The sequence below is a fragment of the Vidua chalybeata genome, chromosome 26 (assembly GCF_026979565.1).
Source record: "Vidua chalybeata isolate OUT-0048 chromosome 26, bVidCha1 merged haplotype, whole genome shotgun sequence".
NCBI classification, from domain to species: Eukaryota; Metazoa; Chordata; class Aves; order Passeriformes; family Viduidae; genus Vidua; species Vidua chalybeata.
Genome location: NC_071555.1, coordinates 6,066,830 through 6,136,408, shown reverse-complemented (window position 1 = coordinate 6,136,408; position 69,579 = coordinate 6,066,830). Strand labels below are relative to the sequence as shown.

Genomic DNA, 69,579 nt, shown 5'->3' with positions numbered 1-69,579 from the left:
ATCTTTTGCTTCATAGAACTGTTTTTGCAAAATTTCAACTAGATTTTGAAGGGAGTCTATTAGAGCATGTTCCTCACTTCTTCGCTCGAAGCCATTTTCTATAGCTGCCGTAAGACAAGCTCCCAAAACTGAGCATAAGATAGTTTTATTTTTGCCCAGTTTGAATTTTGTTTCATGTTGTAATGAACACACTCTATCAATAACATTTTCTAAGTTCAACCAATTACTCTGTGCCCATTTTTCTCCTTCCGTAGAAGGTCTGGCATTGTGTTTGGCTAGTAGTGCATAAAATTCAGCTTTAATTTCAAGGCTAAGATTGTCACTCATTTTGTGAAGGGACCAAAACCACGACAGGGAGCTACAAACTTAAGTTCCACAAAACTACACAGCCCTCGCTGTGTCGCCCTTCGCTTCCCTGGCTGGGTGAAAGGACAATAATCTGCCTGGGAGGCTCTGCTTAGTTGCTTCAAGTTGTCCCTTCCTTCCCAGACCAGATACACAACAACAACAAAACAAGTGTCCCGCCTTTTGCACTAGTGGATCCTTTGTGAATTTCCAAAGACAGTGTGGGTGCCTTTTCAGCTGCAACCCTTCTGTCTAGACAGAAATCCTGTCCGTGACGCCAATTTTAATGTCACGATCCGCTTCTTGCGGGGTGTCGTGATGGTTCTTTTCACCGATCCCAAAAGTGCAAAAAGGCAAACAACAAGGGACTATCAGTTAATCACAACAAATGCACCTTTATTAGGGGCCAAAACAGTAAATGCGATAGTGGGGATCGGAAAGGAGATAAAAGGAGAGAGAGAGAGAGAAGAGGGGTATGGGAATAGCTACCAACACAGGCGAGATCCTCAGTGGTCCGGACGATGGGGATCCGTCTGTCGTGTCGGGGGAGTCTCCGAAGTTCTGGTCGACTCGGGGCTCCAGTTATAGTCCACAGAGGAAAGAGGGGGGAGCAAGTGTAACAACGAAAGTCCATTGTAATCGCCACGCGGGAACAGCTGAGTCCACAGAAACCACCAAAGCAAGACGAATACAATGAAGAATAAGTCCATTTGAATCACTGAAGGGAAACAGGTCATGTCATTAGTGGTCAGACCACCAATTTCCCCTCCTCCCTATAGCAGGGGTCTCAGTCTCAGTCCTTGGGAGGAGGGTTCTCATTCTTTGTTTGTCACACTGGTAACGAGGCAGATGAGGGGTCTTCAATGAAGGACCCCGGGAGTCACCCCAAAAGTTCATTTGGCTTAAGAACGGAGATTAGAAGCAGGCCGCGCATCAGGCTGTCCCGTGCTGGGTCCACGTCAGGTCTTTGCCAAGTCCTTGCCAAGTCCTTGCCAAGTTCTTGCCAGGCCTTGTTCGGAACAGCTAGCATGACGGTTCAGTGGTTGCACCTGCACTGTGTCCTGTTCTAAGCCGGAACTGCAGTGGAGGAAGGGATTCTTTCTCGTGGCAATCGGAAGGCAGAACGGAAAATGAGGGGCTTCAGACGGGCTCCTACACCGTCTTGGAAATTCTTGTTGCTCCCCAGAGGCTCCGAGATGCAGAGAACACGGTGGCAGCTGCTGAAAAGAAGGGCAACTGTGAGTTGGTCAAGAAGCAAGAACCTAGGCAGCTGACTGTGCTTGGCAAGGAGCAGCTGCTGGATTCTTGCAATTGCCTTCAGTGCGCACAGAAGCCCGCTGCTCTGCTGCTTCGAGTTTTGCCTTCAGTCAATTGCACACTGCTGAAGCTGAGGCAGGCTGTTCAGCTTTGCTGCTTTTCAGCATCTCAGCTGCCCTTCTGCTCTGTGACAGCTCTCGAGGTGAAACAGAGATTTTTAGAGTTAGGTTAACAAAATGCATTAAGCATTTCTAATTTAGCTTGTAGAGTTATCTGTTGAATTTTCAACCTTTTACTTAAGAAACCTCTGCCGAATACAAAGGGCAAAGGAAAATGCAAATTTCTGAAGCTTCTTGTATAAAGAACAATACCAGAAGAAGAAAAGAACCCAGATAAAGAAGCTCCTCTGTCTCCAAGCCTATCAAGACTGACAGACGTACTCAGATAAGCACCAAAGGACCAAAAGCGCACGCGCAGAGAGGAAAAGTTCAAAAGTTCAATCATGAGGAAGACCACAATCTTCAGCCTCAGGACCACCAAGAGACCCCCGTACGACCACCACAGCAAACCACGCATGCCCAGAAGGGCGTGGACTTACTTAGCATGAGAAGCGAGGACAGGCGGGGCCAGGGGTTGAATACGCATGAAAAAGTCGTGCAGTGTATTGCATATGGAACGTCTTTAAGAATAAAAGTGTGGGTCAGACTGAGGCTCGGGGCACAAGTTTTGGAGAGCTATCTCACTTGTCCCGGGCGCTGACGTACATACCCACTTCATAACTACCCCAGGTTATGGAGTCTATTGATTTATTCCGCGTATCGTTTCAGTTGGCGACCACGAAGGGACTGCTCTGCTCACCCGCAGGTCCGGTTGGGAGCAGACACCCTCAGGCGCCACGGGGCTTTTCCCCGGAGGGACTCTGCGCCTCGGCTGTACACTGCGGGGAGCATACCACGGCCCGTCGACTAGCGGATGAAAGCGGTATGTATTAATTTATTTTCTTAAGGTTGGCACTGATAAGTCGCAAAAAGATGTTTTTGCGCGCAGGTTTGCCTAGGGGCTTGCAAGCAGACCGCCATCGGGGGAGAGGCCGGCGGCGGGAGGACCTCCCCAGCTGATAGCGCGGCTCGGGGAGGGCGAAATCGCGATTTCAGTGTGTGGTGTGTGTCCCGATTGCAGTGTAGTGTGTCTGTTACGTCCGGACGTGCGTGCTTGTGCGTGTGTGTGTATGTGTGAGTGGAACGGTGATGCGCGGTGCGGCGTTGCTAAGATAGAGAGACGCGGCGCGGCAGTGCTAGAGAGCGCATGCGCAGGGCAGCTCTCAGCCCACACTACCTGCTAGTGCGGGTAGTGCGCATGCTCGGGGCGGCTAGCAGCCACTCTACCTGATAGAGCGGGTGGGGCGCATGCGCAGGGCAGCTCTCAGCCACACTACCTGATAGTGCGGGTAGTGCGCACTCTACCTGATAGAGCGGGTGGTGCGCATGCGTGGCACGGGCTGTCCCTGGCGAGCGGGGGGAGCGCGGCGCGGGGCTTAAGTCGGGGCTTGCAAAGGTGCTTTAGGCGCAGCCCAGCTGATAGCGCAGCGGGCGCGCGGGCACAAGCCGCGGTTTGAGGAGCTGCTTTGAACGCCGCTAGCTGATAGCGCAGCTAGTGGGAGCGTGGTACAAGCTAGGAGTTACAAGCACCGCTTACAAGCATCGCTAGTTGGTAAAAAGCTTGCAAAAGTAGCCAGCGAGCCCGGCTGGGCTAAGAGTTAAGTGTTTGTTATACAATAGCACTGCCCTTCAGTGTGAAAAGCTGTCACTGGTGTAGGAGGAGGGGTTGGGGAAGGCAGTCTAGGGTTGCCATGGGAAACAGCAGTTGTATGAGTTCTCCACCCCCTTTTGTAAGAGAATTGTACCCTCCCCCTGTCTTGTCAGTTATTGTTCAAGTCTGCCCCTTAGCCTAGAATCTTCTCTGTTCCACGTTTTCCCTTTGGTTCTTCCACCAAGAACACTCCTTTCCCTTTTCCCCACTGGTTAATGTTATATTTCCCCTCCCTTTAGCCTTCTCCCTGTGATAAATTGAGGCGAATAATTTGATTCAGCCTTTTTAAGGTCAATTAGAATTTTATTAATTACAGCAAGCAGTAGCAAGCAAAACAGCGCTGGGTGGGTAGGGGTCTCCTAACCGCCCCTCCTGCAGTGTCCCACACTGCAGTGCCCCACACCCCACCCCCCTTATTCAGTCTCTTTTATAGTTTCTTGGAGGTTTCTTCATTCGCGTCTCTTGCCATAGCGGTGGGCGTAGCTTGAGCATCCCTCTGCATCGTGTCTGCGTTGTGTCGAGGCAGGTGATCGTTGGTTTCACAATCGGTTCCGGACAGTGATGGGCGTACCCGGAGCACTCCTACGTTGTCTAGTCCGGTGGCCGTTGCCTGGTGGTCGCTGATTTCATAATCAGCTCCGGCCATCCCCCAACATCCTTAGCCTGTGTCTGCAAGAGAAGCTAAGAAAAGCTCCCTAAATGGTGATTAATCATACTTGCGGTCTTGCGTTTTGCAATATGTCTATAGCCTTGCAATATGCCTATAGCCTTGCGGTTTGTAGCAGTTGCTTCTTTATTGTCCTTTTTTTAGTAAAACCCACAAGTTGCTGTTTCCCAACTTCACAGATGCTTCCCCTATCTCCTAACAAGCAAGCTAGTCCCTCATACTTTAATTTTATTTTTCCTCCTTTAATATTCCAATTCCTTTGATGAACAAACAAGTTACCACAGTTTATCACAATCCCCCATTTTCTCTTTTACCATTTCGTTCATCAAATCGCTTTGCTGTTTCGTAGGCTAGAAGTAAAGTGTTTAGCATTGTCCTGACTAGAAACACCACTAGGACAGAGCAATAGAAAACTAATAATTCGCCAATAAGGGTGGAGTCCTAGCCTTGATTTTGTTTTGTAATATCCTGTTTTCCCCTTTTTGGCTTGCTGCTCCCTTGGTGTTTCGGAGGCACTTAGACTGGTCCTTTGAGGGATCCTAGTACTCGGCTGGCAATAGTTGGAGCATTTCAGCATTGTTCCACTTAGAGGGGGCTTGGCCTTTTCCTCTCTGCCTCGCTCGCCGACTCGGGTGCTTCGAGCCGCGAGGTAAACCATCTTCTCGGCAGCAGCAGTACTCGCCTGAGCGTCCCCTTTTCCGCTCCTGCCTAGCCTTGTACTGTTCCCAGTTCTTATCTTTGACCAGAAGTGGGTTGCAAGGAATCCCCTTCAGTTCCTTTCGACAACACCCTTTTATTATCTGAGCAGCAAATGGAGTAAATGAAAACAAAAATACTCAGGCTATACTCCCTTGGTAAATATTTCCCACCACTCAGATCCAAAACTGACCCACCGATTTTCCAATTCTCCTATCCTTAGCACAGTTTCAGTTAGTTTTCGCTGAGTTTTATAGCACTCAGTACAAACCCCAATTGGTGGTCTTCCCCTCTGGCAATGGACCCACCACCGTTCTTGGCAAATTTTACATATAAAGCACACAAAAGGATAACAATCTCCACAACCTTCCTTGTTACAAATCACTATATAGTCTTTAGCTAGTTTGTAATTGTATCCCTTTGCTTCCCCTTATGGTTGATTTGGATGATGTCCACAGAGTTCATTAGTTTTTCTTAAGAGTCACTTTCAAGTTCCCAGGCTGGCTAGTCACTCTCCACTGGTTATTTGTGGCAACCGGGCCTTTCACTCGGCTGGCGTGAGTCCACCCCTTTTCGGCCGTCTTGACTGCCGTTTCTGTGATACTTGATCTCCTGGTTTTATCTTATGGATTGGTGGTCTCTGTGCCAACACTTCTTTCTTCCTCAATTCCTGCCTTCTGCTCATAATTTGGGTGATGTAAAATTTAATATGAGAATCTTTTAGGCAGGGGTGATCTTTGGGCATTCTAAATAACATTTCAAATGGAGAGATTCCCACATTAGTTTGGGGTTGAGTTCGAATGTTCAATAAGGCAAGAGGTAGACACTTAACCCATGACATTTTTGTTTCCAGCATTAACTTTGTGAGGTTTTTTTTTTTTTTTTTTTTTTTTTTTTTTTTTTTGTGTGTGTTTTTTTTTGTTTTGGTTTTTTTTGTTTTGTTTTGTTTTTTTGTTTTTTGTTTTTTTTTTTTTCTCCATTCATCCTTTCCACCCTCCCGAGCTCTGTGGATGCTATGGGGTGTGATATTTCCATTGAGTTCCCAAATCTGTCAGGACATCTTTTGCAATTTTAGAGGTGAAATGGGGTCCCCGGTCTGAGTCTAAACACTCAATTAATCCATACCGGGGGATAATTTGCTCTAATAATACTTTTACCACAGTGTTCGAAGTAGCTCGGGCCGTAGGATAAGCTTCCACGTAATGGGTTAAGTGGTCTACCAGTACCAATAAATATTTATACCTCCCCACTTTTGGTAATTCTGTAAAATCTATTTGTATATGTGAAAAGGGTCGTTGTACCAGTTCCCTTCTGCCCATTGGTATTTCTCTTAATTGTTGTTTATTTATTCTTTGACAGGTTAAACATTGTTGGGTTACCTGTTTTGCAAGATTATAGACCCCTATACACATATATTTAATTGCAAATTGGTCAACCAGGGCTTGAGTTCCCCAGTGGGTTTTCTCATGGATTGCTTGCAGGAGCCTCATTGCCATTCCTTTTGGGAGTACCTCCCGCCTGTCCGGTAGTATCCACTTGCCTCCCTCTTTTTCCTTCACCCCCATTTGGTTTAGTTTTTGTTTTTCCTGTACCGTGAAGGCTAACACATGGTTAATGGGTCCATGGAACCGGCAATGTTTCTCTTGGGGGTCTTCACAGGCACACTCATGATTAATGAGTCCGTGGCACCATCAATGTTCCTTTTGGGGGTTATCACAGGCACACTGTATCGAATCAATTCCGTATGCATCCCAACAAGCCCAACATGGTTCTTCCTCTAAGTCAGCTCCACAAGTGGAGCAATTTTCCCTTTGTGCGACCCCCCCCTTATATGGTTTTAAACTCATTAGAGCTGCCTTTTTCGCCTCCTGGTCGGCTAAGTTATTTCCCTGTACTGAGTTTCCCATCCCCACTTGATGTCCTTTTACATGAACAATAGCTATTCTTTCCGGACCTCTCAAGGCCTGGAGCACTTTCCGAATTAATTCCCCATGTATCAACCCCTTTCCCTGTGAATTGATAAGTCCCCTTTCTTCCCAGATTTTACCAAATGTATGAACCACCCCATAAGCATATTTTGAATCAGTAGAAATGGTCCCAGCCTTTCCTCTTAGCAGTTCTAAAGCTCTGAGCACTGCATACAATTCACATGCTTGTGCTGACCAGCTGGGACTAAGAGGACCAGATTCTATTTTCTTAAGAATCTTCCCATCCACAATAGCATACCCAGATTTCCTTTTCCCTTCAAGGACCCGAGAGGATCCATCTACATAATATCGATATCCTTCTTCTAATTCCTCCTCTTTGAGGTCTGGTCTTATTTTTGTTTGTTCCTCTATTTGCAAAAGACAATCATGAGTTAGTCCCACAACTGGTTCCCCATATAGAAACTGGGCTGGATTTTGTAAGCTTGTGGTTTCAATACTTAACCTAGGAGAAGAAATTAGGATGCCTTCATACTTTAGGAGGCTGGCATCTGTTATCCATTTATCCGCTTTTTGTTGTAGTACTCCACGGATGTTATGAGGAGATAGAACCTTCAGTTCACTCCCAAAAGTTATCTTTCCTGCTTCTTCTACCAAAAGGGCAGCAGCCACTATCGATTGCAAACAGGCAGGCCACCCTCGACTAACAGGGTCGAGAAGCTTTGAAAGATATGCCACTGGTTTCTTTCCGCCAGCCCATTCCTGGGCTAACACCCCGTATGCCACCCCTTCATTGACATTAATGAATAAAAAGAATGGTCTTTTTAGATCCGGGAGGCTGAGAACCGGGGCATTGACCAATTCAGTTTTCAATGATTTTAACCGGGTCTCATCCTCAGAGCTCCACTTTAATAGCCCATCTGTTGTTAATTTTTCATACAGAAATTTAACTTTCCCACTAAAATTTTCAATCCATTGTCTGCAATACCCAAAAAGTCCCAGTAACTGTCGAACCTGCCTTTTAGTTTTTGGAGCTTCCAGGGAAAGTATTCCTTGGACTCTATCAGTATCCAATTTCTTAGTCCCCTGAGTCAGCCAGTGTCCGAGGTACTTAACTTCCTCTTCCACGAATTGTAATTTCGACTTTGAAACTTTGAGTCCCTTAAGGCTTAAATAATTTAGGAGTTTTATAGTTTCTTCCCTTACTTTTTCTTCTTCTTTCCCTGCAATTAATAAATCATCTACGTATTGTAGAAGCACAATCCCCTCCCCCTGTGAATATTCTGCCAATATTTGTTCCAGAGCTTGCCCAAACAAATTTGGGGATTCTGTAAACCCCTGGGGAAGGACTGTCCACCTCAATTGTTGTTTTCTATGTGTATCCGGGTCTTCCCATTCAAAAGCAAAATAATCTCTAGAAGTTTCCTTAAGGGGACAGGCCCAAAAAGCATCTTTAAGATCTATTACACTATACCACTGGTTTTCTGGGCCAAGTTGGCTTAAAACAGTATGTGGATTGGCTACGACCGGGAATCTCTCAACTGTTCTTTTATTGATTTCCCGCAAGTCATGCACCAATCTGTAACTGCCATTCGGTTTCTTTACCGGCAGAATGGGGGTATTGAAAGGGGACATGCAGGGTTCTAAAAGTCCCTTTTCCAAAAGTCTCTTTATTTCTGTTTTTAGTCCTTCCCTCCCCTCTTTGGGTATGGGATATTGCCGAATCCTGACAGGGATTTCTGGGTTCCTGATAGTTACCTCAAAGGGTTCAACATTTAATTTCCCCACACTGTCGGGGGTATACCAAACTTCTGGGTTAATCTTTTTCTCGTCTTCAGCCCGGAGAGGATATAGTTTCACTGTTAGTTCTCCCTTTTTTGCCTCTATCCCTATCCCCAACTCGACCATCAAATCTCTCCCTAATAGATTATAATCTGCTTCTGGAACTAGTAAAAATGACCCAATTCCTAATTTAGAATCACTTTCTAAGAGTACATCCTTAATTACAGGTACTCCAAAGGGTTCCCCTTTGGCCCCAATCACCTGTATTATTTCAGGTGAAACCTTACACCCTTGGGGAAGGGTCTGGACGGTTGATCTCTCCGCCCCTGAGTCCACAAGGAACTCATATTCTTGTTTTTAATTTTACCAGGGGCTCTGTTCTTTCTCTTGTCCCCAGTAGATAGAGCCCCCGACCCCCTTAATCTTCTTTGAACTGTTCCTCATCAGCAATCTTCTGCTGACACTCTCTCCTCATGTGTCCCTTCTTCCCACAATAGAAACAGACAATGCTCTCTCCACCTCTCGACTTCCCTTCAAACCATCTTCGCTGGACGTCAGTCCGACCTCTGGACTGACCTCCAGTTCCCCCCACCCCGGGGACTCCGCTGTCCCCCCCCACTGCTGCTAACACGATTCCAGACTGCTTTTTAAAACTCTCATCCTCTCTCCCAACACACACCTTTTGAGCCTCTCACAACAACTCATCCAATCCTCTCGCCTGCCATCCCTCCAACCTCTCCAACTTCTTCCGAATGTCCACCCAAGAATCGACCACAAAATGCACCTTCAAAAGTGTCTCACCCTCTGGGGTATTGGGGTCCACCCCTGAATACAACTGGAAAGCTTTCTTCAATCTCTCCCACTATCCAAAGAGCTGCATATTCGCTCTCCTCTTGGTTAAAGGGCTCTTTGGAGTTAATATATATATATATTTAGAGCTTGACAGATCCAATCCTCAAACGACCCAAACACGGGCCAATACAGCTGGTCTCCCCCTATCCGTTTACTCCCCCCAAATTTTCATACAATAATGGATCATTTTAACCCTATCTTTTCCTTTTCTAGAAGGAAAGGCATCCCAATACTTTACCGTTAAGCCTAGTGGAAGTTTTACCGAGATTCTCCCACCCATGGGTTCAGCAGATTTACTTTTTTCTCTGACCCATCTTCTAGAGTGCCTTCTCACACTCAACACAAACAATACGACAGTCGCTTCCCCCAATTCGTGGCCTACTCCGTCGCCGGATATGGGAAACGCCCTACTATGGGGTCCACACTCACTTGGGGAATCTGAGCTGCCAGTTCCCCTCTCACACACACATTCGCATTTGCTACACTCCAGGACTCCCACCCCTGACCGAGCGACCGAGCAGACCGGACTACTCACGTCTTTCCGGCGCCTCCGTTTCTCCACCGGGGCTTCGCCCTGTGTGTCTTCTTATTCACCTCAATCACCCCGGGACTACACACCCCTAAACGACTCTTAAAGACCCCGTTTCCGGGGTCGAGGCTTTGTCCCTTTCACATGCACTCCGGAGCCCGCTTGTACGGGGCCCACCGTCTTTTTCACACGCACACGCATTCTGGAGCCCGCTTGTACGGGGCCCACCGAGCACATACACTTATACTAAATTAGTAAGCCGAAACTTGGGGAAGTTTCTCCGGGGATCCCCCGCCCCAGGAACTTTGACGCAGTCCACCTCCGCGTCTGGGTTAGGCCCGCTTGCTCTCCTCCTAACCCAGGAGCCTCCCCACCGAGGGTAACTCGACGCCGAGGGGGGTGCAGCTCCCCCCCTCCTACATCCCCCAACCCTGGATGCTCTTGGAACATTAGTCCCTCAATCCAGCAGGTTTGAATCAACCCTGGATGCTCTTGGAATATTAATCCCTCAATCCAGCAGGTTTGAATCAACCCTGGATGCTCTTGGAATATTAATCCCTCAATCCAGCAGGTTTGAATCAACCCTGGAAAAAGGAGGCCCACCACCCACCGGGGCTACTTACGTGTTCACTCTTCCGCGGTTCTTCGTGCACAAAGATTAACGGGGGTAACTTTGCTTGCTACTGAGTTTTAGGTTCGTCGGTAAAGGCCCAAGGAGGAAGCCCCCCCTTAGGTCCACCGCAAAAAGGCGGTGGGGCGCCTCACGCTAGTGGGGCCTCCGTCCCGGGTTTCCTTTATCCGAGTCACGGCACCAAATTGTGATAAATTGAGGCGAATAATTTGATTCAGCCTTTTTAAGGTCAATTGGAATTTTATTAATTACAGCAAGCAGTAGCAAGCAAAACAGCGCTGGGTGGGTAGGGGTCTCCTAACCGCCCCTCCTGCAGTGTCCCACACTGCAGTGCCCCACACCCCACCCCCCTTATTCAGTCTCTTTTATAGTTTCTTGGAGGTTTCTTCATTCGCGTCTCTTGCGATAGCGTGGCGTAGCTTGAGCATCCCTCTGCATCGTGTCTGCGTTATGTCGAGGCAGGTGATCGTTGGTTTCACAATCGGTTCCGGACAGTGATGGGCGTACCCGGAGCACTCCTACGTTGTCTAGTCCGGTGGCCGTTGCCTGGTGGTCGCTGATTTCATAATCAGCTCCGGCCATCCCCCAACATCCTTAGCCTGTGTCTGCAAGAGAAGCTAAGAAAAGCTCCCTAAATGGTGATTAATCATACTTGCGGTCTTGCGTTTTGCAATATGTCTATAGCCTTGCAATATGCCTATAGCCTTGCAGTTTGTAGCAGTTGCTTCTTTATTGTCCTTTTTTTAGTAAAACCCACAAGTTGCTGTTTCCCAACTTCACAGATGCTTCCCCTATCTCCTAACAAGCAAGCTAGTCCCTCATACTTTAATTTTATTTTTCCTCCTTTAATATTCCAATTCCTTTGATGAACAAACAAGTTACCACAGTTTATCACATCCCGATTGTACCCTCGAATGCTAAACCCTCCTACCCCTACGCAGTAAAAGAATCCTCACCCCGCCCTTCGGGGCTCTCGGAATCTGCCTCCCTTCTGCTTCGTTGTCTCCCTGTTTGCCCCTTCTGCGACCCTTCAATAAACGAGCAGGATTTCAGCAGCCCGAGTGTCCCTCCCGTTCTTCTGGTGGACCCTCAGATGTACCAGCTATCCGAGCTTCGTGCCGAGTGGCTAAAAGCCCCCACGGCTCGGCAACTGGCTGCCCGAACAGGGACGGACACCAGCGGGTCCAGTCCTTGACCGTCTCCTGGAGATTGCCTGCTCTGTGACCAGCCTTCTCCAGGATTGCAAGTGGCGTTCGGGACCAGTTTCCTGGGACAGTCGCCCTTTCAGTTCGGAAGGCTTCTGTCTCCTGGGTTCTGCTGATAACCGACGGACCTTCGAGCTGCGCGGCAGCAGCAACGCCCTCGGACCAGCAGAAGTTCCACCAGACCCCTCTTCGATGTCCCCGTTTTATGCCTGTGTCCTTCAGAGGTATGCTTATCTCGCTTTTTCTTACGCCTGACTAGGCGTCACCTCCCTTTTTTGTTTTTTTTTTTGTTTTTTTTTCCTTTTCGAAGAGGGTGATTTAGCTGTGAGACCTGATATAATGGGTAACCGCCTGTCTCCAGCTCAACGGGAGTTTTAGATCCAAATTAAGTCCCACCTTGTTTTAGGGAACATTTCTTTTAATAAGAGAGATTTAAAGCCTTTTGTTAAATTTATTTTTGAACATTTTCCTGCTATTACACGGGAAGATGTTTTGGTGCCTGATTTCTGGGGAAGAGTTGGGAGAAAGATTTACGATTTACAAGTTCAGGGGAGGATTTCAGTCGGTCGTTTTTTTCCGCTTTTTCATTCCATTCTTAATTTGTTAAAAAAGAAGAGAGAGAGTTGGGTCCCCAGTTCACCTACCTCGTGTTCCTCCCCCCCCAATCCTATTCCCTCTTCCCCTAAGGGCGGATCGGGAGACAGATCCTGCCATACATCGGCACAGAGCTGCTGCCGTCTCTCTGCTGCTTCCCGATCCTCCCTGTCCCATTCGTGTGTTGGGACTGGCCACCCCAACACATGTCATTCCTGTTCCCTCTATACCAGAGACCCTAATCCTAGTTTGAAACCCTGTTGCTCTTTAGAGGACTTAACTGAACAAATAGGACAAAATGGCGCCTGCCTCATGGCGAAAAAAGACCAGCCCCAAGATGGCGCCCCTCCTTCTCCTTCACCCCAGAAAATTCCTGACATCTCGCCCCCGCCTCCTCCCCCCCCTCCGTCGAGTGCCGCCCCTGTGTCGGGACCGTCCCCTCCTTCCCTCTGACCACACCCCTGGGTGGGCCCCCTGTGGCTGGGACCAGCCCCCAAGTGGGCCCAGCCCCCGTGGGTGGGAACCCCCCACCAGAAAGTCACGCCCCAGTGGGTGGGTCGGGACACGCCTCCTCCTCTCCTGCCACTGCCAGTACCGGAACCAGGAAGAAGCCTGGCCGGAAGCAGGCCATCCTGGCCTGTCGGACGCACGGTCTCCGGGACCCACCGGCCAGGGGGAGGCACCGTGCCCTAACCCAGCCTGCTTCATCCTCGGAAGAGGATGAGGAGAGTGGCAGCCCCCAGCATTCCAACAAGTCGGGGGGGGGGGGTTGGGCAAAGATCAGAGAGGAGGCAATTAAGGATGGGAATTTGGAATTGGCACGGGACTTGGGCAGCTTTGCGGCACCGGTCATCCTCCGGCGGGGGAGGGAGCCAAAGTGGGAGCAAATTCCATACGCTGAGGTGAAGGAGTTAAGGAAGGCTGCCAAAGATTATGGCAGAAACTCGCCTTTCTTTAAAAATGTGCTGGACTTAACATTTGCTGGACGTTTCCTAGTCCCCCATGATTTAAGGTATATTGCTAAGGCACTGTTTGCTCCCACCGAATGCGACCTCTGGGAGATTCATTGGAAAAAACTGTTGAAACCACTCCTGCGCAAGTATGATCTCGCAGAGGTGGTGGGAGAGGGGGATGAGGCAATGGAAGCCCTTGCTGGAGAAGGGGAGTTCAGCAGTCCGGAGGACCAAATTCTACTAGCACAGGAGCTGCTTCAGGACATAGCAGCAGCGGGAAAGGAGGCACTCCTGAAGATACCGGATGGTAAGATCCCCCTCCAAAACTTTTCTTCTATCATGCAAGGGCCTGAGGAGACTTTTATTACTTTTGTTGATAGACTGAAAGAGGCCATTGAGAGACAAATAGACAACGCAGAAGCTCGTGCAGAGCTTCTACGAAAGATGGCCATTTCTAACTCTAATTCGGAAACAAAAAAGATTCTCCGTGCACTACCTCAGGACCCCGAGCCCACCATCTCTCAGATGGTGGAGGCTTGCACAAAGGCAATGTCAATGGAGCACACGGTGGCCCTGGCTGTCAGCAAAGGGGTGGGAGAGGCCATGATAAACTTACAAAATACGCGCTGTTTTAACTGTGGTCAGCTGGGTCACATCCAGGTGAACTGTCCCCACTGGCCACAGATTCAACAACCTATCTTGCCCCCCCCAAGACCATATCCTAGGAACCCATTTTATCAAGATCACCAGTTTCATCTACAGCGACAAGGGTACCAGCCAGCGGGAAACTGGCGGCGAAGCGCGAGGAAGGGCCGCGCGACGACACCAAGTGGCCCTTCTCAGCATCCCAGCCTCCCGACCATCAGGGAGGACGAGTGGCCGCGCGGCCAAGTCCAGCAGTTCAGCGCAGCCACGAGGACGGACTCCGCCTCTTCCGCCGGACAGGTACCCTAAATCAGGGCAATCATCAGGTCCTCCGCAGCAGCGTCACCATCTCTCTCCAGGATGAGGACCTGACGAGAATTCCTGCTGGGTTCCTGGGCCCCCTCCACGACTGTCGGGACACCACCGTGCTCATCTTAGAAGACTCCTTCAACACGCCAAATGAAATCACCATCTTACCTGAGGTAGTGTGTTTTCCACCAGGAGAGGAGATCACCGTCTCCGTCATTTGTAACCACCCACCATTTACTTTAAGGAAAGGCGATCCTTTTGCTTTGCTTTACGTACTGGACACCCACGATGACCCGGACACAGAGAGACATGTTTTCTTCACCCAAAATGTATGTAAAGAAAGACCATTAATTGATGCCAAACTTTCTTTGCAGGGAAAGTCGGTGCAGATGCGGCTCATGGCAGACACAGGAGCTGACGTGACCATCATCCCCCAGGTGAGGTGGCCCAGCGACTGGGAGCTTGTGCCCCCTTGCGGCAGGATCTCCGGTGTGGGCGGAGCGGTCCACTCTCTGAGGAGTAGGCATCTTGTGTGCGTGGAAGGTCCGGAAGGACAATTGGCAACGGTGAGACCTTTTGTTGTCTCTTCAAACATACTATTATTAGGAAGGGATGTTTTATGCCAATGGGGAGCCCGCCTCGACATCCCTAGCCCTTTGTGGGATTTTTAGCGTGGGCCACTGCAGAGCGCACTTCCCCACCCCTGACCTGGAAAACCAACACACCGGTCTGGGTGGATCAGTGGCCCCTTCCATCAGAAAAATTGAGTGCGCTTCATAAATGAGTAGAGGAGCAGGTGAAACTTGGGCATTTAACACCTTCTACCAGCCCTTGGAATAGCCCTGTCTTTGTAATTAGAAAACCTGGCACAGACAGGTGGCGCCTGCTCCAAGACCTGCGAAGGGTTAATGATGTGATAGAAGATATGGGTCCCATTCAACCAGGCCTTCCGTCACCTTCTATGCTCCCCAGAGACTGGCAGCTAGCAGTGATAGACATCAAAGACTGCTTTTTTAACATTCCGCTCTACCCCGGGGATGCTCCCAGGTTCGCCTTTTCTGTACCATCATTGAATAGGGCTGAACCTTTTAAAAGATATCATTGGACATCCCTGCCTCAGGGGATGAAAAATTCCCCTGTGCTCTGTCAGACTTTTGTAGCGCAGATTTTATCACCTGTGCGTCGGCTTTTCCCTGAGGCCATCATCCTGCATGACATGGATGATGTGCTAGTTTGTGCTTCCGACTCGACATACCTAAAGGCAACACTGGACAAGACTATTAAGGCTATCAAAGCTGCAGGGCTCCAGATAGCAGAAGAGAAGATCCAATTCTCAGCACCATGGAGGTACCTCGGATTCCTCATCACAGGAAGGACAGTGACGCCACAGACACTGACCATCAACAAGGATCCGAAGACTCTGCGAGACCTTCAGCAGCTGTGCGGAACGATCACCTGGATCCGCCCCCTCCTGGGACTGACGACTGAGGAGCTGTCACCTCTCTTCTGTCTGCTTCGAGGCGACGGAGACCTCGCCTCACCACGCGAGCTGACACCTGCCGCGCGGGAAGCCCTGCAACGGGTTGCTGTTGCTCTGAAGTCTCGCCAGGCACACCGCGTGGTCCGGACCCTTCCCGTGAACTTCGCGGTGTTGGGTAAGTGCCCCCACCTCCATGGACTTCTCTTCCAGTGGGATAACAGAGCATCTGATCCCCTGGTCATCTTAGAGTGGCTCTTCCTACCACACCAGCCCTCTAGGACGATCACGACCCCTGCAGAATTGCTAGCCACTTTAATAATGAAGGCACGACACCGCCTCTGAACCCTCGCAGGGTGTGACCCTGAGTGCATTTACTTACCTGTTAGATTAGATCAATTGGACTCGTTGTTGCAAACTAATGAAAATTTGCTCATTGCTCTGGACAGCTTCCCCGGACAAATTTCGGTTCACTATCCTAAGCATAAATTGTTTAAGGATACATTGCATTTGGCCCCGAGAATGTTTAAAAGCAAAACACCAATTCCAGGTGCTCTCACGGTGTTCACCGATGGGTCGGGCAGATCCCACAAATCGGTGATCACTTGGAAGGACCCGGACAGTCAGAAGTGGGAGTCTGACGTCCAAGTGGTTGAGGGTTCCCCCCAGATGGCGGAACTTGCCGCAGTCGTGAGAGCATTCAAAAAATTTCAACAGCCTCTGAATGTGGTCACTGATTCGGCCTATGTCGCTGGGGTAGCAGAAAGGGCCGAAGGTGCCCTCCTCAAAGAAGTTTCAAACACAAATTTATACAGTTTACTCTCTGATCTCATTTGGCTACTTTCCCATAGAGAGCAACCTTATCATATCATGCACGTAAGGGCACACACCGATTTACCCGGAGAGATCACTGAGGGTAATCGGAAAGCGGACCTCCTAGCCATGTCAACACAAATATCTGCAACCGCTTCAACCACCTTACCAGACATACTCCGGCAAGCGCGGCTCAGCCGTGCATTTTACCACCAGAATGCCCCGGCTCTAGTGCGACAGTTTAAGATCTCGATAGCACAGGCAAGAACCATTGTTTCTACCTGCCCGAGCTGCCAGTCTTTCGCTCTTCCTTCCCTCATTTCGGGGACAAATCCCCGAGGGTTGGGAGCGCTAGAGATATGGCAGACAGATGTAACACACTTCGAGCCGTTTGGTCGGATGAAATACATACATGTCTCTATTGACACGTTTTCCGGCGCAGTGTTTGCCTCCGTCCATGCAGGCGAAAAAACCAGGGATGCCATGAAACATCTTTTCATGGCATTCTCTACGTTGGGAGTCCCATCTCACATAAAAACTGATAATGGCCCATGCTATGCGTCAAAGCGCTTCGGTGAGTTTGCGCAACAGTGGGGAATTTCCCATACCACCGGAATTCCCCACAATCCTACAGGACAGGCGATAATAGAGAGGGCCCACAGAAATCTAAAAAGGCTCCTTGAACAACAACATAAGCCGGACATTACAGTGAGCCCAGCCGAAAGGTTATGTAAGGCCCTGTATGTCCTGAATTTTTTAAACTGCTCAGAAAGGGAGCCTGACCCTCCTATTATCCGCCATTTTCACAATAACACCAGAGCGCAACTCGCCGAGAGGCCACCAGTCTTGATAAAGGACCCAGAATCCAAAGCTATCCAGGGCCCTTTCCCTCTAATAACCTGGGGGAGAGGGTATGCCTGTGTTTCTACAGATAAAGGACCAAGATGGATTCCGGGGAAATATGTCAAGCCCTTCGTAGAGGTGCCAGCTCAGCAAGACAACGTGTCCTTGGTGCAAAGCACCGAGAACACCTCATCGCTGGACGGAGTTTCCACTGCCTGGAAGAGGAGGAGAAGAAAGACCGTTCCTCCCAATATCGTCACACGTGTCATGATTACCCGAAGATATTTTCCCCCGCTGAACTCTACGTACCCAATTACCCCATCGCCCCCTGTACCCTTTCCTTTCCCCTAACCTCCCCTTTCCCTCAATCCTTACCCCTTTTCTCTAATTTTATTTAGTGCTTATTTAGTAAATAAAAACGGGGGAGGTTGGGGAGGGACCACTGAGGAAAATTTATCATTCAAGTTATGCTTTCTTTTATCACAAGACGCTGAGGATGACTACCGCCTTGAGGACACCTCTGAAACATCTGATGCTCCTGATCGTCATCATCTGGCTGTCACCGGTCAGGAGCTGGATAGTCCCACAGCTGAGAGAAAACATATGGGTCACGCTGGCGAAGTCCTTGAAGCAGGACAACTTCTGTATGGCCATGGGAAGTGTGGACAATCCGTTATCCACGTGCCTGGTAGGAGTCCCCCTGTCGCCAAACGACTATCCATATGCAGGAAAAAAACCTAATCCTGTGGACACCTGGGATGAGTGGACGAGGATTCTGCCATATGCACCACAGGAGCCCCAAGAATTGGACCTATTGGGCTCCTCTCAGGCAACATATTGTGTCAGGTTTAGGTACCAGCCCTCCCAGAAAGACTGGGATCAAATGGCTAAACTCCACCCCGCTGGTACCCAAGAAGTAAAAAGACACGATGTATCTCCCCACGATGGGAGATACCATGCAGCAAATTGGTGCAATTACACCTCGACCATGGTATCTAGGTCCTCCTCAGTTCCCAGGGTGCTCCCCAGGGGGTTTTTTCTCATCTGCGGCGACAGGGTGTGGGCAGGGATTCCCTCCCAAATCCAGGGAGGCCCCTGCAGCCTTGGGCAGCTTACCACACTGACACCGAACAAAACCCAAATTTTAAATTGGAAAAACGAAAATAAATTGGCTCGCAAAAAGAGATCCTATAACCAATTCGACGAAAATTGTGATTCAAAAATTTACAATTGGGGAAAGACGAAGAGAGTCACGGTATCCATATTTTTACCATGGTATGCCACAGCAAAGGCCCTCGGTGAGCTTTCTCACCTCGAGTGTTGGCTCAGTAAGCAGGCCAACGCCACGTCCGCTGCCCTTTCCGACTTGCTAGCGGACGAAGAAGTCACCCGGCACGCCACACTGCAAAATAGGGCTGCTATTGACTTCTTACTGCTCGCCCATGGCCACGGCTGTGAGGACTTTGAAGGAATGTGCTGCTTCAATCTGGCATCAAAGAGCACATCCATCCAAGCTAATATCCAGCGGATCCGAGAGCAAGTTGACGACCTCAAGACTGAGACCTCGACTGTAGATCCTGTGAATAAACTGCTGTCTCAATGGGGTGTCCCAGGGTGGGTTGCTATCATCCTCAGGGGACTCTTTTGGATCTTTCTGATAATGTTCATGATCTCGGTTGCTTTATTTTTGTTTAGACGTATGTTGCTTAAAACGTTGGGAAGTGCTTATTTAATAAATAAAAACGGGGGAGATGTAGGAGGAGGGGTTGGGGAAGGCAGTCTAGGGTTGCCATGGGAAACAGCAGTTGTATGAGTTCTCCACCCCCTTTTGTAAGAGAATTGTACCCTCCCCCTGTCCTGTCGGTTATTGTTCAAGTCTGCCCCTTAGCCTAGAATCTTCTCTGTTCCACGTTTTCCCTTTGGTTCTTCCACCAAGAACACTCCTTTCCCTTTTCCCCACTGGTTAATGTTGTATTTCCCCTCCCTTTAGCCTTCTCCAGATTGTACCCTCGAATGCTAAACCCTCCTACCCCTACGCAGTAAAAGAATCCTCACCCCGCCCTTCGGGGCTCTCGGAATCTGCCTCCCTTCTGCTTCGTTGTCTCCCTTTTTGCCCCTTCTGCGACCCTTCAATAAACGAGCAGGATTTCAGCAACCCGAGTGTCCCTCCCGTTCTTCTGGTGGACCCTCAGATGTACCAGCTATCCGAGCTTCGTGCCGAGTGGCTAAAAGCCCCCACGGCTCGGCAACTGGGAGATCCTTTGCATTACAGGGCGAATAAAGGGGGGATGAATGTGTGTGAATGAGAGGCGGGCTGGTTACCCCAGACCTGCTAAGCGAGAGCGGCAGTCTCCCATGCTGCGTTTCCGTCTTTTTCGCGAGAAAAGCGGCCAGTAAAGAGACTAAGCGAGTGATAAAAAGAGTGAGAGAACCCCCCCTGGGACTGGGTCTCAGAGAAAGAGTGGGACCCCTTAGTGGGGGGGGGGGGGGGGAAGAAAAGGTAATTAATTAGAAAAAAAAATTAATTAAAAGGTAAAAAGAGGGTTTTCTTGGCATAATCTATTGGGGAAAAATAAAAGGTAAAATGTGTAGGAGGGGCCCCAAAAAATTCTGCTGGATTGAGGGATAGGAATGCCCAAGGACATCCAAGATCAAATCTGCTGGATTGAGGGATTAATGTTCCAAGAGCATCCAGGGTTAAGTCAAACCTGCTGGGTTGAGGGATTAACATTCCAAGAGCAGCCAGAATTAAGTTTGCTGGGTTGTTGAGAGCACCCAAGATTGAGTAAAAATTTTGCCAGTTTGAAGATAAGTCTGACAGGATCTAGAGTTGGGAACCACACAGCTAGATTGAGGGGTATCCAAGAACACTGGGACTAGCCAGGGACACCTAAAAGTGTAATAGGTGTGTTGAAAAATAAAAGGTACCTTGTTGTTGTGGTTGTTTTGTTATGTGTAAGAGTAAGTAAAAATAAAGTTAAGTGAATGTAGACGAAGGAAAGTATATGTATGCATCCTGCCCTGTTAAGCAGCCTCACTGTGTTTCCCTGCTGTGACTGACAAACACAAGTTACGAACCCTCAGAACTGAAAAAGTTCAATCAAATATTGCTTCCATTGATGACCATGATATTGTCTATAATACCTTGTTACAACTTATGTTATGTAAGTGTTAATACCCCTATCCTACCAGTTCGTAAACCTGATGGGTCATACCGGTTAGTACAGGATCTGCGGGCCATAAACAAGGTAACTGAGGATCTGTATCCTGTGGTGGCCAATTACACGTTATTAACTTGCTTAACAGCCGAGCTAACTTGGTTTACCGTTTTAGATTTAAAAGATGCCTTCTTTTGCCTTCCTATCCACGAAGCCAGAAAATTTTTGCATTTGAATGGGAAAATCCTAAGAGCGGGCGAAGAACTCAACTGACATGGACCAGACTCCCACAAGGATTCAAAAACTCACCCACTTTGTTTGGAGAACAACTTGCAAAAGAATTAGAGACCTGAGAAGCCCCTCCAGAGGAAGGGAAGTTGCTACAGTACGTAGATGACATCCTGATAGCCACACGGACAAGGGAAGCATGCATGGCCTGGACGATAAGCCTCTTGAACTTTTTGGGGCTCCAAGGGTACCGAGTATCAAAGAAAAAAGCCCAAGTAGTAAAACAGAAAGTAACTTATCTGGGCTACGAAGTCAGTGCTAGACAACGTACCTTGGGCCAAAGCCGAAGGAGGCAATATGCCAGACCCCAAAACCTCAGACTGTAAAGGAACTACGAACTTTCCTGAGGATGACAGGGTGGTGCAGGTTATGGATCTATAACTATGGACTGTTTGTTAAGCCCTTCTATGAACTGATTGCAACTGAAAGCAGGAACATCCAAGAGACAAAGGAAGCTACGCAAGCTTTCAACCAGCTGAAAAAAGCCCTCATGTCAGCTCCAGCCCTGAGATTGCCGGACGTGAGTAAGCCTTTCCTTTTATTCTCCCATGAGAAGCAAGGAATCGCCTTAGGAATACTAGCACAGGACCTCGGCCCATATCGGAGAGCAGTGGCTTACTTCTCTAAGCAATTGGATACAGCAGCTAAAGGGTGGCCTGGGTGCCTCAGAGCTGTTGCAGCAGTCGTACTGAACATCCAAGAGGCACACAAATTCACCCTAGGCCAGAAAAGAACTGTGCTAGTGTCTCACACAGTGTCTGCAGTGCTAGAGGTAAAAGGTGGGCATTGGCTTTCCCCACAACGGCTCCTGAGATACCAAGCTATCATAGTGGAGCAAGATGATGTAGAGATAGTAGTGACTAACATTGTCAATCCAGCCTCCTTCCTCAGTAGAAACCAAGGGGAACCAGTGGAACAGGACTGCCTGGAGACCATTGAAGCCACCTACTCCAGCTGCCCTGACTCGAAGGACACCCCTCTGGAGAATGCAGAAGTCTCGTTTACTGATGGAAGCAGTTATATCATCAGTGGAAAACGGCACGCCGGGTAGGCAGTTACAACGTGCAAGGAAGTAATATCATCTGGGCCCCTGCCAACAAATACCTCTGCACAGAAGGCCGAGATAATTGCTCTAACTCGGGCCCTAGAATTGGCAAGAGGGAAAGAAATAAACATATACACGGACTCGAAGTATGCATTTGGAGTAGTGCATGCTCACAGAGCCATTTAGAAAGAGAGAGGACTGCTGAACTCTCAAGGGAAAAATATTAAAGATGCATCAGAAGTACTGCGACTTCTAGAAGCAGTCCAGTTGCCAGAGAAAGTAGCGATCATGCACATTAAGGCACATCAGAAGATAAACTCAGAATTGGAAGAAGGAAACGAGCTGGCAGATAGGGAAGCAAAAGAAGCAGCAAGAATTGAGGTCATAACTGAGGCAGCCCTGATTCCAGACGGGCAAATTTCCCCTAAAGGTAAGCCAAGATACAACAAACTAGAAAAAAAATTAATCTATGAGCAAAAAGGAGACTATAACCAAGAGGGATGGGCCACCATAGAAGGAAAATTAGTTCTACCCTCCTATTTATTATGGTCCCTAATAAAGGAAGAACACCAGAAAACCATTGGGGTATTGATGCTCTATCATAACTAGACATTTACAACTCGACAATGTGACCTTTGCCTCCAGACCAACCCCAAAAATACTCCCAAACCAAAGCTTAGCCAGATTAGGAAGGGTCATGGGCCGGAGCAGCAATGGCAGATTGATTGTACAGAATTGCCAAGAAAAGGGGGGTATAAGTTTTTACTGGTGCTAACAGATACCTTTTCAGGATGGCCAGAAGCATTCCCCACCAGGACTTCTAAAGCTCAAGAAGTAACTAAGGTATTGGTACAAGAAAACATACCACGCTTTAGAGTCCTGGCCACAATCTCCTCAAATAGAGGACCACATTTTATTGTAAAATTCGTGCAACAAGTTAGCCAATACTTGAACATAGACTGAGAACTTCACACCCCATATAACCCACAATCAAGTGGTCAGGTAAAAAAAAATGAATCATTTGATCAAACAACAAATTGTACAATTGGGACAAGAAGCTAATTTGTCATGGACTCAATCCCTCCCATTAGCACTACTGCAGATCCGAACCAAACCCAAGACTAAAGAAAAGCTAAACCACTTTGAATTGCTTTATGAAAAACCATATGGGGTGCGAAAGAGAATGTCTACCCAAGACATGTCACTAACCTCCTGTATGTTAAGTCTCTTAACTTGGTGTATCCAGCACCAATCACTAGCTAATAAACACAAGTCATAACTAGTGAAATACACTGTTTAGAAGACTTTATGTCACCCAATTATAATTCTATTAATTTTAGTTACTGTAAGTTTAATGATGTCTACTTTAACACTCATGTAGAATTCGAGGATGTTAAAACACATGGCCAGTCTGACATCACTCTCTAGAACTCATAGAATCTTACTGAAAGAGGACGGTCATGATAGTAGATCAGAATTTAAATCAAGACCCCTGTAGTAAAAGAATTTACTATATTTTAAGAAAAGGGGGGACTGAAGCAGAGATTTTTAGAGTTAGGTTAACAAAATGAATTAAGCATTTCTAATTTAGCTTGTAGAGTTATGTGTTGAATTTTCAACCTTTTACTTAAGAAACCTCTGCCTAGTACAAAGGGCATAGGAAAATGCAAATTTCGGAAGCTTCTTGCATAAAGAACAATACCAGAAGAAGCAAAGAACCCAGATAAAGAAGCTCCTCTGTCTCCAAGCCTATCAAGACTGACAGACGTACTCAGATAAGCACCAAAGGACCAAAAGCGCACGCGCAGAGAGGAAAAGTTCAAAAGTTCAATCATGAGGAAGACCACAATCTTCAGCCTCAGGACCACCAAGAGACCCCCCGTACGACCACCACAGCAAACCACGCATGCCCAGAAGGGCGTGGACTTAGCATGAGAAGCGAGGACAGGCGGGGCCAGGGGTTGAATACGCATGAAAAAGTCGTGCAGTGTATTGCATATGGAACGTCTTTAAGAATAAAAGTGTGGGTCAGACTGAGGCTCGGGGCACAACTTTTGGAGAGCTATCTCACTTGTGCTGGGCGCTGACATACATACCCATTTCATAACGACCCCAGGTTATGGAGTCTATTTATTTATTCCGCGTATCGTTTCAGAGGTTTCTTCCCTTCGCCAGGCTGCAACGTGCCCGCTACTACCCAGAGCTGGGCAGGAGTGGGCAGAGAGCACGGCCATCTGCCAGCAGGTTGCAGCTTGCCCAGGAAAGTGCAGTGTCCTTGGAATGTGCAGCAAATCTTATTTCCTGGCAAGGTCGGGCTAAGTGAGCAGTGCTGGTACACTTTCTCCTTGAGAACTGGAGCGGAAAAGCTTTTCGCTAAGATGTAGGCGACTAGAGAGGCAGAATACGCAGCTCCGGAGCTGGCCGAAAGCAAGTGCCGCTTGCCGGCGTCTTTCGGCAGAAGCGGCGCTTCGGAGCGCACCGCTGCCGCTCCAGTGATCTGTGCGCGAAGTAGCCGCTTCTTGTCCTCCGGCAGCCGGAGATCGCGGTAGCTTGCAAGAGGCGAAGAACGAAGCCGCGAAGAAGCCGGCTTGTGTGCGAAGCTCGCAGACTGCTGCAGGACGGTGGCTGCTGCTCTCCTGCCTCTTGAATTCACTCTTGGCATGCCAATGGAAGGTGTTCCAGGACAACTTTCCTGGGTTTTGACATAGTCGTCATGCATCCCACCTTGGAAATTCTTGTTGCTCCCCAGAGGCTCCGAGATGCAGAGAACACGGTGGCAGCTGCTGAAAAGAAGGGCAACTGTGAGTTGGTCAAGAAGCAAGAACCTAGGCAGCTGACTGTGCTTGGCAAGGAGCAGCTGCTGGATTCTTGCAATTGCCTTCAGTGCGCACAGAAGCCCGCTGCTCTGCTGCTTGGTTTTTCGCCTTCAGTCAATTACACACTGCTGAAGCTGAGGCAGGCTGTTCAGCTTTGCTGCTTTTCAGCATCTCAGCTGCCCTTCTGCTCTGTGACAGCTCTCGAGGCTTCTTGCCTTCGCCAGGCTGCAACGTGCCCGCTACTACCCAGAGCTGGGCAGGAGTGGGCAGAGAGCACGGCCATCTGCCAGCAGGTTGCAGCAGCTTGCCCAGGAAAGTGCAGTGTCCTTGGCATGTGCAGCAAATCTTATTTCCTGGCAAGGTCGGGCTAAGTGAGCAGTGCTGGTACACTTTCTCCTTGAGAACTGGAGCGGAAAAGCTTTTGGCTAAGATGTAGGCGACTAGAGAGGCAGAATACGCAGCTCCGGAGCTGGCCGAAAGCAAGTGCCGCTTGCCGGCGTCTTTCGGCAGAAGCGGCGCTTCGGAGCGCACCGCTGCCGCTCCAGTGATCTGTGCGCGAAGTAGCCGCTTCTTGTCCTCCGGCAGCCGGAGATCGCGGTAGCTTGCAAGAGGCGAAGAACGAAGCCGCGAAGAAGCCGGCTTGTGTGCGAAGCTCGCAGACTGCTGCAGGACGGTGGCTGCTGCTCTCCTGCCTCTTGAATTCACTCTTGGCATGCCAATGGAAGGTGTTCCAGGACAACTTTCCTGGGTTTTGACATAGTCGTCATGCATCCCACCTTGGAAATTCTTGTTGCTCCCCAGAGGCTCCGAGATGCAGAGAACACGGTGGCAGCTGCTGAAAAGAAGGGCAACTGTGAGTTGGTCAAGAAGCAAGAACCTAGGCAGCTGACTGTGCTTGGCAAGGAGCAGCTGCTGGATTCTTGCAATTGCCTTCAGTGCGCACAGAAGCCCGCTGCTCTGCTGCTTGGTTTTTCGCCTTCAGTCAATTACACACTGCTGAAGCTGAGGCAGGCTGTTCAGCTTTGCTGCTTTTCAGCATCTCAGCTGCCCTTCTGCTCTGTGACAGCTCTCGAGGCTTCTTGCCTTCGCCAGGCTGCAACGTGCCCGCTACTACCCAGAGCTGGGCAGGAGTGGGCAGAGAGCACGGCCATCTGCCAGCAGGTTGCAGCAGCTTGCCCAGGAAAGTGCAGTGTCCTTGGAATGTGCAGCAAATCTTATTTCCTGGCAAGGTCGGGCTAAGTGAGCAGTGCTGGTACACTTTCTCCTTGAGAACTGGAGCGGAAAAGCTTTTGGCTAAGATGTAGGCGACTAGAGAGGCAGAATACGCAGCTCCGGAGCTGGCCGAAAGCAAGTGCCGCTTGCCGGCGTCTTTCGGCAGAAGCGGCGCTTCGGAGCGCACCGCTGCCGCTCCAGTGATCTGTGCGCGAAGTAGCCGCTTCTTGTCCTCCGGCAGCCGGAGATCGCGGTAGCTTGCAAGAGGCGAAGAACGAAGCCGCGAAGAAGCCGGCTTGTGTGCGAAGCTCGCAGACTGCTGCAGGACGGTGGCTGCTGCTCTCCTGCCTCTTGAATTCACTCTTGGCATGCCAATGGAAGGTGTTCCAGGACAACTTTCCTGGGTTTTGACATAGTCGTCATGCATCCCACCTTGGAAATTCTTGTTGCTCCCCAGAGGCTCCGAGATGCAGAGAACACGGTGGCAGCTGCTGAAAAGAAGGGCAACTGTGAGTTGGTCAAGAAGCAAGAACCTAGGCAGCTGACTGTGCTTGGCAAGGAGCAGCTGCTGGATTCTTGCAATTGCCTTCAGTGCGCACAGAAGCCCGCTGCTCTGCTGCTTGGTTTTTCGCCTTCAGTCAATTACACACTGCTGAAGCTGAGGCAGGCTGTTCAGCTTTGCTGCTTTTCAGCATCTCAGCTGCCCTTCTGCTCTGTGACAGCTCTCGAGGCTTCTTGCCTTCGCCAGGCTGCAACGTGCCCGCTACTACCCAGAGCTGGGCAGGAGTGGGCAGAGAGCACGGCCATCTGCCAGCAGGTTGCAGCAGCTTGCCCAGGAAAGTGCAGTGTCCTTGGAATGTGCAGCAAATCTTATTTCCTGGCAAGGTCGGGCTAAGTGAGCAGTGCTGGTACACTTTCTCCTTGAGAACTGGAGCGGAAAAGCTTTTGGCTAAGATGTAGGCGACTAGAGAGGCAGAATACGCAGCTCCGGAGCTGGCCGAAAGCAAGTGCCGCTTGCCGGCGTCTTTCGGCAGAAGCGGCGCTTCGGAGCGCACCGCTGCCGCTCCAGTGATCTGTGCGCGAAGTAGCCGCTTCTTGTCCTCCGGCAGCCGGAGATCGCGGTAGCTTGCAAGAGGCGAAGAACGAAGCCGCGAAGAAGCCGGCTTGTGTGCGAAGCTCGCAGACTGCTGCAGGACGGTGGCTGCTGCTCTCCTGCCTCTTGAATTCACTCTTGGCATGCCAATGGAAGGTGTTCCAGGACAACTTTCCTGGGTTTTGACATAGTCGTCATGCATCCCACCTTGGAAATTCTTGTTGCTCCCCAGAGGCTCCGAGATGCAGAGAACACGGTGGCAGCTGCTGAAAAGAAGGGCAACTGTGAGTTGGTCAAGAAGCAAGAACCTAGGCAGCTGACTGTGCTTGGCAAGGAGCAGCTGCTGGATTCTTGCAATTGCCTTCAGTGCGCACAGAAGCCCGCTGCTCTGCTGCTTGGTTTTTCGCCTTCAGTCAATTACACACTGCTGAAGCTGAGGCAGGCTGTTCAGCTTTGCTGCTTTTCAGCATCTCAGCTGCCCTTCTGCTCTGTGACAGCTCTCGAGGCTTCTTGCCTTCGCCAGGCTGCAACGTGCCCGCTACTACCCAGAGCTGGGCAGGAGTGGGCAGAGAGCACGGCCATCTGCCAGCAGGTTGCAGCAGCTTGCCCAGGAAAGTGCAGTGTCCTTGGAATGTGCAGCAAATCTTATTTCCTGGCAAGGTCGGGCTAAGTGAGCAGTGCTGGTACACTTTCTCCTTGAGACCTGGAGCGGAAAAGCTTTTGGCTAAGATGTAGGCGACTAGAGAGGCAGAATACGCAGCTCCGGAGCTGGCCGAAAGCAAGTGCCGCTTGCCGGCGTCTTTCGGCAGAAGCGGCGCTTCGGAGCGCACCGCTGCCGCTCCAGTGATCTGTGCGCGAAGTAGCCGCTTCTTGTCCTCCGGCAGCCGGAGATCGCGGTAGCTTGCAAGAGGCGAAGAACGAAGCCGCGAAGAAGCCGGCTTGTGTGCGAAGCTCGCAGACTGCTGCAGGACGGTGGCTGCTGCTCTCCTGCCTCTTGAATTCACTCTTGGCATGCCAATGGAAGGTGTTCCAGGACAACTTTCCTGGGTTTTGACATAGTCGTCATGCATCCCACCTTGGAAATTCTTGTTGCTCCCCAGAGGCTCCGAGATGCAGAGAACACGGTGGCAGCTGCTGAAAAGAAGGGCAACTGTGAGTTGGTCAAGAAGCAAGAACCTAGGCAGCTGACTGTGCTTGGCAAGGAGCAGCTGCTGGATTCTTGCAATTGCCTTCAGTGCGCACAGAAGCCCGCTGCTCTGCTGCTTGGTTTTTCGCCTTCAGTCAATTACACACTGCTGAAGCTGAGGCAGGCTGTTCAGCTTTGCTGCTTTTCAGCATCTCAGCTGCCCTTCTGCTCTGTGACAGCTCTCGAGGCTTCTTGCCTTCGCCAGGCTGCAACGTGCCCGCTACTACCCAGAGCTGGGCAGGAGTGGGCAGAGAGCACGGCCATCTGCCAGCAGGTTGCAGCAGCTTGCCCAGGAAAGTGCAGTGTCCTTGGAATGTGCAGCAAATCTTATTTCCTGGCAAGGTCGGGCTAAGTGAGCAGTGCTGGTACACTTTCTCCTTGAGAACTGGAGCGGAAAAGCTTTTGGCTAAGATGTAGGCGACTAGAGAGGCAGAATACGCAGCTCCGGAGCTGGCCGAAAGCAAGTGCCGCTTGCCGGCGTCTCTCGGCAGAAGCGGCGCTTCGGAGCGCACCGCTGCCGCTCCAGTGATCTGTGCGCGAAGTAGCCGCTTCTTGTCCTCCGGCAGCCGGAGATCGCGGTAGCTTGCAAGAGGCGAAGAACGAAGCCGCGAAGAAGCCGGCTTGTGTGCGAAGCTCGCAGACTGCTGCAGGACGGTGGCTGCTGCTCTCCTGCCTCTTGAATTCACTCTTGGCATGCCAATGGAAGGTGTTCCAGGACAACTTTCCTGGGTTTTGACATAGTCGTCATGCATCCCACCTTGGAAATTCTTGTTGCTCCCCAGAGGCTCCGAGATGCAGAGAACACGGTGGCAGCTGCTGAAAAGAAGGGCAACTGTGAGTTGGTCAAGAAGCAAGAACCTAGGCAGCTGACTGTGCTTGGCAAGGAGCAGCTGCTGGATTCTTGCAATTGCCTTCAGTGCGCACAGAAGCCCGCTGCTCTGCTGCTTGGTTTTTCGCCTTCAGTCAATTACACACTGCTGAAGCTGAGGCAGGCTGTTCAGCTTTGCTGCTTTTCAGCATCTCAGCTGCCCTTCTGCTCTGTGACAGCTCTCGAGGCTTCTTGCCTTCGCCAGGCTGCAACGTGCCCGCTACTACCCAGAGCTGGGCAGGAGTGGGCAGAGAGCACGGCCATCTGCCAGCAGGTTGCAGCAGCTTGCCCAGGAAAGTGCAGTGTCCTTGGAATGTGCAGCAAATCTTATTTCCTGGCAAGGTCGGGCTAAGTGAGCAGTGCTGGTACACTTTCTCCTTGAGAACTGGAGCGGAAAAGCTTTTGGCTAAGATGTAGGCGACTAGAGAGGCAGAATACGCAGCTCCGGAGCTGGCCGAAAGCAAGTGCCGCTTGCCGGCGTCTTTCGGCAGAAGCGGCGCTTCGGAGCGCACCGCTGCCGCTCCAGTGATCTGTGCGCGAAGTAGCCGCTTCTTGTCCTCCGGCAGCCGGAGATCGCGGTAGCTTGCAAGAGGCGAAGAACGAAGCCGCGAAGAAGCCGGCTTGTGTGCGAAGCTCGCAGACTGCTGCAGGACGGTGGCTGCTGCTCTCCTGCCTCTTGAATTCACTCTTGGCATGCCAATGGAAGGTGTTCCAGGACAACTTTCCTGGGTTTTGACATAGTCGTCATGCATCCCACCTTGGAAATTCTTGTTGCTCCCCAGAGGCTCCGAGATGCAGAGAACACGGTGGCAGCTGCTGAAAAGAAGGGCAATTGTGAGTTGGTCAAGAAGCAAGAACCTAGGCAGCTGACTGTGCTTGGCAAGGAGCAGCTGCTGGATTCTTGCAATTGCCTTCAGTGCGCACAGAAGCCCGCTGCTCTGCTGCTTGGTTTTTCGCCTTCAGTCAATTACACACTGCTGAAGCTGAGGCAGGCTGTTCAGCTTTGCTGCTTTTCAGCATCTCAGCTGCCCTTCTGCTCTGTGACAGCTCTCGAGGCTTCTTGCCTTCGCCAGGCTGCAACGTGCCCGCTACTACCCAGAGCTGGGCAGGAGTGGGCAGAGAGCACGGCCATCTGCCAGCAGGTTGCAGCAGCTTGCCCAGGAAAGTGCAGTGTCCTTGGAATGTGCAGCAAATCTTATTTCCTGGCAAGGTCGGGCTAAGTGAGCAGTGCTGGTACACTTTCTCCTTGAGAACTGGAGCGGAAAAGCTTTTGGCTAAGATGTAGGCGACTAGAGAGGCAGAATACGCAGCTCCGGAGCTGGCCGAAAGCAAGTGCCGCTTGCCGGCGTCTCTCGGCAGAAGCGGCGCTTCGGAGCGCACCGCTGCCGCTCCAGTGATCTGTGCGCGAAGTAGCCGCTTCTTGTCCTCCGGCAGCCGGAGATCGCGGTAGCTTGCAAGAGGCGAAGAACGAAGCCGCGAAGAAGCCGGCTTGTGTGCGAAGCTCGCAGACTGCTGCAGGACGGTGGCTGCTGCTCTCCTGCCTCTTGAATTCACTCTTGGCATGCCAATGGAAGGTGTTCCAGGACAACTTTCCTGGGTTTTGACATAGTCGTCATGCATCCCACCTTGGAAATTCTTGTTGCTCCCCAGAGGCTCCGAGATGCAGAGAACACGGTGGCAGCTGCTGAAAAGAAGGGCAATTGTGAGTTGGTCAAGAAGCAAGAACCTAGGCAGCTGACTGTGCTTGGCAAGGAGCAGCTGCTGGATTCTTGCAATTGCCTTCAGTGCGCACAGAAGCCCGCTGCTCTGCTGCTTGGTTTTTCGCCTTCAGTCAATTACACACTGCTGAAGCTGAGGCAGGCTGTTCAGCTTTGCTGCTTTTCAGCATCTCAGCTGCCCTTCTGCTCTGTGACAGCTCTCGAGGCTTCTTGCCTTCGCCAGGCTGCAACGTGCCCGCTACTACCCAGAGCTGGGCAGGAGTGGGCAGAGAGCACGGCCATCTGCCAGCAGGTTGCAGCAGCTTGCCCAGGAAAGTGCAGTGTCCTTGGAATGTGCAGCAAATCTTATTTCCTGGCAAGGTCGGGCTAAGTGAGCAGTGCTGGTACACTTTCTCCTTGAGAACTGGAGCGGAAAAGCTTTTCGCTAAGATGTAGGCGACTAGAGAGGCAGAATACGCAGCTCCGGAGCTGGCCGAAAGCAAGTGCCGCTTGCCGGCGTCTTTCGGCAGAAGCGGCTCTTCGGAGCGCACCGCTGCCGCTCCAGTGATCTGTGCGCGAAGTAGCCGCTTCTTGTCCTCCGGCAGCCGGAGATCGCGGTAGCTTGCAAGAGGCGAAGAACGAAGCCGCGAAGAAGCCGGCTTGTGTGCGAAGCTCGCAGACTGCTGCAGGACGGTGGCTGCTGCTCTCCTGCCTCTTGAATTCACTCTTGGCATGCCAATGGAAGGTGTTCCAGGACAAACTTTCCTGGGTTTTGATTTTATTTTTCATGCATCCCACCTGTCACGATCCGCTTTTTGCGGGGTGTCGTGATGGTTCTTTTCACCGATCCCAAAAGTGCAAAAAGGCAAACAACAAGGGACTATCAGTTAATCACAACAAATGCACCTTTATTAGGGGCCAAAACAGTAAATGCGATAGTGGGGATCGGAAAGGAGATAAAAGGAGAGAGAGAGAGAGAAGAGGGGTATGGGAATAGCTACCAACACAGGCGAGATCCTCAGTGGTCCGGACGATGGGGATCCGTCTGTCGTGTCGGGGGAGTCTCCGAAGTTCTGGTCGACTCGGGGCTCCAGTTATAGTCCACAGAGGAAAGAGGGGGGAGCAAGTGTAACAACGAAAGTCCATTGTAATCGCCACGCGGGAACAGCTGAGTCCACAGAAACCACCAAAGCAAGACGAATCCAATGAAGAATAAGTCCCTTTGAATCACTGAAGGGAAACAGGTCATGTCATTAGTGGTCAGACCACCAATTTCCCCTCCTCCCTATAGCAGGGGTCTCAGTCTCAGTCCTTGGGAGGAGGGTTCTCATTCTTTGTTTGTCACACTGGTAACGAGGCAGATGAGGGGTCTTCAATGAAGGACCCCGGGAGTCACCCCAAAAGTTCATTTGGCTTAAGAACGGAGATTAGAAGCAGGCCGCGCATCACGCTGTCCCGTGCTGGGTCCACGTCAGGTCTTTGCCAAGTCCTTGCCGAGTTCTTGCCAGGCCTTGTTCGGAACAGCTAGCATGACGGTTCAGTGGTTGCACCTGCACTGTGTCCTGTTCTAAGCCGGAACTGCAGTGGAGGAAGGGATTCTTTCTCGTGGCAATCGGAAGGCAGAATGGAAAATGAGGGGCTTCAGACGGGCTCTTACACCACCCCGTGACTGACGATTGCCCTCGAAAGATCTTCATCAGCAGGGTTCCATGGTGTCGTCGTGGAGTCTTCAGGACTCATCAAGTGTTGGCAGCACATTCCAGGGAAAAGGGAAGAGAAAAAGGAAAGGAAAGAGAAAACAGGAAAACTAAGACAAGAATTAAATCAGCAATAGTTTGTTTAAATAATAATCAATATTAATCAATTAAACAATAAATTGATCAAATAATAAACCAGTATAATCAATATTAAGCAGTAAAGTAATAAACCTAGTATCATCGATATTACTCAGTATAATTTTATAATCAAGAAACAAAAATAATTAAAACAGTGATTAAAACAAATCATAAAAGAAAATGATGTAAAACATATCTACCAACCCTATCATCTTCTTGTGTCTACAGTCCTGGGAACATCTATAGTGTAAAGGATGTCGGCCAAGTGGTGTGCATTAATTATAGATGTTAATTTTGTTCATCGTTTCATCATTCTCCAATTTACAATAAGCAAGATTACTGATAAAACAAAACCAATCATAACTAAAATCAGAAGAACAACAACGGGATGGCACAATTTGTTCAGGATACCGGTGGCGGTGGGTGACCACCCGGAAAGGGTATCCCACCACTTGTGCTCGGCATCACTTTCCACCCTTTCTACAACACGATGTATTTCTTGCACATCATGATGAACAGTTACCAGAGTTTTCTGTCCATTCTCCTTGATTTTTCCTAGGATCTCTATTAGATCTTGATGAAGTAATAGTTGCTTTACCAAAGTAAGGTTCATCCCAATGGGAGTAGGCAGTAGCTTGTGAATCAACGTGAGATTGGATTCTAAAAGTTCATGTAAGGTAACTGGAGCTACAAAAGAAAAATCACATCCTGCAATTTTAGTAAAGTTGCAAGCACAATAATTTGAATGATTTTTAGTATCTACTACTGTACTTTCATAAACACAGTATCACAAGCGGTTCTGAAGCAGGCACGCCCATTGCCTGTAGATACAAGGACTGTTTCAGAAGTCTCGTTAGGATGAATATCAAAATGACAGCTATTTTGTTCTGTGTCTAAACAGATATCTTGAGCTATAATTGCATTACCTTCACAGATAAACCCTAGTTGTTCTCGGATAGTACAGGACTCTAAATTGACAGTTTGCCATTTGTCATCAATTTGACGGGCCCATTCTCTATGTTCAGAAGGATAGAAAGTGGCTCCATCATGATTTAATCCTAATGCGATGCTAGGGAATATCAAATGCACTGAGGCATTGCTTATGGTCAGCACAAAATGCTGTGGCTGTGTTTGTGTTAGGGTCATAGGTAAAATTCACTAAATTCCACCAGGATTGGAAATCTCTTTCAAAGTCAGTGGCACTGTCCCAGACTATTTTCCTAATCTCAGTAGGAAAAGTGCCTTCTTCACCTTCTCTTATAATTGAGGCAGCAACTGACTGCATCCATAATTGAGCCTGGATACAGCTAAGAGCTAAGGAAACATTGCTTTGTGTGGCATTAAGTGCATCAAGGATCAATTTTTTATCCTTCACATTTATCTTTTCCCAATTTGGTAGAATGTTTGATAGCAAGCACTGATGTGTTCCCAAGGCCGATAAGGACGACTGCAGTGGTTGCTGTATTTTGGTCAAATCTCTAGTCGGAGAAGCCAATTTATTCATTAATACCTCTGAACTGATTCCCAATTCTGTTCCCACAACACCAGTTATGTCTCTTGGCACCCGTTTTTTAGGAGGGTTCCACTGTCGCAGCCAGGTTGTCCAAGCCTGAAAAGAGGTTTGCAAAAAGGGTGAACAAGCTGGTTGTATTTCTGAGACATTGTTTTGCATCAGCAATTTGACTTGTTTAAGAGACCATGCCGGATCAAATAATATCTGTTGTTGGCCAGTTTTCCTGATTATATATGGTCCAACTTCAAAAATTTTCGGGGTAAGCATAACTGGTGGCTGGGCTCGAGTGCTGGTAGTGGTGGTGGTATAAACCGTAGTAGATTGAGCTACAGCATTTATTATAAACTTAAAAGAAAGCCCTTTGGTGTTGTTTTTTCCCCATAAACAAACCACTTCTGCAGTCTGTGTTAGTGTAAAATTGTGCCAACAATCCTGTACGCTTGGGTGCGTGCAGACCTTTTTGTGCTTAAAGAGATCCTTTCACTTTTTCTGCATGCTACCACAATTAGTTCAGACCACGGTCACTCAGCTGGTTTCTGGCCATGGGGTTGTGGTAGGATGCAGAAAAGTATTACCAGTTTGATCATGGATTAGGTGGTCTTCATGTCCCTCGGAGTTCTTCTGAAAAAGTAAACACAACAGAATTCTGCCGCCGAGAGGCAGAAAAGTTAGAATGATGGAATTATCCAGCATGTATTTGTCCAATGCTCTTTCCCTAGAGCACCAGAGGCTTCCCATGCATATTTATTCAGAGGGGGTTTTAGCACAAGTGCCACTAGTCCTATAGTAAGAGAGGTCCACCAGAACAGGTTGGCCAGGGTCATGAGCTGGATTATTAGGATCATTTGGTACAGAGCATAGGAGTCAGTGTAGATGCAGACCAAAGAGGAATTCTGTGCTTCTCGTTGAAAAACACTCCAGACAGCTATCAGCTCCCCAATGTGTGCACTACCTTCTCCCTCTGTAATCATTTGCTCACCAGAGGAAAAGTGGAGGGCTTCTGCCCTAGATTTCCATACTTTTCCTTTCCCTTTAGCAGAAGCATCAGTAAACCAAGAGTTTGCTGATTGTTTGGGGCAGAAAGGAGGGGTTACTTTGATTACAGAGGCAGGTTTGTCCAAGCTCTCCGTTTCTTGGATTGGTAAAGTTTTTACAGATCCTTCTGTCATTGAGAAGAAGTTACAGTAATGTTCAACCTGAGCATACCACTTTCTCACTAAGGCCCTCTGGGCCACCCCGTCAGGAGGGGGAGTCCCACTAGTGGCTGTCTTAATAACCTTGAAGGGGCCTCTCAATACAATTGGTTGTTTTCGTGCAATTTTTTCTACTTCTAGGAAAGCTAAGATAACCATCAACAATCCTTTTTCCCACGTAGTGTATCTTTTCTCAGCATCTTTGGAACCACGGGAGTAAAAACCAACAGGTCTTGTCAGACCCTCAGCACCCCGCTGCCATATGTGTACTGACAGCCCTGAGGAGGCAAATCCCCATTCCACCTGGAAAGGATCTGTAGGATGGATAGGGGTCACTGCTTGATGAGCTGTTGCTTCAAAAATCAGCAATTGCAATGCTGACTCCTGAGAAAGACTCCAATCCCATTTCACCCCTTTCCTCAACAAGTCATAAAGGGGAACAAATGGGTCCTTCTGCTTACTAGGAAATCTATCTGGTCTTTCTACAGGAGATACAGCTGCTATCGTTTTTGGAAGGAGAATTGCTGTAGGTTTGAGTGATTCTGGAAGCCCACAAATTCAAGGGGTCGTTATCTCGGGCTTCACAGGTAATTGCATCAGGGATTCAAAGTCAGGAATTAATTTCTTTTTGAGAGTCATTTGCAGGCAAGCAGCTTTGTGCACATTTTCCAAGAGTTGGTCGGGGGTACTAATTCTAGCTATGGGATCTCCCCTTTCCAAGGGGCTTGTTCCCCCGGCCCAAAAAGCTGCACGCTGTGTCAGGGACCATGTGTCACCTTTCTCTCCTGTTGTTAAGAAGACACCATGTCCCCAGTACCCACTGGCTTCCTGTTCAGTTAATTGAATTTGATCACCACCAGTGAGGGACACCCGGAAAACATATTCTGTTTCTGATTCATGTGGAGGGTGTCCATATTCCCTTTTAAGCTTAGCTAGCTCAGTGGCAGTGTTTAGTTGTGATGGTATGTGTTTGGTTGTGATGTGAGGTTGGAGATCATCATCACTGAGATAGCTATACACTGAGATAGTTTTAATCAAGGGTCTCAAGTGATGGCAGCAATGTTCCCCACAATTACTTGCTGCTTCAAGTTCTTGATGAGGATAGATTTGTTTCATGTGAGGAGTTTCCTTCTCCTCAGGCTCTGTAGAGGAATCAGCATGATGTGATTTGTTAACATGTTCCTCTGTTAAGGCAGCTCGCAATGCATAGATCACATCTTTTGCTTCATAGAACTGTTTTTGCAAAATTTCAACTAGATTTTGAAGGGAGTCTATTAGAGCATGTTCCTCACTTCTTCGCTCGAAGCCATTTTCTATAGCTGCCGTAAGACAAGCTCTCAAACCTGAGCATAAGGTAGTTTTATTTTTGCCCAGTTTGAATTTTGTTTCATGTTGTAATGAACACACTCTATCAATAACATTTTCTAAGTTCAACCAATTACTCTGTGCCCATTTTTCTCCTTCCGTAGAAGGTCTGGCATTGTGTTTGGCTAGCAGTGCATAAAATTCAGCTTTAATTTCAAGGCTAAGATTGTCACTCATTTTGTGAAGGGACCAAAACCACGACAGGGAGCTACAAACTTAAGTTCCACAAAACTACACAGCCCTCGCTGTGTCGCCCTTCGCTTCCCTGGCTGGGTGAAAGGACAATAATCTGCCTGGGAGGCTCTGCTTAGTTGCTTCAAGTTGTCCCTTCCTTCCCAGACCAGATACACAACAACAACAAAACAAGTGTCCCGCCTTTTGCACTAGTGGATCCTTTGTGAATTTCCAAAGACAGTGTGGGTGCCTTTTCAGCTGCAACCCTTCTGTCTAGACAGAAATCCTGTCCGTGACGCCAATTTTAATGTCACGATCCGCTTCTTGCGGGGTGTCGTGATGGTTCTTTTCACCGATCCCAAAAGTGCAAAAAGGCAAGCAACAAGGGACTATCAGTTAATCACAACAAATGCACCTTTATTAGGGGCCAAAACAGTAAATGCGATAGTGGGGATCGGAAAGGAGATAAAAGGAGAGAGAGAGAGAGAAGAGGGGTATGGGAATAGCTACCAACACAGGCGAGATCCTCAGTGGTCCGGACGATGGGGATCCGTCTGTCGTGTCGGGGGAGTCTCCGAAGTTCTGGTCGACTCGGGGCTCCAGTTATAGTCCACAGAGGAAAGAGGGGGGAGCAAGTGTAACAACGAAAGTCCATTGTAATCGCCACGCGGGAACAGCTGAGTCCACAGAAACCACCAAAGCAAGACGAATACAATGAAGAATAAGTCCATTTGAATCACTGAAGGGAAACAGGTCATGTCATTAGTGGTCAGACCACCAATTTCCCCTCCTCCCTATAGCAGGGGTCTCAGTCTCAGTCCTTGGGAGGAGGGTTCTCATTCTTTGTTTGTCACACTGGTAACGAGGCAGATGAGGGGTCTTCAATGAAGGACCCCGGGAGTCACCCCAAAAGTTCATTTGGCTTAAGAACGGAGATTAGAAGCAGGCCGCGCATCAGGCTGTCCCGTGCTGGGTCCACGTCAGGTCTTTGCCAAGTCCTTGCCAAGTCCTTGCCAAGTTCTTGCCAGGCCTTGTTCGGAACAGCTAGCATGACGGTTCAGTGGTTGCACCTGCACTGTGTCCTGTTCTAAGCCGGAACTGCAGTGGAGGAAGGGATTCTTTCTCGTGGCAATCGGAAGGCAGAATGGAAAATGAGGGGCTTCAGACGGGCTCTTACACCACCCCGTGACTGACGATTGCCCTCGAAAGATCTTCATCAGCAGGGTTCCATGGTGTCGTCGTGGAGTCTTCAGGACTCATCAAGTGTTGGCAGCACATTCCAGGGAAAAGGGAAGAGAAAAAGGAAAGGAAAGAGAAAACAGGAAAACTAAGACAAGAATTAAATCAGCAATAGTTTGTTTAAATAATAATCAATATTAATCAATTAAACAATAAATTGATCAAATAATAAACCAGTATAATCAATATTAAGCAGTAAAGTAATAAACCTAGTATCATCGATATTACTCAGTATAATTTTATAATCAAGAAACAAAAATAATTAAAACAGTGATTAAAACAAATCATAAAAGAAAATGATGTAAAACATATCTACCAACCCTATCATCTTCTTGTGTCTACAGTCCTGGGAACATCTATAGTGTAAAGGATGTCGGCCAAGTGGTGTGCATTAATTATAGATGTTAATTTTGTTCATCGTTTCATCATTCTCCAATTTACAATAAGCAAGATTACTGATAAAACAAAACCAATCATAACTAAAATCAGAAGAACAACAACGGGATGGCACAATTTGTTCAGGATACCGGTGGCGGTGGGTGACCACCCGAAAAGGGTATCCCACCACTTGTGCTCGGCATCACTTTCCACCCTTTCTACAACACGATGTATTTCTTGCACATCATGATGAACAGTTACCAGAGTTTTCTGTCCATTCTCCTTGATTTTTCCTAGGATCTCTATTAGATCTTGATGAAGTAATAGTTGCTTTACCAAAGTAAGGTTCATCCCAATGGGAGTAGGCAGTAGCTTGTGAATCAACATGAGATTGGATTCTAAAAGTTCATGTAAGGTAACTGGAGCTACAAAAGAAAAATCACATCCTGCAATTTTAGTAAAGTTGCAAGCACAATAATTTGAATGATTTTTAGTATCTACTACTGTACTTTCTATAAACACAGTATCACAAGCGGTTCTGAAGCAGGCACGCCCATTGCCTGTAGATACAAGGACTGTTTCAGAAGTCTCGTTAGGATGAATATCAAAATGACAGCTATTTTGTTCTGTGTCTAAACAGATATCTTGAGCTATAATTGCATTACCTTCACAGATAAACCCTAGTTGTTCTCGGATAGTACAGGACTCTAAATTGACAGTTTGCCATTTGTCATCAATTTGACGGGCCCATTCTCTATGTTCAGAAGGATAGAAAGTGGCTCCATCATGATTTAATCCTAATGCGATGCTAGGGAATATCAAATGCACTGAGGCATTACTTATGGTCAGCACAAAATGCTGTGGCTGTGTTTGTGTTAGGGTCATAGGTAAAATTCACTAAATTCCACCAGGATTGGAAATCTCTTTCAAAGTCAGTGGCACTGTCCCAGACTATTTTCCTAATCTCAGTAGGAAAAGTGCCTTCTTCACCTTCTCTTATAATTGAGGCAGCAACTGACTGCATCCATAATTGAGCCTGGATACAGCTAAGAGCTAAGGAAACATTGCTTTGTGTGGCATTAAGTGCATCAAGGATCAATTTTTTATCCTTCACATTTATCTTTTCCCAATTTGGTAGAATGTTTGATAGCAAGCACTGATGTGTTCCCAAGGCCGATAAGGACGACTGCAGTGGTTGCTGTATTTTGGTCAAATCTCTAGTCGGAGAAGCCAATTTATTCATTAATACCTCTGAACTGATTCCCAATTCTGTTCCCACAACACCAGTTAATGTCTCTTGGCACCCGTTTTTTAGGAGGGTTCCACTGTCGCAGCCAGGTTGTCCAAGCCTGAAAAGAGGTTTGCAAAAAGGGTGAACAAGCTGGTTGTATTTCTGAGACATTGTTTTGCATCAGCAATTTGACTTGTTTAAGAGACCATGCCGGATCAAATAATATCTGTTGTTGGCCAGTTTTCCTGATTATATATGGTCCAACTTCAAAAATTTTCGGGGTAAGCATAACTGGTGGCTGGGCTCGAGTGCTGGTAGTGGTGGTGGTATAAACCGTAGTAGATTGAGCTACAGCATTTATTATAAACTTAAAAGAAAGCCCTTTGGTGTTTTTTTCCCCATAAACAAACCACTTCTGCAGTCTGTGTTAGTGTAAAATTGTGCCAACAATCCTGTACGCTTGGGTGCGTGCAGACCTTTTTGTGCTTAAAGAGATCCTTTCACTTTTTTCTGCATGCTACCACAATTAGTTCAGACCACGGTCACTCAGCTGGTTTCTGGCCATGGGGTTGTGGTAGGATGCAGAAAAGTATTACCAGTTTGATCATGGATTAGGTGGTCTTCATGTCCCTCGGAGTTCTTCTGAAAAAGTAAACACAACAGAATTCTGCCGCCGAGAGGCAGAAAAGTTAGAATGATGGAATTATCCAGCATGTATTTGTCCAATGCTCTTTCCCTAGAGCACCAGAGGCTTCCCATGCATATTTATTCAGAGGGGGTTTTAGCACAAGTGCTACTAGTCCTATAGTAAGAGAGGTCCACCAGAACAGGTTGGCCAGGGTCATGAGCTGGATTATTAGGATCATTTGGTACAGAGCATAGGAGTCAGTGTAGATGCAGACCAAAGAGGAATTCTGTGCTTCTCGTTGAAAAACACTCCAGACAGCTATCAGCTCCCCAATGTGTGCACTACCTTCTCCCTCTGTAATCATTTGCTCACCAGAGGAAAAGTGGAGGGCTTCTGCCCTAGATTTCCATACTTTTCCTTTCCCTTTAGCAGAAGCATCAGTAAACCAAGAGTTTGCTGATTGTTTGGGGCAGAAAGGAGGGGTTACTTTGATTACAGAGGCAGGTTTGTCCAAGCTCTCCGTTTCTTGGATTGGTAAAGTTTTTACAGATCCTTCTGTCATTGAGAAGAAGTTACAGTAATGTTCAACCTGAGCATACCACTTTCTCACTAAGGCCCTCTGGGCCACCCCGTCAGGAGGGGGAGTTCCACTAGTGGCTGTCTTAATAACCTTGAAGGGGCCTCTCAATACAATTGGTTGTTTTCGTGCAATTTTTTCTACTTCTAGGAAAGCTAAGATAACCATCAACAATCCTTTTTCCCACGTAGTGTATCTTTTCTCAGCATCTTTGGAACCACGGGAGTAAAAACCAACAGGTCTTGTCAGACCCTCAGCACCCGCTGCCATATGTGTACTGACAGCCCTGAGGAGGCAAATCCCCATTCCACCTGGAAAGGATCTGTAGGATGGCTAGGGGTCTGCAACTGCTTGATGAGCTGTTGCTTCAAAAATCAGCAATTGCAATGCTGACTCCTGAGAAAGACTCCAATCCCATTTCACCCCTTTCCTCAACAAGTCATAAAGGGGAACAAATGGGTCCTTCTGCTTACTAGGAAATCTATCTGGTCTTTCTACAGGAGATACAGCTGCTATCGTTTTTGGAAGGAGAATTGCTGTAGGTTTGAGTGATTCTGGAAGCCCACAAATTCAAGGGGTCGTTATCTCGGGCTTCACAGGTAATTGCATCAGGGATTCAAAGTCAGGAATTAATTTCTTTTTGAGAGTCATTTGCAGGCAAGCAGCTTTGTGCACATTTTCCAAGAGTTGGTCGGGGGTACTAATTCTAGCTATGGGATCTCCCCTTTCCAAGGGGCTTGTTCCCCCGGCCCAAAAAGCTGCACGCTGTGTCAGGGACCATGTGTCACCTTTCTCTCCTGTTGTTAAGAAGACACCATGTCCCCAGTACCCACTGGCTTCCTGTTCAGTTAATTGAATTTGATCACCACCAGTGAGGGACACCCGGAAAACATATTCTGTTTCTGATTCATGTGGAGGGTGTCCATATTCCCTTTTAAGCTTAGCTAGCTCAGTGGCAGTGTTTAGTTGTGATGGTATGTGTTTGGTTGTGATGTGAGGTTGGAGATCATCATCACTGAGATAGCTATACACTGAGATAGTTTTAATCAAGGGTCTCAAGTGATGGCAGCCATGTTCCCCACAATTACTTGCTGCTTCAAGTTCTTGATGAGGATAGATTTGTTTCACGTGAGGAGTTTCCTTCTCCTCAGGCTCTGTAGAGGAATCAGCATGATGTGATTTGTTAACATGTTCCTCTGTTAAGGCAGCTCGCAATGCATAGATCACATCTTTTGCTTCATAGAACTGTTTTTGCAAAATTTCAACTAGATTTTGAAGGGAGTCTATTAGAGCATGTTCCTCACTTCTTCGCTCGAAGCCATTTTCTATAGCTGCCGTAAGACAAGCTCCCAAAACTGAGCATAAGATAGTTTTATTTTTGCCCAGTTTGAATTTTGTTTCATGTTGTAATGAACACACTCTATCAATAACATTTTCTAAGTTCAACCAATTACTCTGTGCCCATTTTTCTCCTTCCGTAGAAGGTCTGGCATTGTGTTTGGCTAGCAGTGCATAAAATTCAGCTTTAATTTCAAGGCTAAGATTGTCACTCATTTTGTGAAGGGACCAAAACCACGACAGGGAGCTACAAACTTAAGTTCCACAAAACTACACAGCCCTCGCTGTGTCGCCCTTCGCTTCCCTGGCTGGGTGAAAGGACAATAATCTGCCTGGGAGGCTCTGCTTAGTTGCTTCAAGTTGTCCCTTCCTTCCCAGACCAGATACACAACAACAACAAAACAAGTGTCCCGCCTTTTGCACTAGTGGATCCTTTGTGAATTTCCAAAGACAGTGTGGGTGCCTTTTCAGCTGCAACCCTTCTGTCTAGACAGAAATCCTGTCCGTGACGCCAATTTTAATGTCACGATCCGCTTCTTGCGGGGTGTCGTGATGGTTCTTTTCACCGATCCCAAAAGTGCAAAAAGGCAAACAACAAGGGACTATCAGTTAATCACAACAAATGCACCTTTATTAGGGGCCAAAACAGTAAATGCGATAGTGGGGATCGGAAAGGAGATAAAAGGAGAGAGAGAGAGAGAAGAGGGGTATGGGAATAGCTACCAACACAGGCGAGATCCTCAGTGGTCCGGACGATGGGGATCCGTCTGTCGTGTCGGGGGAGTCTCCGAAGTTCTGGTCGACTCGGGGCTCCAGTTATAGTCCACAGAGGAAAGAGGGGGGAGCAAGTGTAACAACGAAAGTCCATTGTAATCGCCACGCGGGAACAGCTGAGTCCACAGAAACCACCAAAGCAAGACGAATACAATGAAGAATAAGTCCATTTGAATCACTGAAGGGAAACAGGTCATGTCATTAGTGGTCAGACCACCAATTTCCCCTCCTCCCTATAGCAGGGGTCTCAGTCTCAGTCCTTGGGAGGAGGGTTCTCATTCTTTGTTTGTCACAGTGGTAACGAGGCAGATGAGGGGTCTTCAATGAAGGACCCCGGGAGTCACCCCAAAAGTTCATTTGGCTTAAGAACGGAGATTAGAAGCAGGCCGCGCATCAGGCTGTCCCGTGCTGGGTCCACGTCAGGTCTTTGCCAAGTCCTTGCCACGTCCTTGCCGAGTTCTTGCCAGGTCTTGTTCGGAACAGCTAGCATGACGGTTCAGTGGTTGCACCTGCACTGTGTCCTGTTCTAAGCCGGAACTGCAGTGGAGGAAGGGATTCTTTCTCGTGGCAATCGGAAGGCAGAACGGAAAATGAGGGGCTTCAGACGGGCTCCTACACCGTCTTGGAAATTCTTGTTGCTCCCCAGAGGCTCCGAGATGCAGAGAACACAGTGGCAGCTGCTGAAAAGAAGGGCAACTGTGTGTTGGTCAAGAAGCAAGAACCTAGGCTGCTGACTGTGCTTGTCGAGGAGCAGCTGCTGGATTCTTGCAATTGCCTTCAGTGCACATAGAAGCCCGCTGCTCTGCTGCTTCGTGTTTTGCCTTCAGTCAATTGCACACTGCTGAAGCTGAGGCAGGCTGTTCAGCTTTGCTGCTTTTCAGCATCTCAGCTGCCCTTCTGCTCTGTGACAGCTCTCGAGGTGAAACAGAGATTTTTAGAGTTAGGTTAACAAAATGAATTAAGCATTTCTAATTTAGCTTGTAGAGTTATCTGTTGAATTTTCAACCTTTTACTTAAGAAACCTCTGCCTAATACAAAGGGCAAAGGAAAATGCAAATTTCTGAAGCTTCTTGCATAAAGAACAATACCAGAAGAAGCAAAGAACCCAGATAAAGAAGCTCCTCTGTCTCCAAGCCTATCAAGACTGACAGACGTACTCAGATAAGCACCAAAGGACCAAAAGCGCACGCGCAGAGAGGAAAAGTTCAAAAGTTCAATCATGAGGAAGACCACAATCTTCAGCCTCAGGACCACCAAGAGACCCCCGTACGACCACCACAGCAAACCACGCATGCCCAGAAGGGCGTGGACTTACTTAGCATGAGAAGCGAGGACAGGCGGGGCCAGGGGTTGAATACGCATGAAAAAGTCGTGCAGTGTATTGCATATGGAACGTCTTTAAGAATAAAAGTGTGGGTCAGACTGAGGCTCGGGGCACAAGTTTTGGAGAGCTATCTCACTTGTCCCGGGCGCTGACGTACATACCCACTTCATAACGACCCCAGGTTATGGAGTCTATTGATTTATTCCGCGTATCGTTTCAGTTGGCGACCACGAAGGGACTGCTCTGCTCACCCGCAGGTCCGGTTGGGAGCAGACACCCTCAGGCGCCACGGGGCTTTTCCCCGGAGGGACTCTGCGCCTCGGCTGTACACTGCGGGGAGCATACCACGGCCCGTCGACTAGCGGATGAAAGCGGTATGTATTAATTTATTTTCTTAAGGTTGGCACTGATAAGTCGCAAAAAGATGTTTTTGCGCGCAGGTTTGCCTAGGGGCTTGCAAGCAGACCGCCATCGGGGGAGAGGCCGGCGGCGGGAGGACCTCCCCAGCTGATAGCGCGGCTCGGGGAGGGCGAAATCGCGATTTCAGTGTGTGGTGTGTGTCCCGATTGCAGTGTAGTGTGTCTGTTACGTCCGGACGTGCGTGCTTGTGCGTGTGTGTGTATGTGTGAGTGGAACGGTGATGCGCGGTGCGGCGTTGCTAAGATAGAGAGACGCGGCGCGGCAGTGCTAGAGAGCGCATGCGCAGGGCAGCTCTCAGCCCACACTACCTGCTAGTGCGGGTAGTGCGCATGCTCGGGGCGGCTAGCAGCCACTCTACCTGATAGAGCGGGTGGGGCGCATGCGCAGGGCAGCTCTCAGCCACACTACCTGATAGTGCGGGTAGTGCGCACTCTACCTGATAGAGCGGGTGGTGCGCATGCGTGGCACGGGCTGTCCCTGGCGAGCGGGGGGAGCGCGGCGCGGGGCTTAAGTCGGGGCTTGCAAAGGTGCTTTAGGCGCAGCCCAGCTGATAGCGCAGCGGGCGCGCGGGCACAAGCCGCGGTTTGAGGAGCTGCTTTGAACGCCGCTAGCTGATAGCGCAGCTAGTGGGAGCGTGGTACAAGCTAGGAGTTACAAGCACCGCTTACAAGCATCGCTAGTTGGTAAAAAGCTTGCAAAAGTAGCCAGCGAGCCAGCGGCTGGGCTAAGAGTTAAGTGTTTGTTATACAATAGCACTGCCCTTCAGTGTGAAAAGCTGTCACTGGTGTAGGAGGAGGGGTTGGGGAAGGCAGTCTAGGGTTGCCATGGGAAACAGCAGTTGTATGAGTTCTCCACCCCCTTTTGTAAGAGAATTGTACCCTCCCCCTGTCTTGTCAGTTATTGTTCAAGTCTGCCCCTTAGCCTAGAATCTTCTCTGTTCCACGTTTTCCCTTTGGTTCTTCCACCAAGAACACTCCTTTCCCTTTTCCCCACTGGTTAATGTTATATTTCCCCTCCCTTTAGCCTTCTCCCTGTGATAAATTGAGGCGAATAATTTGATTCAGCCTTTTTAAGGTCAATTAGAATTTTATTAATTACAGCAAGCAGTAGCAAGCAAAACAGCGCTGGGTGGGTAGGGGTCTCCTAACCGCCCCTCCTGCAGTGTCCCACACTGCAGTGCCCCACACCCCACCCCCCTTATTCAGTCTCTTTTATAGTTTCTTGGAGGTTTCTTCATTCGCGTCTCTTGCCATAGCGGTGGGCGTAGCTTGAGCATCCCTCTGCATCGTGTCTGCGTTGTGTCGAGGCAGGTGATCGTTGGTTTCACAATCGGTTCCGGACAGTGATGGGCGTACCCGGAGCACTCCTACGTTGTCTAGTCCGGTGGCCGTTGCCTGGTGGTCGCTGATTTCATAATCAGCTCCGGCCATCTCCCAACATCCTTAGCCTGTGTCTGCAAGAGAAGCTAAGAAAAGCTCCCTAAATGGTGATTAATCATACTTGCGGTCTTGCGTTTTGCAATATGTCTATAGCCTTGCAATATGCCTATAGCCTTGCGGTTTGTAGCAGTTGCTTCTTTATTGTCCTTTTTTTAGTAAACCCACAAGTTGCTGTTTCCCAACTTCACAGATGCTTCCCCTATCTCCTAACAAGCAAGCTAGTCCCTCATACTTTAATTTTATCTTTCCTCCTTTAATATTCCAATTCCTTTGATGAACAAACAAGTTACCACAGTTTATCACAATCCCCCATTTTCTCTTTTACCATTTCGTTCATCAAATCGCTTTGCTGTTTCGTAGGCTAGAAGTAAAGTGTTTAGCATTGTCCTGACTAGAAACACCACTAGGACAGAGCAATAGAAAACTAATAATTCGCCAATAAGGGTGGAGTCCTAGCCTTGATTTTGTTTTGTAATATCCTGTTTTCCCCTTTTTGGCTTGCTGCTCCCTTGGTGTTTCGGAGGCACTTAGACTGGTCCTTTGAGGGATCCTAGTACTCGGCTGGCAATAGTTGGAGCATTTCAGCATTGTTCCACTTAGAGGGGGCTTGGCCTTTTCCTCTCTGCCTCGCTCGCCGACTCGGGTGCTTCGAGCCGCGAGGTAAACCATCTTCTCGGCAGCAGCAGTACTCGCCTGAGCGTCCCCTTTTCCGCTCCTGCCTAGCCTTGTACTGTTCCCAGTTCTCATCTTTGACCAGAAGTGGGTTGCAAGGAATCCCCTTCAGTTCCTTTCGACAACACCCTTTTATTATCTGAGCAGTAAATGGAGTAAATGAAAACAAAAATACTCAGGCTATACTCCCTTGGTAAATATTTCCCACCACTCAGATCCAAAACTGACCCACCGATTTTCCAATTCTCCTATCCTTAGCACAGTTTCAGTTAGTTTTCGCTGAGTTTTATAGCACTCAGTACAAACCCCAATTGGTGGTCTTCCCCTCTGGCAATGGACCCACCACCGTTCTTGGCAAATTTTACATATAAAGCACACAAAGGATAACAATCTCCACAACCTTCCTTGTTACAAATCACTATATAGTCTTTAGCTAGTTTGTAATTGTATCCCTTTGCTTCCCCTTATGGTTGATTTGGATGATGTCCACAGAGTTCATTAGTTTTTCTTAAGAGTCACTTTCAAGTTCCCAGGCTGGCTAGTCACTCTCCACTGGTTATTTGTGGCAACCGGGCCTTTCACTCGGCTGGCGTGAGTCCACCCCTTTTCGGCCGTCTTGACTGCCGTTTCTGTGATACTTGATCTCCTGGTTTTATCTTATGGATTGGTGGTCTCTGTGCCAACACTTCTTTCTTCCTCAATTCCTGCCTTCTGCTCATAATTTGGGTGATGTAAAATTTAATATGAGAATCTTTTAGGCAGGGGTGATCTTTGGGCATTCTAAATAACATTTCAAATGGAGAGATTCCCACATTAGTTTGGGGTTGAGTTCGAATGTTCAATAAGGCAAGAGGTAGACACTTAACCCATGACATTTTTGTTTCCAGCATTAACTTTGTGAGGTTTTTTTTTGGGTTTTTTTTTTTTTTTTTTTTTTTTTTTTTTGTGTGTGTTTTTTTTTTGTTTTGTTTTTTTTGTTTTGTTTGTTTTTTTTTTTTTTTTTTTTTTTTTTTTTCTCCATTCATCCTTTCCACCCTCCCGAGCTCTGTGGATGCTATGGGGTGTGATATTTCCATTGAGTTCCCAAATCTGTCAGGACATCTTTTGCAACTTTAGAGGTGAAATGGGGTCCCCGGTCTGAGTCTAAACACTCAATTAATCCATACCGGGGGATAATTTGCTCTAATAGTACTTTTACCACAGTGTTCGAAGTACCTCGGGCCGTAGGATAAGCTTCCACGTAATGGGTTAAGTGGTCTACCAGTACCAATAAATATTTATACCTCCCCACTTTTGGTAATTCTGTAAAATCTATTTGTATATGTGAAAAGGGTCGTTGTACCAGTTCCCTTCTGCCCATTGGTATTTCTCTTAATTGTTGTTTATTTATTCTTTGACAGGTTAAACATTGTTGGGTTACCTGTTTTGCAAGATTATAGATCCCTATACACATATATTTAATTGCAAATTGGTCAACCAGGGCTTGAGTTCCCCAGTGGGTTTTCTCATGGATTGCTTGCAGAAGCCTCATTGCCATTCCTTTTGGGAGTACCTCCCGCCTGTCCGGTAGTATCCACTTGCCTCCCTCTTTTTCCTTCACCCCCATTTGGTTTAGTTTTTGTTTTTCCTGTACCGTGAAGGCTAACACATGGTTAATGGGTCCATGGAACCGGCAATGTTTCTCTTGGGGTCTTCACAGGCACACTCATGATTAATGAGTCCGTGGCACCATCAATGTTCCTTTTGGGGGTTATCACAGGCACACTGTATCGAATCAATTCCGTATGCATCCCAACAAGCCCAACATGGTTCTTCCTCTAAGTCAGCTCCACAAGTGGAGCAATTTTCCCTTTGTGCGACCCCCCCCTTATATGGTTTGAAACTCATTAGAGCTGCCTTTTTCGCCTCCTGGTCGGCTAAGTTATTTCCCTGTACTGAGTTTCCCATCCCCACTTGATGTCCTTTTACATGAACAATAGCTATTCTTTCCGGACCTCTCAAGGCCTGGAGCACTTTCCGAATTAATTCCCCATGTATCAACCCCTTTCCCTGTGAACTGATAAGTCCCCTTTCTTCCCAGATTTTACCAAATGTATGAACCACCCCATAAGCATATTTTGAATCAGTAGAAATGGTCCCAGCCTTTCCTCTTAGCAGTTCTAAAGCTCTGAGCACTGCATACAATTCACATGCTTGTGCTGACCAGCTGGGACTAAGAGGACCAGATTCTATTTTCTTAAGAATCTTCCCATCCACAATAGCATACCCAGATTTCCTTTTCCCTTCAAGGACCCGAGAGGATCCATCTACATAATATCGATATCCTTCTTCTAATTCCTCCTCTTTGAGGTCTGGTCTTATTTTTGTTTGTTCCTCTATTTGCAAAAGACAGTCATGAGTTAGTCCCACAACTGGTTCCCCATATAGAAACTGGGCTGGATTTTGTAAGCTTGTGGTTTCAATACTTAACCTAGGAGAAGAAATTAGGATGCCTTCATACTTTAGGAGGCTGGCATCTGTTATCCATTTATCCGCTTTTTGTTGTAGTACTCCACGGATGTTATGAGGAGATAGAACCTTCAGTTCACTCCCAAAAGTTATCTTTCCTGCTTCTTCTACCAAAAGGGCAGCAGCCACTATCGATTGCAAACAGGCAGGCCACCCTCGACTAACAGGGTCGAGAAGCTTTGAAAGATATGCCACTGGTTTCTTTCCGCCAGCCCATTCCTGGGCTAACACCCCGTATGCCACCCCTTCATTGACATTAATGAATAAAAAGAATGGTCTTTTTAGATCCGGGAGGCCGAGAACCGGGGCATTGACCAATTCAGTTTTCAATGATTTTAACCGGGTCTCATCCTCAGAGCTCCACTTTAACAGCCCATCTGTTGTTAATTTTTCATACAGAAATTTAACTTTCCCACTAAAATTTTCAATCCATTGTCTGCAATACCCAAAAAGTCCCAGTAACTGTCGAACCTGCCTTTTAGTTTTTGGAGCTTCCAGGGAAAGTATTCCTTGGACTCTATCAGTATCCAATTTCTTAGTCCCCTGAGTCAGCCAGTGTCCGAGGTACTTAACTTCCTCTTCCACGAATTGTAATTTCGACTTTGAAACTTTGAGTCCCTTAAGGCTTAAATAATTTAGGAGTTTTATAGTTTCTTCCCTTACTTTTTCTTCTTCTTTCCCTGCAATTAATAAATCATCTACGTATTGTAGAAGCACAATCCCCTCCCCCTGTGAATATTCTGCCAATATTTGTTCCAGAGCTTGCCCAAACAAATTTGGGGATTCTGTAAACCCCTGGGGAAGGACTGTCCACCTCAATTGTTGTTTTCTATGTGTATCCGGGTCTTCCCATTCAAAAGCAAAATAATCTCTAGAAGTTTCCTTAAGGGGACAGGCCCAAAAAGCATCTTTAAGATCTATTACACTATACCACTGGTTTTCTGGGCCAAGTTGGCTTAAAACAGTATGTGGATTGGCTACGACCGGGAATCTCTCAACTGTTCTTTTATTGATTTCCCGCAAGTCACGCACCAATCTGTAACTGCCATTCGGTTTCTTTACCGGCAGAATGGGGGTATTGAAAGGGGACATGCAGGGTTCTAAAAGTCCCTTTTCCAAAAGTCTCTTTATTTCTGTTTTTAGTCCTTCCCTCCCCTCTTTGGGTATGGGATATTGCCGAATCCTGACAGGGATTTCTGGGTTCCTGATAGTTACCTCAAAGGGTTCAACATTTAATTTCCCCACATTGTCGGGGGTATACCAAACTTCTGGGTTAATCTTTTTCTCGTCTTCAGCCCGGAGAGGATATAGTTTCACTGTTAGTTCTCCCTTTTTTGCCTCTATCCCTATCCCCAACTCGACCATCAAATCTCTCCCTAATAGATTATAATCTGCTTCTGGAACTAGTAAAAATGACCCAATTCCTAATTTAGAATCACTTTCTAAGAGTACATCCTTAATTACAGGTACTCCAAAGGGTTCCCCTTTGGCCCCAATCACCTGTATTATTTCAGGTGAAACCTTACACCCTTGGGGAAGGGTCTGGACGGTTGATCTCTCCGCCCCTGAGTCCACAAGGAACTCATATTCTTGTTTTTAATTTTACCAGGGGCTCTGTTCTTTCTCTTGTCCCCAGTAGATAGAGCCCCCGACCCCCTTAATCTTCTTTGAACTGTTCCTCATCAGCAATCTTCTGCTGACACTCTCTCCTCATGTGTCCCTTCTTCCCACAATAGAAACAGACAATGCTCTCTCCACCTCTCGACTTCCCTTCAAACCATCTTCGCTGGACGTCAGTCCGACCTCTGGACTGACCTCCAGTTCCCCCCACCCCGGGGACTCCGCTGTCCCCCCCCACTGCTGCTAACACGATTCCAGACTGCTTTTTAAAACTCTCATCCTCTCTCCCAACACACACCTTTTGAGCCTCTCACAACAACTCATCCAATCCTCTCGCCTGCCATCCCTCCAACCTCTCCAACTTCTTCCGAATGTCCACCCAAGAATCGACCACAAAATGCACCTTCAAAAGTGTCTCACCCTCTGGGGTATTGGGGTCCACCCCTGAATACAACTGGAAAGCTTTCTTCAATCTCTCCCACTATCCAAAGAGCCGCATATTCGCTCTCCTCTTGGTTAAAGGGCTCTTTGGAGTTAATATATATATATATTTAGAGCTTGACAGATCCAATCCTCAAACGACCCAAACACGGGCCAATACAGCTGGTCTCCCCCTATCCGTTTACTCCCCCCAAATTTTCATACAATAATGGATCATTTTAACCCTATCTTTTCCTTTTCTAGAAGGAAAGGCATCCCAATACTTTACCGTTAAGCCTAGTGGAAGTTTTACCGAGATTCTCCCACCCATGGGTTCAGCAGATTTACTTTTTTCTCTGACCCATCTTCTAGAGTGCCTTCTCACACTCAACACAAACAATACGACAGTCGCTTCCCCCAATTCGTGGCCTACTCCGTCGCCGGATATGGGAAACGCCCTACTATGGGGTCCACACTCACTTGGGGAATCTGAGCTGCCAGTTCCCCTCTCACACACACATTCGCATTTGCTACACTCCAGGACTCCCACCCCTGACCGAGCGACCGAGCAGACCGGACTACTCACGTCTTTCCGGCGCCTCCGTTTCTCCACCGGGGCTTCGCCCTGTGTGTCTTCTTATTCACCTCAATCACCCCGGGACTACACACCCCTAAACGACTCTTAAAGACCCCGTTTCCGGGGTCGAGGCTTTGTCCCTTTCACATGCACTCCGGAGCCCGCTTGTACGGGGCCCACCGTCTTTTTCACACGCACACGCATTCTGGAGCCCGCTTGTACGGGGCCCACCGAGCACATACACTTATACTAAATTAGTAAGCCGAAACTTGGGGAAGTTTCTCCGGGGATCCCCCGCCCCAGGAACTTTGACGCAGTCCACCTCCGCGTCTGGGTTAGGCCCGCTTGCTCTCCTCCTAACCCAGGAGCCTCCCCACCGAGGGTAACTCGACGCCGAGGGGGGTGCAGCTCCCCCCCTCCTACATCCCCCAACCCTGGATGCTCTTGGAACATTAGTCCCTCAATCCAGCAGGTTTGAATCAACCCTGGATGCTCTTGGAATATTAATCCCTCAATCCAGCAGGTTTGAATCAACCCTGGATGCTCTTGGAATATTAATCCCTCAATCCAGCAGGTTTGAATCAACCCTGGAAAAAGGAGGCCCACCACCCACCCGGGGCTACTTACGTGTTCACTCTTCCGCGGTTCTTCGTGCACAAAGATTAACGGGGGTAACTTTGCTTGCTACTGAGTTTTAGGTTCGTCGGTAAAGGCCCAAGGAGGAAGCCCCCCCTTAGGTCCACCGCAAAAAGGCGGTGGGGCACCTCACGCTAGTGGGGCCTCCGTCCCGGGTTTCCTTTATCCGAGTCACGGCACCAAATTGTGATAAATTGAGGCGAATAATTTGATTCAGCCTTTTTAAGGTCAATTGGAATTTTATTAATTACAGCAAGCAGTAGCAAGCAAAACAGCGCTGGGTGGGTAGGGGTCTCCTAACCGCCCCTCCTGCAGTGTCCCACACTGCAGTGCCCCACACCCCACCCCCCTTATTCAGTCTCTTTTATAGTTTCTTGGAGGTTTCTTCATTCGCGTCTCTTGTGATAGCGGTGGGCGTAGCTTGAGCATCCCTCTGCATCGTGTCTGCGTTATCTCGAGGCAGGTGATCGTTGGTTTCACAATCGGTTCCGGACAGTGATGGGCGTACCCGGAGCACTCCTACGTTGTCTAGTCCGGTGGCCGTTGCCTGGTGGTCGCTGATTTCATAATCAGCTCTGGCCATCCCCCAACATCCTTAGCCTGTGTCTGCAAGAGAAGCTAAGAAAAGCTCCCTAAATGGTGATTAATCATACTTGCGGTCTTGCCTTTTGCAATATGTCTATAGCCTTGCAATATGCCTATAGCCTTGCAGTTTGTAGCAGTTGCTTCTTTATTGTCCTTTTTTTAGTAAAACCCACAAGTTGCTGTTTCCCAACTTCACAGATGCTTCCCCTATCTCCTAACAAGCAAGCTAGTCCCTCATACTTTAATTTTATCTTTCCTCCTTTAATATTCCAATTCCTTTGATGAACAAACAAGTTACCACAGTTTATCACATCCCGATTGTACCCTCGAATGCTAAACCCTCCTACCCCTACGCAGTAAAAGAATCCTCACCCCGCCCTTCGGGGCTCTCGGAATCTGCCTCCCTTCTGCTTCGTTGTCTCCCTGTTTGCCCCTTCTGCGACCCTTCAATAAACGAGCAGGATTTCAGCAGCCCGAGTGTCCCTCCCGTTCTTCTGGTGGACCCTCAGATGTACCAGCTATCCGAGCTTCGTGCCGAGTGCCTAAAAGCCCCCACGGCTCGGCAACTGGCTGCCCGAACAGGGACGGACACCAGCGGGTCCAGTCCTTGACCGTCTCCTGGAGATTGCCTGCTCTGTGACCAGCCTTCTCCAGGATTGCAAGTGGCGTTCGGGACCAGTTTCCTGGGACAGTCGCCCTTTCAGTTCGGAAGGCTTCTGTCTCCTGGGTTCTGCTGATAACCGACGGACCTTCGAGCTGCGCGGCAGCAGCAACGCCCTCGGACCAGCAGAAGTTCCACCAGACCCCTCTTCGATGTCCCCGTTTTATGCCTGTGTCCTTCAGAGGTATGCTTATCTCGCTTTTTCTTACGCCTGACTAGGCGTCACCTCCCTTTTTTGTTTTTTTTTTTTGTTTTTTTTTCCTTTTCGAAGAGGGTGATTTAGCTGTGAGACCTGATATAATGGGTAACCGCCTGTCTCCAGCTCAACGGGAGTTTTAGATCCAAATTAAGTCCCACCTTGTTTTAGGGAACATTTCTTTTAATAAGAGAGATTTAAAGCCTTTTGTTAAATTTATTTTTGAACATTTTCCTGCTATTACACGGGAAGATGTTTTGGTGCCTGATTTCTGGGGAAGAGTTGGGAGAAAGATTTACGATTTACAAGTTCAGGGGAGGATTTCAGTCGGTCGTTTTTTTCCGCTTTTTCATTCCATTCTTAATTTGTTAAAAAAGAAGAGAGAGAGTTGGGTCCCCAGTTCACCTACCTCGTGTTCCTCCCCCCCCAATCCTATTCCCTCTTCCCCTAAGGGCGGATCGGGAGACAGATCCTGCCATACATCGGCACAGAGCTGCTGCCGTCTCTCTGCTGCTTCCCGATCCTCCCTGTCCCATTCGTGTGTTGGGACTGGCCACCCCAACACATGTCATTCCTGTTCCCTCTATACCAGAGACCCTAATCCTAGTTTGAAACCCTGTTGCTCTTTAGAGGACTTAACTGAACAAATAGGACAAAATGGCGCCTGCCTCATGGCGAAAAAAGACCAGCCCCAAGATGGCGCCCCTCCTTCTCCTTCACCCCAGAAAATTCCTGACATCTCGCCCCCGCCTCCTCCCCCCCCTCCGTCGAGTGCCGCCCCTGTGTCGGGACCCGTCCCCTCCTTCCCTCTGACCACACCCCTGGGTGGGCCCCCTGTGGCTGGGACCAGCCCCCAAGTGGGCCCAGCCCCCGTGGGTGGGAACCCCCCACCAGAAAGTCACGCCCCAGTGGGTGGGTCGGGACACGCCTCCTCCTCTCCTGCCACTGCCAGTACCGGAACCAGGAAGAAGCCTGGCCGGAAGCAGGCCATCCTGGCCTGTCGGACGCACGGTCTCCGGGACCCACCGGCCAGGGGGAGGCACCGTGCCCTAACCCAGCCTGCTTCATCCTCGGAAGAGGATGAGGAGAGTGGCAGCCCCCAGCATTCCAACAAGTCGGGGGGGGGGGGTTGGGCAAAGATCAGAGAGGAGGCAATTAAGGATGGGAATTTGGAATTGGCACGGGACTTGGGCAGCTTTGCGGCACCGGTCATCCTCCGGCGGGGGAGGGAGCCAAAGTGGGAGCAAATTCCATACGCTGAGGTGAAGGAGTTAAGGAAGGCTGCCAAAGATTATGGCAGAAACTCGCCTTTCTTTAAAAATGTGCTGGACTTAACATTTGCTGGACGTTTCCTAGTCCCCCATGATTTAAGGTATATTGCTAAGGCACTGTTTGCTCCCACCGAATGCGACCTCTGGGAGATTCATTGGAAAAAACTGTTGAAACCACTCCTGCGCAAGTATGATCTCGCAGAGGTGGTGGGAGAGGGGGATGAGGCAATGGAAGCCCTTGCTGGAGAAGGGGAGTTCAGCAGTCCGGAGGACCAAATTCTACTAGCACAGGAGCTGCTTCAGGACATAGCAGCAGCGGGAAAGAAGGCACTCCTGAAGATATCGGATGGTAAGACCCCCCTGCAAAACTTTTCTTCTATCATGCAAGGGCCTGAGGAGACTTTTATTACTTTTGTTGATAGACTGAAAGAGGCCATTGAGAGACAAATAGACAACGCAGAAGCTCGTGCAGAGCTTCTATGAAAGATGGCCATTTCTAACTCTAATTCGGAAACAAAAAAGATTCTCCGTGCACTACCTCAGGACCCCGAGCCCACCATCTCTCAGATGGTGGAGGCTTGCACAAAGGCAATGTCAATGGAGCACACGGTGGCCCTGGCTGTCAGCAAAGGGGTGGGAGAGGCCATGATAAACTTACAAAATACGCGCTGTTTTAACTGTGGTCAGCTGGGTCACATCCAGGTGAACTGTCCCCACTGGCCACAGATTCAACAACCTATCTTGCCCCCCCCAAGACCATATCCTAGGAACCCATTTTATCAAGATCACCAGTTTCATCTACAGCGACAAGGGTACCAGCCAGCGGGAAACTGGCGGCGAAGCGCGAGGAAGGGCCGCGCGACGACACCAAGTGGCCCTTCTCAGCATCCCAGCCTCCCGACCATCAGGGAGGACGAGTGGCCGCGCGGCCAAGTCCAGCAGTTCAGCGCAGCCACGAGGACGGACTCCGCCTCTTCCGCCGGACAGGTACCCTAAATCAGGGCAATCATCAGGTCCTCCGCAGCAGCGTCACCATCTCTCTCCAGGATGAGGACCTGACGAGAATTCCTGCTGGGTTCCTGGGCCCCCTCCACGACTGTCGGGACACCACCGTGCTCATCTTAGAAGACTCCTTCAACACGCCAAATGAAATCACCATCTTACCTGAGGTAGTGTGTTTTCCACCAGGAGAGGAGATCACCGTCTCCGTCATTTGTAACCACCCACCATTTACTTTAAGGAAAGGCGATCCTTTTGCTTTGCTTTACGTACTGGACACCCACGATGACCCGGACACAGAGAGACATGTTTTCTTCACCCAAAATGTATGTAAAGAAAGACCATTAATTGATGCCAAACTTTCTTTCCAGGGAAAGTCGGTGCAGATGCGGCTCATGGCAGACACAGGAGCTGACGTGACCATCATCCCCCAGGTGAGGTGGCCCAGCGACTGGGAGCTTGTGCCCCCTTGCGGCAGGATCTCCGGTGTGGGCGGAGCGGTCCACTCTCTGAGGAGTAGGCATCTTGTGTGCGTGGAAGGTCCGGAAGGACAATTGGCAACGGTGAGACCTTTTGTTGTCTCTTCAAACATACTATTATTAGGAAGGGATGTTTTATGCCAATGGGGAGCCCGCCTCGACATCCCTAGCCCTTTGTGGGATTTTTAGCGTGGGCCACTGCAGAGCGCACTTCCCCACCCCTGACCTGGAAAACCAACACAGCGGTCTGGGTGGATCAGTGGCCCCTTCCATCAGAAAAATTGAGTGCGCTTCATAAATGAGTAGAGGAGCAGGTGAAACTTGGGCATTTAACACCTTCTACCAGCCCTTGGAATAGCCCTGTCTTTGTAATTAGAAAACCTGGCACAGACAGGTGGCGCCTGCTCCAAGACCTGCGAAGGGTTAATGATGTGATAGAAGATATGGGTCCCATTCAACCAGGCCTTCCGTCACCTTCTATGCTCCCCAGAGACTGGCAGCTAGCAGTGATAGACATCAAAGACTGCTTTTTTAACATTCCGCTCTACCCCGGGGATGCTCCCAGGTTCGCCTTTTCTGTACCATCATTGAATAGGGCTGAACCTTTTAAAAGATATCATTGGACATCCCTGCCTCAGGGGATGAAAAATTCCCCTGTGCTCTGTCAGACTTTTGTAGCGCAGATTTTATCACCTGTGCGTCGGCTTTTCCCTGAGGCCATCATCCTGCATGACATGGATGATGTGCTAGTTTGTGCTTCCGACTCGACATACCTAAAGGCAACACTGGACAAGACTATTAAGGCTATCAAAGCTGCAGGGCTCCAGATAGCAGAAGAGAAGATCCAATTCTCAGCACCATGGAGGTACCTCGGATTCCTCATCACGGGAAGGACAGTGACGCCACAGACACTGACCATCAACAAGGATCCGAAGACTCTGCGAGACCTTCAGCAGCTGTGCGGAACGATCACCTGGATCCGCCCCCTCCTGGGACTGACGACTGAGGAGCTGTCACCTCTCTTCTGTCTGCTTCGAGGCGACGGAGACCTCGCCTCACCACGCGAGCTGACACCTGCCGCGCGGGAAGCCCTGCAACGGGTTGCTGTTGCTCTGAAGTCTCGCCAGGCACACCGCGTGGTCCGGACCCTTCCCGTGAACTTCGCGGTGTTGGGTAAGTGCCCCCACCTCCATGGACTTCTCTTCCAGTGGGATAACAGAGCATCTGATCCCCTGGTCATCTTAGAGTGGCTCTTCCTACCACACCAGCCCTCTAGGACGATCACGACCCCTGCAGAATTGCTAGCCACTTTAATAATGAAGGCACGACACCGCCTCTGAACCCTCGCAGGGTGTGACCCTGAGTGCATTTACTTACCTGTTAGATTAGATCAATTGGACTCGTTGTTGCAAACTAATGAAAATTTGCTCATTGCTCTGGACAGCTTCCCCGGACAAATTTCGGTTCACTATCCTAAGCATAAATTGTTTAAGGATACATTGCATTTGGCCCCGAGAATGTTTAAAAGCAAAACACCAATTCCAGGTGCTCTCACGGTGTTCACCGATGGGTCGGGCAGATCCCACAAATCGGTGATCACTTGGAAGGACCCGGACAGTCAGAAGTGGGAGTCTGACGTCCAAGTGGTTGAGGGTTCCCCCCAGATGGCGGAACTTGCCGCAGTCGTGAGAGCATTCAAAAAATTTCAACAGCCTCTGAATGTGGTCACTGATTCGGCCTATGTCGCTGGGCTAGCAGAAAGGGCCGAAGGTGCCCTCCTCAAAGAAGTTTCAAACACAAATTTATACCGTTTACTCTCTGATCTCATTTGGCTACTTTCCCATAGAGAGCAACCTTATCATATCATGCACGTAAGGGCACACACCGATTTACCCGGAGAGATCACTGAGGGTAATCGGAAAGCGGACCTCCTAGCCATGTCAACACAAATATCTGCAACCGCTTCAACCACCTTACCAGACATACTCCGGCAAGCGCGGCTCAGCCGTGCATTTTACCACCAGAATGCCCCGGCTCTAGTGCGACAGTTTAAGATCTCGATAGCACAGGCAAGAACCATTGTTTCTACCTGCCCGAGCTGCCAGTCTTTCGCTCTTCCTTCCCTCATTTCGGGGACAAATCCCCGAGGGTTGGGAGCGCTAGAGATATGGCAGACAGATGTAACACACTTCGAGCCGTTTGGTCGGATGAAATACATACATGTCTCTATTGACACGTTTTCCGGCGCAGTGTTTGCCTCCGTCCATGCAGGCGAAAAAACCAGGGATGCCATGAAACATCTTTTCATGGCATTCTCTACGTTGGGAGTCCCATCTCACATAAAAACTGATAATGGCCCATGCTATGCGTCAAAGCGCTTCGGTGAGTTTGCGCAACAGTGGGGAATTTCCCATACCACCGGAATTCCCCACAATCCTACAGGACAGGCGATAATAGAGAGGGCCCACAGAAATCTAAAAAGGCTCCTTGAACAACAACATAACCCGGACATTACAGTGAGCCCAGCCGAAAGGTTATGTAAGGCCCTGTATGTCCTGAATTTTTTAAACTGCTCAGAAAGGGAGCCTGACCCTCCTATTATCCGCCATTTTCACAATAACACCAGAGCGCAACTCGCCGAGAGGCCACCAGTCTTGATAAAGGACCCAGAATCCAAAGCTATCCAGGGCCCTTTCCCTCTAATAACCTGGGGGAGAGGGTATGCCTGTGTTTCTACAGATAAAGGACCAAGATGGATTCCGGGGAAATATGTCAAGCCCTTCGTAGAGGTGCCAGCTCAGCAAGACAACGTGTCCTTGGTGCAAAGCACCGAGAACACCTCATCGCTGGACGGAGTTTCCACTGCCTGGAAGAGGAGGAGAAGAAAGACCGTTCCTCCCAATATCGTCACACGTGTCATGATTACCCGAAGATATTTTCCCCCGCTGAACTCTACGTACCCAATTACCCCATCGCCCCCTGTACCCTTTCCTTTCCCCTAACCTCCCCTTTCCCTCAATCCTTACCCCTTTTCTCTAATTTTATTTAGTGCTTATTTAGTAAATAAAAACGGGGGAGGTTGGGGAGGGACCACTGAGGAAAATTTATCATTCAAGTTATGCTTTCTTTTATCACAAGACGCTGAGGATGACTACCGCCTTGAGGACACCTCTGAAACATCTGATGCTCCTGATCGTCATCATCTGGCTGTCACCGGTCAGGAGCTGGATAGTCCCACAGCTGAGAGAAAACATATGGCGAAGTCCTTGAAGCAGGACAACTTCTGTATGGCCATGGGAAGTGTGGACAATCCGTTATCCACGTGCCTGGTAGGAGTCCCCCTGTCGCCAAACGACTATCCATATGCAGGAAAAAAAACCTAATCCTGTGGACACCTGGGATGAGTGGACGAGGATTCTGCCATATGCACCACAGGAGCCCCAAGAATTGGACCTATTGGGCTCCTCTCAGGCAACATATTGTGTCAGGTTTAGGTACCAGCCCTCCCAGAAAGACTGGGATCAAATGGCTAAACTCCACCCCGCTGGTACCCAAGAAGTAAAAAGACACGATGTATCTCCCCCCGATGGGAGATACCATGCAGCAAATTGGTGCAATTACACCTCGACCATGGTATCTAGGTCCTCCTCAGTTCCCAGGGTGCTCCCCAGGGGGTTTTTTCTCATCTGCGGTGACAGGGTGTGGGCAGGGATTCCCTCCCAAATCCAGGGAGGCCCCTGCAGCCTTGGGCAGCTTACCACACTGACACCGAACAAAACCCAAATTTTAAATTGGAAAAACGAAAATAAATTGGCTCGCAAAAAGAGATCCTATAACCAATTCGACGAAAATTGTGATTCAAAAATTTACAATTGGGGAAAGACGAAGAGAGTCACGGTATCCATATTTTTACCATGGTATGCCACAGCAAAGGCCCTCGGTGAGCTTTCTCACCTCGAGTGTTGGCTCAGTAAGCAGGCCAACGCCACGTCCGCTGCCCTTTCCGACTTGCTAGCGGACGAAGAAGTCACCCGGCACGCCACACTGCAAAATAGGGCTGCTATTGACTTCTTACTGCTCGCCCATGGCCACGGCTATGAGGACTTGGAAGGAATGTGCTGCTTCAATCTGGCATCAAAGAGCACATCCATCCAAGCTAATATCCAGCGGATCCGAGAGCAAGTTGACGACCTCAAGACTGAGACCTCGACTGTAGATCCTGTGAATAAACTGCTGTCTCAATGGGGTGTCCCAGGGTGGGTTGCTATCATCCTCAGGGGACTCTTTTGGATCTTTCTGATAATGTTCATGATCTCGGTTGCTTTATTTTTGTTTAGACGTATGTTGCTTAAAACGTTGGGAAGTGCTTATTTAATAAATAAAAACGGGAGAGATGTAGGAGGAGGGGTTGGGGAAGGCAGTCTAGGGTTGCCATGGGAAACAGCAGTTGTATGAGTTCTCCACCCCCTTTTGTAAGAGAATTGTACCCTCCCCCTGTCCTGTCAGTTATTGTTCAAGTCTGCCCCTTAGCCTAGAATCTTCTCTGTTCCACGTTTTCCCTTTGGTTCTTCCACCAAGAACACTCCTTTCCCTTTTCCCCACTGGTTAATGTTGTATTTCCCCTCCCTTTAGCCTTCTCCAGATTGTACCCTCGAATGCTAAACCCTCCTACCCCTACGCAGTAAAAGAATCCTCACCCCGCCCTTCAGGGCTCTCGGAATCTGCCTCCCTTCTGCTTCGTTGTCTCCCTGTTTGTCCCTTCTGCGACCCTTCAATAAACGAGCAGGATTTCAGCAACCCGAGTGTCCCTCCCGTTCTTCTGGTGGACCCTCAGATGTACCAGCTATCCGAGCTTCGTGCCGAGTGCCTAAAAGCCCCCACGGCTCGGCAACTGGGAGATCCTTTGCATTACAGGGCGAATAAAGGGGGGATGAATGTGTGTGAATGAGAGGCGGGCTGGTTACCCCAGACCTGCTAAGCGAGAGCGGCAGTCTCCCATGCTGCGTTTCCGTCTTTTTCGCGAGAAAAGCGGCCAGTAAAGAGACTAAGCGAGTGATAAAAAGAGTGAGAGAACCCCCCCTGGGACTGGGTCTCAGAGAAAGAGTGGGACCCCTTAGTGTGTGGGGGGGGGGGGGAGGAAAAGGTAATTAATTAGAAAAAAAAATTAATTAAAAGGTAAAAAGAGGGTTTTCTTGGCATAATCTATTGGGGAAAAATAAAAGGTAAAATGTGTAGGAGGGGCCCCTAAAAATTCTGCTGGATTGAGGGATAAGAATGCCCAAGAACATCCAAGATCAAACCTGCTGGATTGAGGGATTAATGTTCCAAGAGCATCCAGGGTTAAGTCAAACCTGCTGGGTTGAGGGATTAACATTCCAAGAGCAGCCAGAATTAAGTTTGCTGGGTTGTTGAGAGCACCCAAGATTGAGTAAAAATTTTGCCAGTTTGAAGATAAGTCTGACAGGATCTAGAGTTGGGAACCACACAGCTAGATTGAGGGGTATCCAAGAACACTGGGACTAGCCAGGGACACCTAAAAGTGTAATAGGTGTGTTGAAAAATAAAAGGTACCTTGTTGTTGTGGTTGTTTTGTTATGTGTAAGAGTAAGTAAAAATAAAGTGAATGTAGACGAAGGAAAGTATATGTATATGTATGCATCCTGCCCTGTTAAGCAGCCTCACTGTGCTTCCCTGCTGTGACTGACAAACACAAGTTACGAACCCTCAGAACTGAAAAAGTTCAATCAAATATTGCTTCCATTGATGACCATGATATTGTCTATAATACCTTGTTACAACTTATGTTATGTAAGTGTTAATACCCCTATCCTACCAGTTTGTAAACCTGATGGGTCATACCGGTTAGTACAGGATCTGCGGGCCATAAACAAGGTAACTGAGGATCTGTATCCTGTGGTGGCCAATCCCTACACGTTATTAACTTGCTTAACAGCCGAGCTAACTTGGTTTACCGTTTTAGATTTAAAAGATGCCTTCTTTTGCCTTCCTATCCACGAAGCCAGAAAATTTTTGCATTTGAATGGGAAAATCCTAAGAGCGGGCGAAGAACTCAACTGACATGGACCAGACTCCCACAAGGATTCAAAAACTCACCCACTTTGTTTGGAGAACAACTTGCAAAAGAATTAGAGACCTGAGAAGCCCCTCCAGAGGAAGGGAAGTTGCTACAGTACGTAGATGACATCCTGATAGCCACACGGACAAGGGAAGCATGCATGGCCTGGACGATAAGCCTCTTGAACTTTTTGGGGCTCCAAGGGTACCGAGTATCAAAGAAAAAAGCCCAAGTAGTAAAACAGAAAGTAACTTATCTGGGCTACGAAGTCAGTGCTAGACAACGTACCTTGGGCCAAAGCCGAAGGAGGCAATATGCCAGACCCCAAAACCTCAGACTGTAAAGGAACTACGAACTTTCCTGAGGATGACAGGGTGGTGCAGGTTATGGATCTATAACTATGGACTGTTTGTTAAGCCCTTCTATGAACTGATTGCAACTGAAAGCAGGAACATCCAAGAGACAAAGGAAGCTACGCAAGCTTTCAACCAGCTGAAAAAAGCCCTCATGTCAGCTCCAGCCCTGTGATTGCCGGACGTGAGTAAGCCTTTCCTTTTATTCTCCCATGAGAAGCAAGGAATCGCCTTAGGAATACTAGCACAGGACCTCGGCCCATATCGGAGACCAGTGGCTTACTTCTCGAAGCAATTGGATACAGCAGCTAAAGGGTGGCCTGGGTGCCTCAGAGCTGTTGCAGCAGTCGTACTGAACATCCAAGAGGCACACAGATTCACCCTAGGCCAGAAAAGAACTGTGCTAGTGTCTCACACAGTGTCTGCAGTGCTAGAGGTAAAAGGTGGGCATTGGCTTTCCCCACAACGGCTCCTGAGATACCAAGCTATCATAGTGGAGCAAGATGATGTAGAGATAGTAGTGACTAACATTGTCAATCCAGCCTCCTTCCTCAGTAGAAACCAAGGGGAACCAGTGGAACATGACTGCCTGGAGACCATTGAAGCCACCTACTCCAGCTGCCCTGACTCGAAGGACACCCCTCTGGAGAATGCAGAAGTCTCGTTTACTGATGGAAGCAGTTATATCATCAGTGGAAAACGGCACGCCGGGTAGGCAGTTACAACGTGCAAGGAAGTAATGTCATCTGGGCCCCTGCCAACAAATACCTCTGCACAGAAGGCCGAGATAATTGCTCTAACTCGGGCCCTAGAATTGGCAAGAGGGAAAGAAATAAACATCTACACGGACTCGAAGTATGCATTTGGAGTAGTGCATGCTCACAGAGCCATTTAGAAAGAGAGAGGACTGCTGAACTCTCAAGGGAAAAATATTAAAGATGCATCAGAAGTACTGCGACTTCTAGAAGCAGTCCAGTTGCCAGAGAAAGTAGCGATCATGCACATTAAGGCACATCAGAAGATAAACTCAGAATTGGAAGAAGGAAACAAGCTGGCAGATAGGGAAGCAAAAGAAGCAGCAAGAATTGAGGTCATAACTGAGGCAGCCCTGATTCCAGACGGGCAAATTTCCCCTAAAGGTAAGCCAAGATACAATAAACTAGAAAAAAAATTAATCTATGAGCAAAAAGGAGACTATAACCAAGAGGGATGGGCCACCATAGAAGGAAAATTAGTTCTACCCTCCTATTTATTATGGTCCCTAATAAAGGAAGAACACCAGAAAACCATTGGGGTATTGATGCTCTAGCATAACTAGACATTTACAACTCGACAATGTGACCTTTGCCTCCAGACCAACCCCAAAAATACTCCCAAACCAAAGCTTAGCCAGATTAGGAAGGGTCATGGGCCGGAGCAGCAATGGCAGATTGATTGTACAGAATTGCCAAGAAAAGGGGGGTATAAGTTTTTACTGGTGCTAACAGATACCTTTTCAGGATGGCCAGAAGCATTCCCCACCAGGACTTCTAAAGCTCAAGAAGTAACTAAGGTATTGGTACAAGAAAACATCCCACGCTTTAGAGTCCTGGCCACAATCTCCTCAAATAGAGGACCACATTTTATTGTAAAATTCGTGCAACAAGTTAGCCAATACTTGAACATAGACTGAGAACTTCACACCCCATATAACCCACAATCAAGTGGTCAGGTAAAAAAAAAAAGAATCATTTGATCAAACAACAAATTGTACAATTGGGACAAGAAGCTAATTTGTCATGGACTCAATCCCTCCCATTAGCACTACTGCAGATCCGAACCAAACCCAAGACTAAAGAAAAGCTAAACCACTTTGAATTGCTTTATGAAAAACCATATGGGGTGCGAAAGAGAATGTCTACCCAAGACATGTCACTAACCTCCTGTATGTTAAGTCTCTTAACTTGGTGTATCCAGCACCAATCACTAGCTAATAAACACAAGTCATAACTAGTGAAATACACTGTTTAGAAGACTTTATGACACCCAATTATAATTCTATTAATTTTAGTTACTGTAAGTTTAATGATGTCTACTTTAACACTCATGTAGAATTCGAGGATGTTAAAACACATGGCCAGTCTGACATCACTCTCTAGAACTCATAGAATCTTACTGAAAGAGGACGGTCATGATAGTAGATCAGAATTTAAATCAAGACCCCCAGGTAAAAGAATTTACTATATTTTAAGAAAAGGGGGGACTGAAGCAGAGATTTTTAGAGTTAGGTTAACAAAATGAATTAAGCATTTCTAATTTAGCTTGTAGAGTTATGTGTTGAATTTTCAACTTTTACTTAAGAAACCTCTGCCTAGTACAAAGGGCATAGGAAAATGCAAATTTCGGAAGCTTCTTGCATAAAGAACAATACCAGAAGAAGCAAAGAACCCAGATAAAGAAGCTCCTCTGTCTCCAAGCCTATCAAGACTGACAGACGTACTCAGATAAGCACCAAAGGACCAAAAGCGCACGCGCAGAGAGGAAAAGTTCAAAAGTTCAATCATGAGGAAGACTACAATCTTCAGCCTCAGGACCACCAAGAGACCCCCCGTACGACCACCACAGCAAACCACGCATGCCCAGAAGGGCGTGGACTTAGCATGAGAAGCGAGGACAGGCGAGGCCAGGGCTTGAATACGCATGAAAAAGTCGTGCAGTGTATTGCATATGGAACGTCTTTAAGAATAAAAGTCTGGGTCAGACTGAGGCTCGGGGCACAAGTTTTGGAGAGCTATCTCACTTGTGCCGGGCGCTGACATACAAAGCCGTTTCATAACGACCACAGGTTATGGAGTCTATTTATTTATTCCGCGTATCGTTTCAGAGGTTTCTTCCCTTCGCCAGGCTGCAACGTGCCCGCTAGTACCAAGAATTGGGCAGGAGTGAGCAGAGAGCACGGCCATCTGCCAGCAGGTTGCAGCTTGCCCAGGAAAATGCAGTGCCCTTGGCATGTGCAGCAAATCTTATTTCCTGGCAAGGTCGGGCTAAGTCAGCAGTGCTGGTACACTTTCTCCTTGAGAACTGGAGCGGAAAACCTTTTGGCTAAGATGTAGGCGACTAGAGAGGCAGAATACGCAGCTCCGGAGCTGGCCGAAAGCAAGTGCCGCTTGCCGGCGTCTTTCGGCAGAAGCGGCGCTTCGGAGCGCACCGCTGCCGCTCCAGTGATCTGTGCGCGAAGTAGCCGCTCCTTGTCCTCCGGCAGCCGGAGATCGCGGTAGCTTGCAAGAGGCGAAGAACGAAGCCGCGAAGAAGCCGGCTTGTGTGCGAAGCTCGCACACAGCTGCAGGACGGTGGCTGCTGCTCTCCTGCCTCTTGAATTCACTGTTGGCATGCCAATGGAAGGTGTTCCAGGACAACTTTCCTGGGTTTTGACATAGTCGTCATGCATCCCACCTTGGAAATTCTTGTTGCTCCCCAGAGGCTCCGAGATGCAGAGAACACGGTGGCAGCTGCTGAAAAGAAGGGCAACTGTGAGTTGGTCAAGAAGCAAGAACCTAGGCAGCTGCCTGTGCTTGGCAAGGAGCAGCTGCTGGATTCTTGCAATTGCCTTCCGTGCGCACAGAAGCCCGCTGCTCTGCTGCTTGGTTTTTCGCCTTCAGTCAATTACACACTGCTGAAGCTGAGGCAGGCTGTTCAGCTTTGCTGCTTTTCAGCATCTCAGCTGCCCTTCTGCTCTGTGACAGCTCTCCAGGCTTCTTGCCTTCGCCAGGCTGCAACGTGCCCGCTACTACCCAGAGCTGGGCAGGAGTGGGCAGAGAGCACGGCCATCTGCCAGCAGGTTGCAGCTTGCCCAGGAAAATGCAGTGTCCTTGGAATGTGCAGCAAATCTTATTTCCTGGCAAGGTCGGGCTAAGTCAGCAGTGCTGGTACAATTTCTCCTTGAGAACTGGAGCGGAAAAGCTTTTGGCTAAGATGTAGGCGACTAGAGAGGCAGAATACGCAGCTCCGGAGCTGGCCGAAAGCAAGTGCCGCTTGCCGGCGTCTTTCGGCAGAAGCGGCTCTTCGGAGCGCACCGCTGCCGCTCCAGTGATCTGTGCGCGAAGTAGCCGCTTCTTGTCCTCCGGCAGCCGGAGATCGCGGTAGCTTGCAAGAGGCGAAGAACGAAGCCGCGAAGAAGCCGGCTTGTGTGCGAAGCTCGCAGACAGCTGCAGGACGGTGGCTGCTGCTCTCCTGCCTCTTGAATTCACTGTTGGCATGCCAATGGAAGGTGTTCCAGGACAACCTTCCTGAGTTTTTATTTTAGTTTTCATGCATCTCTCCTTGGAAATTCTTGCTGCTCCCCAGAGGCTCCGAGATGCAGAGAACACGGTGGCAGCTGCTGAAAAGAAGCGCAACTGTGGGTTGGTCAAGAAGCAAGAACCTAGGCAGCTGCCTGTGCTTGGCAAGGAGCAGCTGCTGGATTCTTGCAATTGCCTTCAGTGCGCACAGAAGCCCGCTGCTCTGCTGCTTGGTTTTTTGCCTTCAGTCAATTGCACACTACTGAAACTGAGGCAGGGGCCTCTAATTATCTGCTGTAATTAGTCTCTGGAGAGGCTTTGTCAGGAACCACACTCAGTGGGGCTCATTAATGCTTCAAAGTACTTCATTTATTCTAAGGTACTTGGTGTTTCCCTGTTGATACAGATTCTGTGAGAGGTTTATGCAATCATGGCCACAATTATCTTCTTTAACGAGTCCCTTGAGAGCTTGGTATTGACTATCAGTGGGGCTCATTAATGCTTTGAGATACTCAAGATTTTTGGTACTTTGGATATTCCTTTCCACACTGAGTGTCTGAGAGTTTTTTGTGCCATCCTGGCCTCCAGTTCTCTCCTCCAAGGAGTCCATGAGGAGCCTGTGCTGGGGATGGACCTCAGTGGGTCCCATTAATGCTTTGAGACAATGTTGTGGTTTGACATGGAAGTGAATTTTTTTTTTTTCCAGGAAGTTGGGTCAAACCAATCAGTGGTCAGGTTTGGATACTGGCACCTGGAGTGACCACTGAAAGTATGGACACACCTCTGAGAACACAGGGGGTTAAAAGCAAGAACTCCCAGGGGAACTGTCTCTTTGGTTCTGGTCGTCAGAGAGTGCAGGTTCTCCCCTGCCCAACCTCAGGCTGGGTGGGGGAAGGGAAGCCACTCGGCCTTGTCCAGGTAGGCTGAGGGGGCTGAAGGTCTGGAACCGAGCCAGCCCCTGGACGGAAGGGTGGAGAGAAGCGGAGATGCCTTTGTCCCCCCCCAAGAGGGAAAGAGACAGAGAGCCTGACGGCACCTGGAAATTTGCCGGTAGAAGTCGCCGAGCCATGGGGGCTTGTAGCCACTCGGCACGAAGCTCGGATAGCTGGTACATCTGAGGGTCCACCAGAAGAACGGGAGGGACACTCGGGCTGCTGAAATCCTGCTCGTTTATTGAAGGGTCGCAGAAGGGGCAGACAGGGAGACAACGAAGCAGAAGGGAGGCAGATTCCGAGAGCCCCGAAGGGCGGGGTGAGGATTCTTTTAACTGCGTAGGGGTAGGAGGGTTTAGCATTCGAGGGTACAATCTGGAGAAGGCTAAAGGGAGGGGAAATACAACATTAACCAATGGGGAAAAGGGAAAGGAGTGTTCTTGGTGGAAGAACCAAAGGGAAAACGTGGAACAGAGAAGATTCTAGGCTAAGGGGCAGACTTGAACAATAACTGACAGGACAGGGGGAGGGTACAATTCTCTTACAAAAGGGGGTGGAGAACTCATACAACTGCTGTTTCCCATGGCAACCCTAGACTGCCTTCCCCAACCCCTCCTCCTACAGGCAGAGGAGAAGGAGAAAGGGGGGGGATGATGCCCAGCATGGGAGTTGAGAATGCTGAGCAGAGATTTCAGCTGTCCAGGGAGTCTGAACTTTTAACCCTTTCCAATAAATGAGGGCTTTGTAAAATATTACTCCTCCTCGATTTGTAGTGGAAGAGAGACAGTCCGGGACCTGAGATGTTAGAAGAAGAAATATTTAGGTGGGAGGAGATGATGGAGGTAGCTTTTAGCTGGACTTTTCTTGTTAGCCATAGACTGAACCAAAATCTCCTGCAATAGAGACTGCATTTTAGGGGGATGCAGTGGTGACCCAAGGAGACCTGCTTCAGCAACCACCAGCGAAGGAATGGCAAGAACAGAGGAAAGTTGAGGAGGGAATGGTGATGCCCTCTGTCTTCAGGAAGAAGATGATCTCTGTTCTTGGACCCTCGACCCCAGGGGAAAATGGGGGGGACTGTAGTCCCAAGATGAGAAGCTGAACTGTTGTATCTTTGGGTCTGTGGCAAAGCATCCTTAAAGGAGCCCTATGAGCAGTCTGTCCATGCAGGGTGGTGAGAGCACTGTGCCATGGAAAGGAGAGTGTCACACTGGC

General features: G+C 48.7%; 2 protein-coding genes and 3 long non-coding RNA genes across 9 annotated transcripts; 3 read left to right on the top strand and 2 right to left on the bottom strand.

Moving 5' to 3' along the window:
• Positions 1-720: 720 nt before the first annotated feature.
• Positions 721-2,364, bottom strand: LOC128800095 (uncharacterized). Its single transcript, XR_008434914.1, has 2 exons — positions 2,201-2,364; positions 721-1,565 (listed from the first exon to the last, which is right to left on the bottom strand). It is a non-coding gene; the product is annotated as an uncharacterized LOC128800095 (long non-coding RNA).
• An 8,547-nt stretch (positions 2,365-10,911) lies between these two features.
• Positions 10,912-18,932, top strand: LOC128800093 (uncharacterized). 3 transcript variants are annotated; one of them, XM_053964998.1, is made up of 5 exons: positions 10,912-11,922; positions 13,289-13,552; positions 14,008-14,372; positions 14,574-14,765; positions 15,350-18,932. In XM_053964998.1, the coding sequence occupies exons 1-5, from the start codon at positions 11,904-11,906 to the stop codon at positions 16,019-16,021; spliced, it is 1,512 nt and encodes a 503-aa protein (XP_053820973.1). In that variant the 5' UTR covers positions 10,912-11,903; the 3' UTR covers positions 16,022-18,932. The 3 variants fall into 3 exon arrangements, with proteins under 3 accessions (XP_053820973.1, XP_053820972.1, XP_053820971.1); XM_053964997.1 differs by having other exon boundaries at positions 14,008-14,636; XM_053964996.1 differs by having other exon boundaries at positions 14,008-14,765.
• Positions 18,933-20,006: 1,074 nt separating this feature from the next.
• On the top strand, positions 20,007-22,403 carry LOC128800417 (uncharacterized). Its single transcript, XR_008434970.1, has 2 exons — positions 20,007-20,580; positions 20,666-22,403. It is a non-coding gene; the product is annotated as an uncharacterized LOC128800417 (long non-coding RNA).
• A 12,228-nt stretch (positions 22,404-34,631) lies between these two features.
• Positions 34,632-43,602, bottom strand: LOC128800418 (uncharacterized). Of its 3 annotated transcripts, XR_008434973.1 has the most exons (6): positions 42,890-43,602; positions 40,220-40,265; positions 39,642-39,741; positions 38,654-38,817; positions 37,286-38,030; positions 34,632-34,664 (listed from the first exon to the last, which is right to left on the bottom strand). It is a non-coding gene; the product is annotated as an uncharacterized LOC128800418 (long non-coding RNA). The 3 variants fall into 3 exon arrangements; XR_008434972.1 differs by lacking the exon at positions 34,632-34,664 and having other exon boundaries at positions 37,172-38,030; XR_008434971.1 differs by lacking the exons at positions 34,632-34,664; positions 37,286-38,030 and having other exon boundaries at positions 38,453-38,817.
• An 11,801-nt stretch (positions 43,603-55,403) lies between these two features.
• On the top strand, positions 55,404-60,989 carry LOC128800050 (uncharacterized). Its single transcript, XM_053964927.1, has 3 exons — positions 55,404-55,457; positions 56,037-56,702; positions 57,416-60,989. Exons 1-3 carry the CDS (start codon positions 55,404-55,406, stop codon positions 58,085-58,087), a joined length of 1,392 nt encoding a protein of 463 aa, XP_053820902.1. The 3' UTR covers positions 58,088-60,989.
• Positions 60,990-69,579: the final 8,590 nt, after the last annotated feature.

What these genes read in the sequence shown, in the direction of transcription:
- LOC128800050 (XM_053964927.1), top strand. Translation starts at nt 55,404, where the DNA reads ATGCGACCTCTGGGAGATTCATTGGAAAAAACTGTTGAAACCACTCCT. An exon ending in TTGAAACCACTCCTGCGCAA is followed by an intron (nt 55,458 to 56,036) that starts GTATGATCTCGC and finishes ACCATATCCTAG; the next exon opens with GAACCCATTTTATCAAGATC. An exon ending in ACGTGACCATCATCCCCCAG is followed by an intron (nt 56,703 to 57,415) that starts GTGAGGTGGCCC and finishes GTGCTCTGTCAG; the next exon opens with ACTTTTGTAGCGCAGATTTT.
- LOC128800093 (XM_053964996.1), top strand. An exon ending in ACTCCTGAAGATACCGGATG is followed by an intron (nt 13,553 to 14,007) that starts GTAAGATCCCCC and finishes TTTCATCTACAG; the next exon opens with CGACAAGGGTACCAGCCAGC. An exon ending in CGGAAGGACAATTGGCAACG is followed by an intron (nt 14,766 to 15,349) that starts GTGAGACCTTTT and finishes GTGCTCTGTCAG; the next exon opens with ACTTTTGTAGCGCAGATTTT.